This window comes from Mesoplodon bidens (genome assembly GCF_964165515.1).
Source record: "Mesoplodon bidens genome assembly, chromosome: 4".
NCBI lineage: Eukaryota > Metazoa > Chordata > Mammalia > Artiodactyla > Ziphiidae > Mesoplodon > Mesoplodon bidens.
In genome coordinates this window covers 115,507,178-115,575,813 of record NC_138160.1, presented here as the reverse complement: position 1 = coordinate 115,575,813, position 68,636 = coordinate 115,507,178, and the positions used below count along the sequence as shown (strand labels likewise).

Below are 68,636 nucleotides of genomic sequence, written 5' to 3'. Positions count from 1 at the left end.
ATTATGTTGAGGTAGGTTCCTTCTATGCCCACTTTCTGGAGAGTTTTTATCATAAATGGGTGTTGAATTTTGCCCAAAGCTTTTTCTGCATCAATTGAGATGATCATATGGTTTTTATTCTTCAATTTGTTAATATTGTGTGTCACATTGATTGACTTGTGTATATTGAAGAGTCCTTGCATCCCTGGGATAAATCCCACTTGATCATGGTGTATGATCCTTTTAATGTGTTGTTGGATTCTGTTTGCTAGTAGTGTGTTGAGGAATTTTGCATCTATATTCATCTGTGATATTGGTCTGTAATTTTCTTTTTTTGTAGTATCTTTGTATGGTTTTGGTATCAGGGTGATGGTGGCCTCATAGAATGAGTTTGGGAGTGTTCCTTCCTCTGCAATTCTTTGGAAGAGTTTGAGAAGGATGGGTGTTAGCTCTTCTCTAAATGTTTGATAGAATTCACCTGTGAAGCCATCTGGTCCTGGACTTTTGTTTGTTGGAAGATTTTTAATCACAGTTTCAATTTCATTACTTGTGATTGGTCTGTTCATATTTTCTATTTCTTCCTGGTTCAGTCTTGGAAGGTTATACCTTTCTAAGACCTTGTCCATTTCTTCCAGGTTGTCCATTTTATTGGCATAGAGTTGCTTGCAGTAGTCTCTTAGGATGCTTTGTATTTCTGCGGTGTCTGTTGTAACTTCTTTTTCATTTCTAATTTTACTGATTTGAATCCTCTCCCACTTTTTCTTGATGAGTCTGGCTAATTATTTATCAATTTTGTTTATCTTCTCAAAGACCCAGCTTTTAGTTTTATTGATCTTTGCTATTGTTTTCTTTGTTTCTATTTCATTTATTTCTGATCTGATCTTTATGATTTCTTTCCTTCTGCTAACTTTGAGTTTTCTTTGTTCTTCTTTCTCTAGTTCCTTTAGATGTAAGGTTAGATTGTTTATTTGAGATTTTTCTTGTTTCTTGAGGTAGGCTTGTATAGCTATAAACTTCCCTCTTAGAACTGCTTTTGCTGCATCCCATAGATTTTGGATCGTCGTGTTTTCATTTTCATTTGTCTCTAGGTATTCATTGATTTCCTCTTTGATTTCTTCAGTGATCTCTTGGTTATTTAGTAACATATTGATTAGCCTCCATGTGTTTGTGTTTTTTATGTTTTTTTCCCTATAATTCATTTCTAATCTCATAGTGTTGTGGTCAGAAAAGATGCTTGATATGATTTCAATTTTCTTAAATTTACTGAGGCTTGATTTGTGACCCAAGATGTGATCTATCCTGGAGAATGTTCCATGAGCACTTGAGAAGAAAGTGTAATCTGCTGTTTTTGGAGGGAATGTCCTATAAATATAAATTAAATCTATCTGGTCTATTGTGTCATTTAAAGCTTCTGTTTCCTTATTTATTTTCATTTTGGATGATCTGTCCATTGGTGTAGGTGAGGTGTTAAAGTCCCCCACTATTATTGTGTTACTGTCCATTTCCTCTTTTATAGCTGTTAGCAGTTGCCTTATGTATTGAGGTGCTCCTATACTGGGTGCATATATATTTATAATTGTTATATCTTCTTCTTGGATTGGTTCCTTGATCATTACGTAGTGTCCTTCCTTGTCTCTTGTAACATTCTTTATTTTAAAGTCTATTTTATCTGAAATGAGTATTGCTACTCCAGCTTTCTTTCGATTTCCATTTGCATGGAATATCTTTTTCCATCCCCTCACTTTCAGTCTGTATGTGTCCCTAGGTCTGTAGTGGGTCTCTTGTAGACACCATATATATGGGTCTTGTTTTTGTATCCATTCAGCAAGCCTGTGTCTTTTGGTTGGAGCATTTAATCCATTCATATTTAAGGTAATTATCTATGTGTATGTTCCTATGACCATTTTCTTAATTGTTTTGGGTTTGTTTTTGTAGGTTCTTTTCTTCTCTTGTGTTTCTCACTTAGAGAAGTTCCTTTAGCATTTGTTGTACAGCTGGTTTGGTGGTGCCTAATTCTCTTAGCTTTTGCTTGTCTGTAAAGCTTTTGATTTCTCCACTGAATCTGAATGAGATCCTTGCCGGGTAGAGTAATCTTGGTTGTAGGTTCTTCCCTTTCATCACTTTAAGTATATCATGCCACTCCTTTCTGGCTTGTAGAGTTTCTGCTGAGAAATCAGCTGTTAACCTTATGGGAGCTCTCTTGTATGTTATTTGTCATTTTTCCCTTGCTGCTTTTAATAATTTTTCTTTGTCTTTAATTTTTGCCTATTTGATTACTATGTGCCTCGGCGTGTTTCTCCTTGGGTTTATCCTGTGTGGGATTCTCTGTGCTTCCTGGACTTGGGTGGCTATTTCCTTTCCCATGTTAGGGAAGTTTTCAACTATAATCTCTTCAAATATTTTCTCGGGTCCTTTCTCTCTCTGTTCTCCTTCTGGGACCCCTATAATGCGAATGTTACTGCGTTTAATGTTGTCCCAGAGGTCTCTTAGGCTGTCTTCATTTCTTTTCATTCTTTTTTCCTTATTCTGCACCGCAGCAGTGAATTCCACCATTCTGTCTTCCAGGTCACTTATCCGTTCTTCTGCTTCAGTTATTCTGCTATTGATTCCTTCTAGTGTAGTTTTCATTTCAGTTATTGTATTGTTCATCTCTGTTTGTTTGTTCTTTAATTCTTCTAGGTCTTTGCTAAACATTCCTTGCATCTTCTCGATCTTTGCCTCCATTCTTTTTCCAAGGTCCTGGATCATCTTCACTATCATTATTCTGAATTCTTTTTCTGGAAGGTTGCCTATCTCCACTTCATTTAGTTGTTTTTCTGGGGTTTTATCTTGTTCTTTCATCTGGTACATAGCCCTCTGCCTTTTCATCTTGTCTCTCTTTCTGTGAATGTGGTTTTTGTTCCACAGGCTTCAGGATTGTAATTCTTCTTGCTTCTGCTGTCTGCCCTGCCTTTGCCCATTTTTAAATTCAGTTATTTGTCTTTGTATAGTTGAGTTGTAAGAGTTCTTTGTACTTCTGGATAAAAGTCCCTTATTTGATATAAGATTTGTAAATATTTTTCCCATTTTTGGGTTGTCTTTTTCCTTTTCTACATGGTATTGGTAGCACAAAAGTTTTAACTTATCGTCCAATTTGTCTATTTTCTATTTTGTCACTTACACTTTGGGTATTCTAAGAAATCTTTGCCTAACCCAAGGTCACAAGATTTATTTGTATGTTTTCTTCTATGAGTTTCATAGTTTTACCTCTTACATCTAGGTCTATGATCCGTCTTGGGTTAATTTTCATATATGGTGTGAGATAAGGTTCCAACTTCACCCTTCTGGCATGTGGATACTCAGTAGTCCCAACACCATTTGTTGAAAAGAGTATTCTTTCTCCATTGAATTATCTTGGCACCTACATCAAAAACCAATTGACCATGAATATAAGGGTTTATTTCTGGACTCTCAGTTTTATCCCGTTGCTCTACGGGTCTATCCTTATGCCAGCACCATGCTGTCTTGATCACTGTAACCTTGTCATAGGCAAGAGTGAGTCCTCCACCTTGACTCTTCCATATCAAAATTGTTTTGGCTATTCTGGGTCCTTTGCATTTCCATATGAGTTTTAAGATTAGTGCTTCAGTTTTTTTTTTTTTAAAGCTATCTGGGATTTTGAGAGAGATTGCATTAAATCTGTATGTCAATTTGGGAAGTACTGCTATCTTAACAATATTTAGTCTTCTGATCCATGACATAGAGTATCTATTTATTTATATCTTTTAAAGTTTCTTTCAGTAAGGTTTTGTAGTTTTTAGTGTAAAAATCCTGTACTTCTTTTATTAAAATGTGCCTAAATACTTCATTATTCAAATACTATTGTAAACAGAATTGTTTTCTTAATTTCATTTCTGGTATGTTCATTGCTAAGATATAGAAATACAATTGATTTTTGTAGGTTGATCTCATATCCTGAAACCTTGCTGAATTTGTTTATTTGTTCTAATAGGTTTTAGTGGATTCCTTAAGATTTTCTATATACCAGATCATATCATCTGTAAGGTAGCTTAGCTCTCCTTTCCAATGTGGATGCCTTATATTTCATTTTCTTGCCTAATTACCCTGGCTATAACATCCAATGCAATGTTGGATAGAAGTGGCCAGAGTCTTGTTCCTGATCTTAGTAGGAAAGCTCCTATCCTTTCACTATAAGTTTGATGTTGGCTGTGGACTTTTTGTACATGCCCTGTATCAGGTTGAGGAAGCTCTCTTTTGTTCTCAGTTCACTGAGTGTTTTTATCATGAACAAGTACTGGAGTTTGTCAAATGCTTTTTCTGCATTGACTGAGGTGACTGTCCTTTACTTAATATAGATGTAAATTCTTGGCTTTTGAATTTCCAAAGGTAGAGCTCCTAGCTCTAGGGGGAAGAAGTAATAGCGTATGGACCGTGGAAGAGAAGTTAGAGAAGATGATAGCAGACACTGGTGAGTGCCTCTCCCCCAGCTGAGCTTGGAGTGGTGGTGGCAGAACTCCAGGGAGGCTTGAGGACCTGAGAAGGGAGGGCTCCTGAGCCACATGTCCTGTGTGCCCTGGGAGATGACAATTGGAAAAGAAATTGTCTCCTGCCACCCATTACATGGCGTGGCATAGGGAGTCCCAGGAAGGTGGGCCTGATGCAGGCCCTTGAGTAGTTCCAGTGTGGAAGGCAAGGCTTTTCCCATAGGACAGAGAGGGGCATGGATGTGTCATGGAGCACGGTAAGGCCAGAGGGGCCTCGGGGTTGGCAGATATAGCAGGCAGGAACCATGTGGCCAGGACCAGATGGGAATGAAGATGCTTCCACAGAAGCCACCATGGAGGGAAGGCCATGCCCCAGGACTAGACAGGAAGAATGCTAGCATAGGATGGAGCATCTCCCAAGAGCAAGGAGCCTCTCCCTATGCCCCAAACCCTGAGAATCTAAAGTCACCCCAGGAGAGGGAGAAGAAGGAGAAAATCCTGAACTGGCTGTACTTAACTTGGAATTTCTGAGTTTTACATCTGAAATGGCAAAATTACTTTTTCTGCCACCAGGTAGAATGGAAGCTTGAAAAAAACTAAATTAAAAAAAAAAAGCGGGCTTCCCTGGTGGTGCAGTGGTTGAGAGTCTGCCTGCCAATGCAGGGGACATGGGTTCGAGCCCTGGTCTGGGAAGATCCCGCGTGCCGCGGAGCGGCTGGCCCCGTGAGCCACAATTACTGAGCCTGCGCGTCTGGAGCCTGTGCTCCGCAACAGGAGAGGCCACAATAGTGAAAGGCCCGCGCACCGTGATGAGGAGTGGCCCCCACTTGCCACAACTGGGGAAGGCCCTCGCGCAGAAACGAAGACCCAACACAGCCATAAATAAATAAATAAATAAATAAATAAATAAATAAATAAAAAAGAATGCAATACTAACATAAGGATAGGTCTATAGATCAATGGAATTGAATTAGGAGTCCAAAAATAAATAAATAAATTAATTTAAAAAAAAAGCAATCTTCTTCTATTTTTTGTACACTTGAGGATGTGGCTGAGTCAATCAACAAACACCAGTAAAGCACGCAAGGAGTGCCAGGTGCTGGGCTAAGCACAGTTGTGAGTAAGACACAGTGGTGTCTTCATAATCTACAGGTGTGGAGGGGAGCAACACCCAGCACAAGGCAGTTAGGGGTGGGTCCTGTGACTGGTGAGGGTGACTGGGCCCAGTGCACGCTGGCCTCTCCCCACTCTCCACCAGCAGCCGGAAAAAGCAGACATTCTCTGGATGGTTTTTCTGGCTCCCAGGTGCTCACGGGCTGGACTACTCTGCTTGACCAAATGTTTTCGTGAAACTTCATTGATATCAGCCTGTCAGAGAGAGGCACTGGGAGTCAGAACCCTGGAGGACTTCAATCAATGACTCGACAGATATCCTGAGCATCAGAAAGGTCACATCAGCATCTGCATCCACTCCCCCAAAGCATGCATATCGGAGGTCTACTTGGGGGTCCAGAGGCCTAGGAGCCAAGCATCTGTAGAAGTCAGAGTTTTAGAAGCAGAGACAAGGCTCAGGGACCACTGCTGCAGCCACTCTGTGTCAGCCCATGAAAAACGCCAACAACCCAGACTCAGAGAGAGGAAGACAGCCTGAAACTGAAACAGGAAAAATCACAGAGTACCCAACCTCCACCACGTTCCTCTGACCCCTATGTTTAGCACTTCACAGTTTAGAAAACCACTTTAGCAATAGAGTCTTACTGAATCCCTGGAAGATAGGTAAGGGAGGTCCACCCAGTGTGGCCACTTTACAGATGAGGAAACTGAGGTCCAGGAGGGCCAAATCTTGCCAAGTTCATGCAGGTAGCTGATTACAGACCTGGAGCTGGAACCCAAGGCAAGGTCTCCCTGGTCTGAAGTTAGTTCCACCACAGAGAAGTAAAAGAACAATGACAACAACGGAGATGATGAAACTCAAAAAAACAGGAAGAGAAGTGTCATGGGGCCCAGATGCTCTAACCACTGAAACCAATGTCACGAGGTACCAGAAGCCCCGACCTGCGGTGCATTTAGTTGACCTCTGCTGCCACCTAGTGGCAATTCTACAGTTCATCAGCCAAGAGCGCTTTTGGGTGACTGATTTTGTTTTGTAGAGCAGGAGTTCTCAAAGGGAGACCCGTGCTCAAAACTATTTTCATATGACACCAAGATATTATCTGCCTTTTTAACTCTCATATTATCACAAGTGTACCATGGAGTTTTCAGAAAACTACATGGCAAGGGATATCGCAACCGACCGAAAGCAGAAGCAAATATGGGAATCCAACTGTCCTCTGTTTAAGCCAAACATTAGGAGATTTGCAAAACTGTAAAACAGTGCAACTTTTCTCATTATTTATTTTTGTTTGGAAAGAATAACTGTTTTCATTAAAATATGTGTGCTAAAATGTAATGGGCTTATTATACTTTAAACAAATACTTTAAAAATTCTCAGTTTTTACAGATGGCCAAAAGATGCTCAACATCACTAATTATCAGAGAAATGCAAATCAAACCTACAATGAGGTATCACCTCACACCAGTCAGAATGGCCATCTTCAAAAAGTCTACAAACAAATGCTGGAGAGGGTGTGGAGAAAAGGGGACCCTTCTGCATCGTTGGTGGGAATGTAAATTGGTACAACCACTACGGAGAACAGCAAGGAGGTTCCTTTAAAAACTAAAAATAGGGGCTTCCCCGGTGGCGCAGTGGTTGAGAGTCCGCCTGCCGATGCAGGGGACACGGGTTCGTGCCCCGGTCTGGGAAGATCCCACATGCCGCGGAGCAGCTGGGCCCGTGAGCCATGGCCGTTGAGCCTGAGCGTCTGGAGCCTGTGCTCCGCAATGGGAGAGGCCACAACAGTGAGAGGCCTGCGTACCGCAAAAAAAAACAACCAACCAAACAAACAAAAAACTAAAAATAGAGCTACCATATGATCCAGTAATCCCATTCCTGGGCATATATCTGGAAAAAAACCATGGTTCAAAAGGATACATGCATCCCAACTGCAGTGCTGTTTACAATAGCCAAGACATGGAAGCAATCTAAATGTCCACTGACAGAGGAGTGCATAAAGAAGATGTGGTACATACATACACTGGAATATTACTCAGTCACAAAAAAGAATGAAATAATGCCATCTGCAGCAACATGGATGGACCTAGAGATTGTAATACTGAGTGAAGTACTGATAAGTCAGACAGAGAAAGACAAATATCATATGATATCACTTATATGTGGAATCTAAAAAGAAAGTACAAATGAACTTATTTACAAAAGAGAAATAGAGTTACAGATGTAGAAAACAAACTTATGGTTACCGGGGGGAAGGGGGGAGGAATAAATTGGGAGATAGGGATTGACATCTACACACTACTATATATAAAATTGGTAACTAATAAGGACCTACTGTATAGCACAGGGAACTCAATACTCTGTAATGACCAATATGGAAAAAGAATCTAAAAGAGTGGATATATGTATTCATATAACTGATTCACTTTGCTGTACACCTGAAACTAACACAACATTGTGAAAATTGTTTTAATTTCTGTAAATGTTATAATCTACATAAACAAAAATTCCTTGTGGCCCTCCGTAATTTTACAGAGTGAAAGGACTGCTGTGGAGAACCTCTGCTGTAGAATAATGGTTATTGGTATTCTTTTTGCCGTCCCCAGGAAGGCAAAAGGGCAAATCTGAAGCTCTTCAAGACCAGGATAGAGGCACCAAACCTGGTGCTTAGCGTGAAATTCTGCTCTGTCTTCACCCTCTCTGAAAAATGGAATTCTGGGACTTCCCTGGCAGTCCAGTGGTTAAGACTCTGCAGTCCCAATGCAGGGGGCACGGGTTTGATCCCTGGTCGGGGAACTAAGATCCCACATGCCGCAAGGCTCAGCCAGAAAAAAAAAGAAAAAAAAAAGGAATTCCATTTGTAAACATATTCCTGATGATGACACAGATTAGCCTGTACTAAGCTTCCCGAGGGCAGGATCCCTGCCATGGTCACCCAGCATGCCTAGCACAAGCAACTGGTACAGAGTCAGATTCAACACACATCTTTTGGGTTGAGTGTATGACGTGTGGACTAAGGAAAACCCCCAAACTGTTGGTCCCAATTATTCCACAAGATTATCCCCTCCAGGAGAATCTAACAGGAATTGGGGCCATTGCTCGTTGACCCCTCCCAGTACTGGCTACACATGAGGTTTGTCTAGGTTGGGGTTGAGTGCCTTCATTAAGGTTGAGGCCCATCCTTTTGCTGTTCAGGTGTTCCTGTGTATGTGTGTATGTGCAGAAAGTGTGCTGCAGGCTGTGTATACTGGCACGGGGGTGGGCAGGGCAGGCAGAGGAAGGACTGTTACTTAGAACCTGAAGTTGGCCTGTGCAGCTGAGCCAGCGGGAGCCTGAGAAATAAGTGCCCAGCATGGAACCCAGCTCTGCAAATAGATGTGGCTTTATTTTTAAAAATTATAAAATCAATATATCCTCGCTGAAAAAGATTTAAAACACTATATTGGTGCACAGAGAAATCACCATCATCACCAAAGTAGAAATTGAAAGTCTTCCCCCAATTCCATATTCCCAAAATAGCCACTATTAAGTTTGGTGTGTATCCTTCCAGATTCTTTTCAATATCTATGTAATTATGCATAATCAGAATATATTTATATAAGATATATATATATTTAAAATTAATTTATTTTTATTTTCGGCTGTGTTGTGTTGCTGCGCACGGGCTTTCTTTAGTTGCAGCGAGAGGGGGCTACTCTTTGTTGCAGTGTGTGGGCTTCACGGTGCCTTCTCTTGTTGCAGAGCATGGGCTCTAGGCACGCGGGCTTCAGTAGTTGTGGCTCACGGGCTCAGTAGTTGTGGCATGCAGGCTCAGTAGTTGTGGCGCACAGGCTTAGTTGCTCCACGGCATGTGGGATCTTCCTGGACCGGGCTCGAACCTGTGTCCCCTGCAGGCGGATTCTTAACCACTGCGCCACCAGGGAAGCCCCAACATGTATATTTTTAAAGGAGTAACATCACACATTTTACCCTTCCACTTCATTTTTGCACTTAATATACGGCCAGCATCATATTTCCATGTTAACTTACCTCCTTCAATCACGCAGAGGAGCCAAGATGATCAAAAGAACCTGGGACAGGTTCTGACACCTGAAGAAGGTTGTTGTGGATCTCAGCTCATCAGGAGCACCCAGCAGAAGACCCCACCTGGCCTCGTGAATACAAGACTCTTCTGAACAAACTGGCAACCAGCAGCAGCGCCAGGAAATGGTCTAGCTGAGGAGGACTTAAGAAACATGTTCTGGGTTGTGTTATACAAAACACCTCAGGTTCCCCTGGGAATGAACCAGATGCTAGTCAGCTTCTCTTCACCAGCATCCATAGTGCCTGCCAGGCCCAGCGATGCATGCAGACCCATCTCTCATGTAAACAGAACCGTCTCTAATATGCCAGAATGGAAGTACCACAGGGGCCCTTCATGGTTGTCCCCGACACCAAGGACAGCGTCTTCATGTAGTAAATGCTCAAAAACGTTTGATGACTGAAGGAATGAGCAAACATCCTGCTGCTGGAGGGATGAAGAGTTTAGACCACAGCCTATAGAGCTGCCCAGGGACCTCGCAGTGCCAGGGGTAGTAAAGGAGAAAAATCAAGGAGACCATACTGAGGGTTTTATTTCAAGCAGGGAACCCTTTGCTACAGTAACAGCATAAGTTGAGGAGACTGAACACTTTCAACTTGGTGCCAGAGCCATGCTTTGTGTTGGTGCTGGGTCTGCTGGGGGAAGGGATTTTCAGAGACATTCTCCAAATCACTCAAGGGGGATGGGAGGCAGTGGAAAAATCAAGGAAGACCCTTTCAAGGGGAAAAAAGGGGTGGTGGTGGGGAATCTAAGGATATTTTCCCCACCAGGATTTAAGCCAGGAAGAGATGCATCACGCTGGCTGGTGGCGGCTTCCCAGGGCACTGTGTTGAGAAGGATTCGGGAGCTGCATTCAGCTCACGAGGAAGGGGCTGTATGACTGATTAGGGACGCTCTTGGGGGCGTGGAAGTGGCAGTGACATCATGGACACATAACAGCAAAAGAGCAGTGGCCTCCCCACGTGGTCCCAGGGAGAAGTAAAATTTAGATTACATCATAATGGAAATCAGACTGTGGACAAAGAGTTCATTTTGTTCTGTTTTGTCCTCCATGTGAAAATAAGGCCCAGAGAACGCCCACCTGACCTGTGCTCAATGCTGCCATCCCGGAGATGCTGCAGCCACGCGTGCCACTGTCCGGGGAAGAGAAACCTGCTACAAGGCTTCCCCGCCGCCCTGCCCACCTGAGGCAGCGGGGGAAAAAGGAGCGAGCTTGCCATCTGAGTTCCTCTCCTCACCTGTGTCGAGCAGGCTCCTCTCTGGGCCGGTGACATCCACAGGGGTCTAAGCAGAGGGAATAATGAGGGTGGCCAGTCTCTTGGAAGCCAGGCGGAAGCATCTGATACAGAAATGTTTTTATTTGGGAACTTCGAGACAACTCCAGCTCCTCTGTGAATTCCCAGTGAGTTTACAGCAGTCTTGGGGGCAGGGTCTACTTGATCCTGCTTGATATCAGGTGCCAGTGAGGATCTGAAATAGATGATCATGAATCAAAGGTCCTTCCAAGGCAGCGCTCAGCGGCCCCAGCCCAGAGGTGAGCAAGAGTGTTTTCAACTGGGAAAGCAGGGATCCCGGAGGTGAGACCGGTTGGCTGAGGGTCGGCGGGGAGGCGTTCTTTCTCTTCAGTAAATTCGCTACCGCAGGTTCTAGAGACGCCGCCATCAGCATCAGCTGTAGCAGAATGAGGCCCTGGTCAGGTGATGCTGGCTCTGGGAAGAAGAGGAAAGGTAAGACTTTCATCTAACTGGGGTTATCAGTCAGCGAGATCCAGGAGTCAATCCATCTGAAAACTGTTTTTGTGAAGCAACACTGGGCAAAGTACCGCCATGAGAACAGACTGGGGAAAGGCTATGAGGTTGTCTGGGGTTATCTGTAAAAGTTTGATAAAAGATATTGTAGGAAAACATGTATCTTCCTGCCTTGAAAATAAATTTTCCTGAAGTTGAAAGTGGGCCAATGAAGTCTGAATATCACAGCAGAGGGTGGACCAGCAGCATTCCAGGAAAGCTCTGCGGGCAGGGGATGCTGGTGGGCCAGTAGGGATGATGCAGTTGGATTCACAGGCCTCGGACCTGAGAATTCAGGTCAGTGCTTGGATTCACAAGCGCTGACCGCTGAGCAGTGGTTGGGACCCCACTTCTACCACCATAAGTCATCTTCCTCGTACAGTCTGGTCCTGGTTTCTCCATGTGAACAGACAAGACGAACCACATCACAAAACCACCACCTTGTGCGGTATTTACTGGGTTTCAAATGATCCTTGGGTCACTCATATGTGTGATCTGGGAGCGAGATAACTGAGTGGATGAGTGAGAGGGAAGTGCTCTTTCTCTCCAGGACTTCATGGGAGCGGGGCGGGGCGGGCGCTGGGGGCGGGGGGAGGGCTCTGTATCCAGTGGTTGGAAGGGGGCTGGAGCTGCTTGGGGCTGGACTCTATTCCCTGCAGGCACCTGGAAACAATTCCACGCCGTTCCCACCACCTGTGCCCAGAAATCGGGATAGACAGCATCCCACCACTTTTTAGGCTCCCTAATTCTCTAACTACCTCATCCCACTCTGTCCTCAGTCTAGATTACTAGGCAGGCACTGGCTGCCTTGTCTTCAAAGAGTGGGTTTTACTGCTGCCTGGGGCATGACCTGCCTGAGATCTCAGCCCGACTTGATAAATTCAGATCCAGGACTCATTAAAGGGCTTTGGTGTTCTTGGATTAGAGCAGGAAGTTGAACTCCTTGGGTGAGGCTTGTTCAAGATGAGGCTCCAGAAGAGTCACTGGGAACACCCTCCTCCACCTGAGAGGCACCAGCCCCCTAGCCACCCCAGCAAAGAAAAGGCACACAGATATCTGTGCCCCTTGTCCTATCAGAGCACTTTCAGAAGGAAAAGCTTCCAGTTGGGGCACTGCTCTGAAAGGCCAAATCCAGGACAATCAGGATCGGGCTTGCTAGCAACGCCTTCTTTCCTCCTGAAGCAGCCAATCACCAGGGTGGCCACAAGTGGCAGGCTGCCATGGCTCAGGCAAGCATCCAGCGACTCTGGGATCTGTGAAGCCTTAGCATTAAACCCGCTTTGCAGCTGAAGATTTAATGACATGGAAAAATGGTCCTGAACTAGTAAATGGGAGGAGTGAGTTATAAAATACTGAGTAAAGTTGGATCCCATTTGGGGGATAAAAAAGTTGGAAGAATATTAGCAAGGTCATGAGATTACAGGTATTTTTATTTTGTTCTGTTTATTTGTATTTTCTATTTTTTCCTACAATAAAAATGCATTGATTTTATGATAGGATTTTTTTAAAGTCACTTTCATCTGTTAAAAGGGGGATGTGGCCAGTATCTGAGCACAGCTTTAAGAACCAGACTTCTCTTCCCTGTCTTGGACATAACCCAAGTTCAGTGACTCTTTACCCAGGATATTTAATTATGCAAAATGTGTTGCTGCCCTTTTCCTTTAGTAAGAGAGGGCAAAATGCCAGAAAGCTGTGGATATAGGTGCTTTAGTGAAAAGCTAAAGCATGTGATTTAAAGCCAGCGTCCAGGGCTGGGCCTCAGCTCATTCTCATGAGCCTGATCCATCCTGCCCTTCCCTTGGCTCTAGGGTCTGGCCCCATCCATGCATCCTAGCCAGACTCTGATGCCCCAGGGCAGTCAACAGGGAGGTTGGCTAGACCTTCCTAATGAAGACAATCCTTTTTGAGAGAATGTGCAGTCACCACGACTGAAGCAAAATGGTGTCTTGTTTTCTAGAAAATTCAGTGACTCATCCCACTTTGTCTTCTGAGCTCTGCAAACAACTAGTTTGGGGCTAGAGGAGAAACAAGGGAGGAAAAGAAGGGGAGGAATTGAGGGGATATTGGAAGTTGATCATCCATCTACTCAACGGTGTTTCTGAGTGGCCATTTGTGTTTCAGGCTTCGTGAGAAGCACTAGTGATACAGAGGTGAAAACATAGTTACAGCTCTCCTGGAACCTTTGTGCTGGCTGGGGTGTGAGGAAAGTTGGCAGGCAGTTATAACGCAAGGGCATGTGGTAGGGACACAGCAGAGCCTACAGCAGGCACACATCCTCCTGGCTGAGACATCAGGGCAGGCTTCCTTGAGGAGGAGACCTCTACACCAAGGCTTGGACAACAAAGAGGAGTTGGTGAGGCCAAAAACAAGAGGAAGGCCTGAGAAGAGGGTGTCAGGCAAGGGCGGCATGCACAAAGACCCACAGGCTAGAGTGAGGATGGTATGTTTAAGATGCTGGTGAGAACGAGGCTGTTAAGGACCGACACATAACCTAGAGGGCAATGGGAAGCCATTGAGGACACTGGAGCAAGGGAGTCACTTGTTCAGATTTCTGTTTTTAGATCCCTTTGGCTGCAGTGACCTTTCTACAATGAGAACAGGAAAAGGAGAGGGTGAGGGAGGCAGGGATGGTATAGCAGAGGCTGTCCTCTAGAGCTCTGGGAGCCTGTCCTCAGACCTAGACTGAGTTCAGTAGGGAGATGGGGAGATGCTGCCTGTGTAACAGGCAGTGGGCACCCTGGTTCAAGTCCTCAGTCTTGAGCCTGGGTTATTTAAATTGTACAGTGAAGCTAAACACGCGTCTCTCCAAGGGCTGTTGAAGCTACTGAATGGGAAACAGATAGGTGAGCTCACTATAAACAGGTAAGTTCTGTGCCAGCCTCAGTTACTGAGCGTCCAGCTCACCATCAGCCACAGGTGGGCATTTCAGAAGGGCTTTTTGATGACAAGAAGGTGGTTAATTCCAGAATTAACACAGATTAAACAGGAAACAAATGACAGAGGGATATTTCAGAAGGCCACACCATTTTCACCTCAAAGAAGGAAGTTTTAAGCTCCAGGAGGGCACAAGTGGCTGGGAAGGAGGTGCACTGACCTTGCGCTCAGGGGCTGGTCGCCACGTGGTCCCCGCGGATGGCCTGCAGCGAGAGCTCGTACCCAAGGAACATGGCCGCGCTCATGGGGAAGCCCCGCACGGCATTGACCGTGATGCCTCTGAAAAACACCTTTGGCAGGAGGCGGCATTATCACAGGGCACTGACCTGCACCTTCCGCAGGGCTGCCACCGAGGGCAGAGCCAGGGCCGGCGCTGCTGCCCACCCACGCAGCCCCCTGTCCCAGGCTGGACCCTACAGAGCCCAAAGGACCGGGAAGGTGGAGACCCTCCCCCGCCCAGCACACACACACCCCAGCCACGCCCCCGCCCTCAGCCACGTCACTTCTGAAGGCGCGTTCCTTCGCAGGCCCGGTACGCATGCGCTACATACTATGAACCAACAGGTGAGTCCCGCGAACACCACAAACACTCGCTTAATTGTTCCGCTCTCTCGTGAGCATGCGCACACATGCTCAGTTCTCGGGACTCTGCAAGTCAGAGCTCCACACGCTTTGCAGTGGTAGAGCACCCGGCCATGACCAACAACTGTGACAGGTGCTTCACAGGACGTCCCCAAAGGGGCAGGGTAGGGGGAACTCAGGCCCTGCTCAAGATGACACACCTGGAGTCCAGGTACAGTTTGCCAGTTAGTAGCTGTGTTACTTGGGAAAATAGCAAAGTCTCTAGAAGTCAATTTTCCCAACTGTCAAATGGGGGTAATAATACTATTGACCTCCTACAGTTTTTGAGGGAATAGAGGAGACGTTGCTCTTAAAGGCATTTTCACAGTGCCTGTCCAGCAGTAAAGCACTCCTTAACTGTTGACAATCACACCACCATCCTTATTATCAGTAGTCACCACTTCATACAGAGTAGCACTCCACTTTGGTCATGAGTATGAGCGCTGAGGAGTAGTACCAGTGGCCTAAACCCGGCCTTTAATACAAGAAGACTGTATTTGTCCTCACCCCTAGGTATGAATATGGTAAGATGCTTTCCTTCCATTCTGAATCTTCCTGCGTGGTGCTGGGTAGACACTGATCTCTGTGATGTGGTTCCAGCCCTTGGGAAGTTGATAACCTACTAGGGAAGATAAGCCCCATTCAGGAGTAACTACAGTATAACCTAGAACATGATGAGAATAAATAAAGGCCTTGGTGAGGGGTAGAATGAGAGGTGGAATGTCATTAAATGTCTTCTCTGGGAAGAGATCACATGTCTGAAGGCAAATCACTACCCAAGTGTGAATGACCTGAGAACTGTCAGGTATAAGATGTAAACTTGTTTATTGATGCCTGTATAATTTACTGTTTACGGACTAGACCTGGTACTATAATTTTCAGAAGGTAGAAATCCCTTACATGTCCCCAATTTTCTTAGTTGTTGGACACTGTGATGTCAGGGTAGGTGCAGGCCACTGTCATGGGCCAGGACATCAGGTGACAGACATCCCTTCAGGAGAGGCGCCTGCACCATGGCACTCGTGGCAGCCTGGGATGTGCAGCTTTGTCAGGAAGGAGAGAGAAGGGCCTCAGTGTACCTTGGGGGCTGAGGGAGGCTTGGCCCCAGGGAAGGGAGCTTAAGATCCCCAGAGGTGAGCAAGTGGCCCAGCCAAACCCTGGAGCAATTCAGGTAGGGGGCAAGAAGCCTCCTTGTAACATTAGTACTCCTCTCTAATGTCTAACCTTTATGGAATTCCACAGGCTCAGCCAGGGTGACTGAATAGGAGCAAGGAACTGGGTCAGCCTCTGAGAGGAAAATTCCATGCCGGGTGCACACAGAGGCTCCCATGTGCACCGGGGTTTGGCTCTGCAAGGCGAGGCAAGCCAGGCAGGATGCAGCTTGAAATGTGATCCTCCTCTCCCATGGCACTGGGCCGTGCAGGAGCCGTGGGCCACTTCAGGCAGCCAGAGTTCATGAATGCATGAACGAGCGAACTCCTTGATGTGAAAAAGAATGGTCTCTGGGCTGAAAGCATCCTGGTGGTGGTTGTGGTAGTGGCGGATTCCTGGAGTGGAGGGAGGCCTTCAGATCCCCCAAGTGGCAGAACCAAACAGTAACTAACACTGGTGCCTACTTACCCCTAGCTATGTCCTGCTCTGCTGTGAGGCCCAAAGATGGCAAAAATAGTGCAGAGCTACTGGCTATCACCTTGGCTTTTGGAACACAAAAACAGTAGACAGAGTCTTTCCTCATGAATCCTCAATGGCTCCCCACTTCCCAAAGTCAAGTCCATACCCTTCCCTGGCCTTCCAGGACCCACATGCTCTCTCCTTGCACTTCTCTGAGCTGCCTCTTACACTTGACACTGTGGGCAGTATATTGGCCTGCCATTCATTCCTCCTAATAGGCCAGCTCTCTCTCACCACTGAGCCTCTTCTGGTCCCCTCTGCTGGAATCCTCCCCAGACTTGGCTATACCCTCTGGTAGCCCTGCCATGGCCACCCCAAGTAGGATTATGGCCCACTGTCTTCTGTGCCCTCAGTATCTCTGCCATCACAGCACTTCTCACACCATCCTCCAATCACCTATGACTTGTCTATCCCTTCATTAATAGTCCCAGTCAGAGTAGTGACAGCAGGGCTGTGTGTGTGGCTCACATCTGAATCCCTAGCATCTGCATGGTGCTTGCTAGAGCATCCTCTATAAATCTTATTAAATGAATCAATGGATGGATGGACAGGCAGATAAATGAATGAGTGAATGAATGAATGAATGCATGAACGAACAAACTCCTTGATGTGAAAAAAGAATGGTCTCTGGGCTGAAAGCATCCTGGTGGTAGTTGTGGTAGTGGGGATTCCTGGAGTGGAGGGAGGCCTTCAGATCCCCCAAGTGGCAGAACAAAGAGTAACCAACACTGGTGCCTACTTACAAATGGTCCCCTCCATCTCTCCTTAGAGTCATCCAGTCTCATCCCACTGTCACAAACCCCCTCACAACAGTCACCTCTGTGGAGCTAGAGGACATCAAGTCACTCCTCCAGCCTCCTTATTGCAGATGACAGCTCTCCATGTGTGAGCCATGGCCCATGTGGTTTAGGACAATCCTCTGAGCAGGCAGAGAATGGATCCAACACTACCCCACCTTTCTACCGTTCTGACTTGGGAATGCCCCAGAAGTCCATGGACTTACTAGTTCCCTTACCATAAAGACTGCTTTACTGGTAATCACTGAGTTACAAGGGTTACTAAAATTGGGTACCATTGCCATTATTTCACTCCTTTCCAGTTCTTTACTGTCACTGAGTTCTTCTTCCATAGGGAAGTGAGAATAGGTTGCAGCCTCAGTGAGCTGCAGTAAAACTGTTTGGGAATGCGTACTCCACAAAGCCAGCACTCAAGCTCACTAGGATTGGAGCCATCCCTCGGCCTTGGGAAAAGATGCTCCACCTGCCGCTGCTGGGGATCTGACTGTGAGACCACCCAACTTTCCAGAGCTGTATAAGATTATTTTTTTAATCATGTTACTATGTATGTTTATATGCAAACACATATACAAACATACATAAATATACATACACACATATATGCTTGCATAGGCTGTGAATATTTTGAAAATATATCACAAGAAACTTATAACAGTGATTGCCTTTGAGAGAAGACTAGCAGGGGGTCACAGGAGGACGTTTAGACAGTATATCCTCTTATACCTTTTGAAGCTTCCTATGTTCACATACTACAAATTTTTTTTGTGTGTGTGTGGTACGCTTGCCTCTCACTGTTGTGGCCTCTCCTGTTGCGGAGCGCAGGCTCCAGACGCGCAGGCTCAGCAGCCATGGCTCACGGGCCTAGCCGCTCCGCGGCATGTGGGATCTTCCCGGACCGGGGCACGAATCCGTGTCCCCTGCATCGGCAGGCGGACTCTCAACCACTGCGCCACCAGGAAAACCCCACATACTACAAATTTTTTAAGCAACTAATAAAAAATAATTTCCGTCAATGATGTGGTTAATCAAGTTGAATATTGCTATCTCTGCTTAAAACCTGTCTCTGAATATAAACTGTGGGTCAGACACTTTTGAGGTTAAGAAATCAATCATCTGACCTCAGTTGTTTTCTAGGACTTTGCTTTTAACAGAACACAGTAAATTTTTGGAGGAAATAATATCAGTAATATATTTTGCTTCTACAGGACTTTTTGGGAAAATGGTACATTAATATTTGGGGAAATAGAAAAAAAATCTCAAATAAAAACTGAGCATCTCTTTTGAATCTCTCTTATGTGTCACTCTGTATTTGTTGGTTGAATCACAAACTGTGCTTCTGCTAAAAAAATACAAATGACAACTGATTCAACATCTATTTATGATAAAAATAATAAAGGCCATATATGACAAGCCCACAGATAACTTCTTAATCAATGGTGAAAAGCTGAAAGCATTTCCTCTAAGATCAGGAAGAAGACGAGGGTATCCACTCTTGCCACTTTTATTTAGCATAGTATTGGGAGTCCTAGCCACAGCAATCAGAGAAGAAAAAGAAATAAAAGGAACCTGAATTGGAAAAGAAGAAGTAAAACTGTCACTGTTTGCAGATGACATGATACTATACATAGGAAATCCTAAAGATGCCCCCCAAAAACTACCAGAACTCTTCAAAGAATTTAGTAAAGTTTCAGGATACAAAATTAATACACAGAAATTTGTTGCTAACAATGAACTATCAGAAAGAGAAATTAAGAAAACTGTCCCATTTACAATTGCATAAAAAATACCTAGGAATAAATCTAACTAAGGAGGTAAAAGGTACTTGGTAAACTATAAGACATCAATGAAAGATACTGAAGATGACATAAACAGTTGGAAAGATATACCATGCTCATGGATTGGAAGAATTAATATTATTAAAAAGACCATACTCCCCAAGGCAATCTACAGATGAAATGCAACCCCTATCAAAATATCAATGGCATTTTTCATGGAACTAGAACAAATAATTCTAAAATTTGGATGGAAAAACAAAAGACCCTGAATAGCCAAAACAATCTTAAGAACAAAGAACAAAGCTAGAGGTACCATGCTCCCTGATTTCAAACTATACTACAAAGCTACAGTAATCAAAACAGTATGATACTGGCACAAAAACAGACACATAGATCAATGGAACAGAATAGAGGACACAGAGGTGAACCCATGCTTATATGGGCAATTGATCTATGACAAAGGAGGCAAGAATATACAATGGGGAAAGTAAAGCCTCTTCAATAATGGTGTTGGAAAAACTGGGCTACTTTCTCGCACCCTATATAAGTGCAAAGTGGATTAAAGACTTAAACGTAAGACCTGAAACCATAAAACTTCTAGAAGAAAACATAGGCTATACATTCTTTGACATTAATCTTAGCAATATTTTTTGAGATCAGTCTCCTCAGGTAAGGGAAACAAAAGCAAAAATAAACAAATGGGACTATATCAAACTAAAAAGCTTTTTCACAGTGAAGGAAACTACCAGCAAAATGAAAACGCTGCCTACTGAATGACAGAAGATATTTGCAAATGATATATCTGATAAGGGGTTAATATCCAAAATATACGAAGAACTCATATAACTCAACATCAAAAAACCAAACAACCCAATTAAAAACTGGGCAGAGGACCTGCAAAGACATTTTTCCAAAGAAGACACACAGATGGCCAACATGCTCATGAAAAGATGCTCAAAATCACTAATCATCAGGGAAATGCAAATCAAAACCACAATGAGATAGCACCTCACACCAGTCAGAATGGCTGTTATCAAAAAGACAAGAAATAACATGTGTTGGTGAGGATGTGGAGAAAAGGGAACCCTTGCACACTGTTGGTGGGAATGTAAATTGGTGCAGCACTATGGCAAATAGTATGGAGGTTCCTCAAAAAAAATTAAAAATAGAACTACCATACAATCCAGCAATTCCACTCCTGGGTATTTACCTAAAGAAAATAAAAACACTAATTAGAAAAGATACATGCACTCCTATGTTCATTGCAGCATTATTTACAATAGCCGAGGCTGAATTAAATATTGACATTTGTGAAAACGTGGATGGACCTAGAAGGTATTATGCTAAGTGAAGTAAGTCAGAGAAAGACATATACTGTATGATTTCACTTATGTGTGGAGTCTAAAAATCAAAACAAATGAACAAACATAACTAACCAGAAACAGAGTGATAGATACAGAGAACAAACAGGTTGTTGCCAAAGGGGAAGGATGTTGAGGAGGAGAGAAATAGGTGAGGGAAATTAACAGGTACAAACTTGCAGTTACAAACTAAGTGAGTAATGGGTATGAAATGTACTGTGTGAGGAATATAGTCAATAATTATGTAATATCTTTGTATGATGACAGGCGGTAACTAGACTTATCATGGTGATCATTTTGAAATGCATACCAACGTCAAATCACTATGCTGTGTACCAGGAACTAACAAAGTGTTGTAGGTCAATTATACTTTTAAAACAAACAAATAGAGAAAAGGAGATCAGATTTGTGGTTACCAGAAGTGAGGGGTGGTGGGAGGGGATGTACAACATGATAAATATAATGAACACTGCTGTACATTATGTATGAAAGTGGTTAAGAGAGTAGATCCTGAGTTCTCATCACAAGGAAAAAAGTATTTTTCTATTTCTTTAAGTTGTATCTATATGAGATGATAGATGTTCACTAAACTTACTGTGGTCATCATTTCATGATATATGTAAGTCAAATCATTATGCTCTACACCTTAAACATCTACAGTGCTGTATGTCCATTATATCTCAATAAAACTGGAAAAGAAAAAAAAACAACTGAGATGAGAATTCTAGGAACATGGCAGAGTAGAAAATACCAGGACTCTGTCTCCTCACCTAGATAACTATTACACAGATAGAATTTGTCTGATGTAACTACTTTAGAACTCTGGAGTTTACTGAAGGCTTCCAACTTCCAGGGGAGAGTTTGGGCAGTGGTTAATTTCAGTCAATGTCAGCATTTAGCACAGTAGCAGCTACCCACCCCCCATCCCAAGCCCTTTGGCAGGCATCTATGCACATGTTCCTGGAGTAACCTGCACACAGCCTGTGGGAACCAGGGTGTGCAATGAGAACCTTGTCCTCCAAATACTGGACATCTCTGTTCTGGTCACTGATTGCTGTTTCTGATCATGAGGTACAAAGAGGAGGGCAGTCATTCTTGTTCAACCTCCCCCTCCATCTTGCAAACCCCCTTGTTCACTGGCTGAAGTGACTTCCAGGGAATTTAAAGGGATGGTGCCCCTTTCCCTTCCTTTCATTTCTCTATTTTTCCTCTTTTGGGAGCCAGACATTAAAGACTAGGACATTCAAAAGCAACTGCATGTATGAGAAAAATTAGAAAGTGACTGCGTATGCCCAGGGAAAGGCACAGGCTCAGAAAAACACTGAGAAAACCTTAAGTTTACACCTCTGGTTGATCATTGGCACAGAGATAGTCTACAACAATCAAAAACAATAACAAAACCCACTACACCCTGGGGAAGAGGGAGAATTGGATTTCTAGAGTTACCACATTATTAGATTCAGATGTCTAGTTTTCAATTAAAAATCACAAGGCAGGGCCTCCCTGGTGGCGCAGTGGTTGAGAGTCCGCCTGCCGATGCAGGGGATATGGGTTCGTGCCCCGGTCTGGGAGGATCCCGTATGCCGGGGAGCGGCTGGGCCCGTGAGCCATGGCCGCTGGGCCTGCACGTCCGGAGCCTGTGCTCCGCAACGGGGAGAGGCCACAACAGTGAGAGGCCCGCATACCACAAAAAAAAAAAAAAAAAAAAAAAAATCACAAGGCATATAAGAAACAAGAAAGTGTGGTCCACTCAAAGAAAAAGAAAATCAAAATAAAATGTCCCTGAAAAAGACCTGATACCATATCTACTTGACAAAGACTTTAAAATCTCCTTCTTGAAGATGCTTGAAGAACGAAAGAAAGATGTGAAGAGAGTCAAGAAGATGATATGTGAACAAAATAGAAATATCAATAAAGAAATAGAAAACCCAGAAAGAAAGCAAACAAATTCTGGAGCTGAAAAGCACTGAATGAATGAATGAATAACTGAAATGAAAAATTTACTAGAATGATTCAAAGGTTTATTTGAACAGGCAGAGGAAAGAATCAGCAAACTTAAAGATAGGACAAGAGAAATTATTGAGTCTGAGAGACAGAAAGAAAAAACAGTGAAGAAAAGTAAACAGAGCCTAAGGGACTTGTGGGAAACTATCAAACAGAGCAACATATTCATTGTGGGAGTCCAAGGAGAAGAGCGAGAGGGAGAGAGAGAGAGAGGCAGAGAATATTTGAAGTAATAGGGCCAAAAACTTCCCAAACATGATGAAAGACATGAATATAAACATCAAAGAAGCTCAATGAACTCCAAGTAAGATGAACTTAAAGAGACCTACAAGAAGACACATTATAATAAACTTTTGAAAGACAAAGAGAGAGTCTTGAAAGCAGATAAAAAGTATCCTCTATAAGACTTTCAGCAGATTACTCATCAGAAACTTTAACAGCCAGAAGGCAATGGGTGAATATATCCAAAGTGCTGAAAGGAAAAAAACAAAACTGTCAACAAAGGATTCTATATCCAGAAAAACTATCCTTCAAGAGTGAGAGAGAAATCAAGACATTCCCAGATAAACAAAAGCTGAAGGAGTTCATTACCATTAGATCTACCCTGTAAGAAATGCTCAAGAGAGCCCTGCAGGCTGAAATAAAATCACTAGCCAGTAACTTGAAGCTGTATGAAGAGATATTGTAAAAATCTCACAAAAGGTAAATACATGGGGAGAGTGACACTAGCATCATGGCAGCCCAAAATGTCCCTTATTTTGTCCTCACTTCAACAACAAAAATTCAGCATCCATCCACGAACAAAAGTGCCTCTGTGGGAGTTGTGGGATCTAGCACCATACACCAAGGGACCCAAGAGGAGTCTTGTCCACCTGTGCATCAGCTAATAGGCAGACAGACCTCAGTACTGGCAGCGAAACCTGCAGTAGCCTGTGAATTGGCTCCAGCCACTCTTGGCTGTAGTCCAGGAGCAGCTGGAGAACACTGACTTGGGAGGTCACACACAGATGAGAGAGCCTTTGTGGAAGTCCAGGTTTCCAGAGGAGAAGCTCTGGCACTCCATTGGAGCAAAAAAACAGAAGTTTGGACACACTGGAGTGGCAGTTAGTAAGGATTGGAGGGCTTGGGATGAGGCAGTCACGTGAGATAAGGCCCAGAGGTCAGTAGTAACATTAACACTAATAAAACTACTAATACTAATACTAATGCTAATGCTAAACAGATGACCCTTTCTAAATGTTCTCTATGTGTTATACATTAAACTGAGCACTTTTTATATGCCTAATTTAATTTAACCTACAAATATCTCTGCTGTTCATGGTAGGGGTGATTATCATTGGAGAAATTGAGGCCCAGAGAGGGGAAGCTTGCCTGGATTCCCCCAGTTCACAAGTAGCCAGGCCTGGCTTTGCACTCAAGTCTGCTGACTCTAAGAGGCATGCCAAGAAAGCCAGGGGGGGCTTTCCTGGTGGTGCAGTGGTTGAGAGTCCGCCTGCCGATGCAGGGGACATGGGTTCGTGCCCTGGTCCGGGAAGATCCCACATGCCGCAGAGCGGCTGGGCTCGTGAGCCATGGCCGCGTACCGCCAAAAAAAAAAAAAAAAAAAAAAAAGAAAGCCAGGGGCCCATTTGAGGAAGAGCAAGCATGAGGGTACTAGGGGGTATAGTGGGAGGCAAGATAGATGGGGATGTTTATAACTTTGGACACTACATGTGGAAACCTGATCTTCATTCTGAGATCGTTTAGAGGCAAGTAGAGGCTTGGGTTTAGGATAAGCCCTTTAGGTTCAGGAGAAGGAAGACAAGGCCAGGCTAGAGGCTGCCTCAGTAGCCAAGACCAGAGGTGATGGGGTCTGGACTTGTGTGGGGTGGAAAGCAGAAGAGAGATCAGGGAATTGGAACCTGCAAGATGTGATGATTGAGGTGGTTCTGGGAATTCCCACTTATGGGAGGGGTGAGGCTGAGGTGCTGAGCAGGGAGTGAGGAGGGAGCTCCTAGCCTTTCTAGATGAGGAGGCCAGCTTTGGTAACACAGATGTGGGTCCAGACCCCGGCTCTGCCACATACCAGCTGTGTGACCTCAGGTAGGTTACCGGTCCTCTCTGAACCCATCAGCTGGGTGCACACCCACTTCTTCCTCCAGGCCGGGGCTAGGACTGGATGAAACAAGTGCTTCATAATTTAACTGCCAGCACCTCGGTTTCCTGAGTCCCTTCCCTGTAGTCTCACATCTTCCAAAATCTCTGACCCTACCTTCCAGGGACTGACACTGACCCTGCATGACTGCTGTGGGGCTTACTTTAAGACCTTCCTTCTGGTAACTCTGGGAGATACAGTCCAGGACACCTTTGTATTTGTTTACATAAACCCCGTCAGCTTGCAGTCGACTCTTCACGACATCCATAGGAGTTGCTGTCCCCCAAGAAATTGCTCCTGTTAAGAGAGAAACAAATAGGTATCAGGGGCTGGCTGGTTGGGGTCTGGAGGGGACCCGGCTCCCTGCAGATTTCCACCATTCAGAGGCTTAATATGCTGCTGGGGGACGTGGAAAGAGCTCAAGGTCAGGACCTATGAAGGGGGTTCTTGATTCTCCCTCACCACTTGCTGTGGGACTTTGCAGAAGTCTCCTGCCACCTCTAGGCCTTGGGTTTGTCTTCTGTAAAATGGGCCAGCAGTACCTATCTTCATGGGGTTGCTATGAGGACAAATAACCTGATGCATGTGAAGCATTTAGCACAGTTCCAGGTCCATCGCTAGTGCTTCCTAAGCAGAAAGCTTTATTAGCAGCTTTTATTGGAGGAACAGGAACAGGCCCCATAGTACTTTCCGGGCACAGGGGAGGGAGATCAGGGTGAGGCCTGAGGCTGAAGGCTGGCAGCTCCCCAGAGGCAGGATTTACTCTGAACATGAAGAAGATGCTAAACAAACACTTTCAGATAGCCTGCTTGCCAAGGAAGGGTCAGCTGAAGGATTGCAGAGAAGAGCAGGGGCAGGTCTTTTAAAAGCTCTTATCTTTTCCAGTGATGTGGAATAGAAGCCTTAGGACCATGTGCCACTGGGTCATCTTCATTGGATAAGTTCAGGTGTCCTGGTTTGAGTACTTTGTGACTTTAAGGGACTCTAAGAAAACAACGCCAGGTTATTGTATAAACAGAGAAATTGGCACATTCTTTGATGGGGAGAGAAAAACAAACCGATGCCAAAGTCCAAGGCAGCTGGTTTGCAACGTTTTGTAACTGCTGCCCAGCGGCTCCCAAAAGAGGCCTTAGCCTGTCCCCAGCCCCCTTCCCATCCCAGCCTCCTGCCCTTGGTCCTCTGGGAGACCTCTGGACCTCTCCTCCCTCCTGCCTTCTTCCAGGATAAATGGGGCCGCTTTCCCTGGAGTCAGCCCAGGTGCTGCCCTGGCACACTCCCCTGTTCTCAGCCCATGGGCGAGGGTATTTCAAAACCAGGTTTGACTGCCAGGCCACACGCATCTGCTCTCACCAGAAATGAGAGAAGCTGGGGCCTGTTTGCCTTCTCAGTCAAGAAGTACTTATTGAGCACTTACTGGGAGCTGGCACAGGCCAGGCCTCAGGCACAAGGCAGGAAACGGGAACACTGGGGTCTGGTGGCTAAGATGTGGGCTCTGGTATGTGTTTCCTAAGTTTCAAGCACAGCTGATTAGATGAGGAGGAGGAGGAGGAATGACAATTTTCTTCTGTCCAGTGGATCTTTCCCATCAGCATCAAACATACCATGTTACCTGCCTTTTTTTAAAAAAATTTTTACTGGAGTTTGGTTGCTTTACAATGTTGTGTTAGCCTCCACTGCAGAACAAAATAAATCAGCCATACACATACAGACATCTCCTCCCTTTTGGACTTCCCTCCCATTTAGGTTACCACCGTGCATTAGATAGAGTTCCCTGTGCTATACAGTATGTTCCCATCAGTTACCCGCCTTCTTGAGAAGCAATCCTCTCTTGACTTCTGTACCCCTCTCTGACTATAGCTGTGTTTCTCCCTTTCCCCATACAGCACATTCAAATCTCTCAGAAGTGTTGTTTGGGTTCTCCAATTTCTTTCATCCCATTCTCTCTCTCTTTTTTTTTAATTTAATTAATTAATTCATTTATTTTTGGCTGTGTTGGCTCTTTGTTTCTGTGCGAGGGCTTTCTCTAGTTGCGGCAAGTGGGGGCCACTCCTCATCGCAGTGCACGGGCCTCTCACTATCGTGGCCTCCCTTGTTGTGGAGAACAGGCTCCAGACGCGCAGGCTCAGTAATTGTGGCTCACGGGGCTAGTTGCTCCGTGGCATGTGGGATCTTCCCAGACCAGGGCTCGAACCCGTGTCGCCTGCATTGGCAGGCAGATTCTCAACCACTGCGCCACCAGGGAAGCCCCATCCCATTCTCTCTTGATCCCACTTCAATCAGGTTTTCATACCTTTCTCTTCATCAAAATGGGTCTTGTCAAAGTCCCTGGTGACCTATGCATTGCTAAATCCAAGCAGTGGGAATAGCAAGTGCAAAGGCCCTGTGGTGGGGAGAGAGCCAGGCACGGTCAAGTTGCAGGAAAGAGACCAGTGTGGCTGGAGCAGATCAAAGTAAGGGGACGGTAGCAAAAAAATGAGTGCGGAAGGGTAACAGGCAGCTGGAATGCTGATGGTCTTGAAACCATTGCAAGGTCATTGACTTTTACCCAAAGTGAAATGGGGATGCAGCGTGGGTTCTGAGTAAGGAGGTTAAGTAACCAGTCCATGGTCACAAAATGACTAAGTGTGGATTTGAACTTGGATCTTTCTGACTGCAGAGTCCCTACTATACTATCTACATTAGCTGTGTGACCTTGAGTTGGTCACACTGAACCTGTTTTCTCACATGAAAAACGGGGAGACTGATTCCTACCTTCTGGGGCTAATAAAAATCTCACATTGGAAAGGTTTGCAGGGTGCCAGTATTCAAAAAAGGTGAGCCATGATAACACATTTTCTTTTCAAAGCTCAGTGGTACCTGACACAGAGCAAGTGCTCAAAATATACCTTCCAGCTGAAAGCTGCAAGAGTCCAAATAGGGACTCAGAGAGAAGGGGATGGGAGAAAGAGGGGGGACCATTCCCCATTCCTAGCCCTTCGTCTGCCTGGTGAGGTCTGGCCATAGCAGGTACTTAGAATTGTTGGATGAGTGGCTGGATGAACCCTGCCCTTCCCCAGGGCTGAGAAGGCCATGGTAGGCTCCCCAGCTGTCTTGCTGCCATGGTCAGCATGGGGGCAGGAATCAGCCATGCTGCCCTTACCTGCCATGCCGCCTGCCAGCCACACAGCACAGGGGCTGGGGCCTGTGTGGGCCTCGGGCGTAATCCAGTCACTCAGGAACACATAAGGGATGAAGTAGAGGCAGTAGCCCGGGACGTCCCGCAGCAGCATGGCACTGGCGCCCCGGTACAGCCCTGCCAGGCCTTCAGTCCGCACGATGGTTATGATGCAATGCACAGGCCCCTGGTAGGCTGGCTGCTCCCCAAGAGCTGCCACCCTGGGCTTCAAACCAAGGTTGGCTGCAAAGACAGGGCAAAAAGATGGCAAGTGACCTGGGGGCAAGAGAATGACCATTGTCTGGCATTGGAGTCAGCCCAGCCCATTGACAGTTCCCACTCACGTCACCAATTGATTTTTACCAAAACTTCTGACCGTCTTGGCAACTCAAACGGGGATTTTGAAGTCCCAACAGGGAGCTCCTGCCAGCATGTGCAGCCAGACTGGACAAAATCCCAGCCAGGTGATAAAGCACCTGTCGCCTTAGAATGCCCAGAGGTTCTCGGTCAACCATCACTATGTCTTTTTGAGTAGATGTGACTGTGCAATGCCTTGGATCAGATATGCTGAGGCTACCAAGCTCCTTCTTGAAGCAGAGGCTGGAAAATCCAACACACGTGTGTGTGTGTGTGTGTGTGTGTGTGTGTGTGTGTGTACTCGTGCATAGTGTGGTAAAAAGTGTATGAGATTTGGACCCAGACTGTCCTGGTTCCAAATCCTGGCCCTGCTTACCAACTTTCTGACCTTGGTAAGCACCTTTTTAGCCTTTGTTTCCTTACCTTTGAAAAGGGGACAGGCCAATACTGTATTGTATACTTGAAAGTTGCTAAGAGAGCAGATCTTAAACATTCTCACCACATACACACACAAAATGGTAACTATATGAGGTGATGGATGTGTAAACTGACCTTATCTTGGTAATCATTTCACTATACATACGTGTACCAAATCATCACATTGTGCACCCTAAACTTACACAAGGCTATATGTCAACTGTATCTCAATAAAGTTGGAAAATTGTATTTTTTAAATAAAAAAGAGAACAGGCTGTTGTGAGTATAAACAAGGTAATACTTATAAAGAGCTCAGCATGGTGCTAGGAACACTGTAGGGGTGCAGTGTTATCACCAGATTATTACTGAGACCAAGCTGACTGGTGTGAGTTGGGTGCAGGATGCACTGGCTGGAGGGCTGGACATGTTCTCACTGACTCTCTCCAGCCCTGGCCAGGCTGTGCCCTGAAACAGCTGTAGGGCAGTACTGGTGCCACTGGCCCCTCAAAGCCCAGGGGCATAGGGTGCTGTCTCCTTAGCTGACCTCTGGGGTCTCTGCTGGCAGATTATCAGTTGTTATATCAGTAGCTTCTTTACAGGATGTGTGTAGCCAGCAAGTAGTGACTCTGTCTGTTCCTCTAATTCTTCCATCGGGCTTCTTCCATCTCCCTGCCTCATGCCTGTCTACTTTGCTATGGACCTTTCAGCACAGCTTTGACTCATGGCCAGAGAGACCTCCTAGTCCCAGTGCAGATACAGCAGACTCATGTTCAACTTTCCCTTCTTGAAGAACTAACATGACATGGCCAGGACAGAAACAGAATGAAGCTTGCCTGTGACCACATGCGTATTTTGCCACCTGGGTTTAATTCCTGTAAGCACCCTCTCAATGGGGTTTTACATGTGCTGGCTAAGAGACAGATCACTTTTGTTATACAGGTGAACATCCAAGCCCCCTACATAGCCCCATCTTTATCAAATGAAGGTTAGGAAAAAATACTCAGCTTCATGATGCCACAGTCCAAACCAGAGATTTAGGAGTAAGTACAACCTGTCCTTTTCACTCAACCCGGAAGTAGACGAGGTCCAAGGGGAGGTTCCTATTTGCCTGGAAAGTATGCTTGAACAAACTAATCCTGTATTTTCTTCTTATGTTGGGGGAACAGAGGCATCCTGGCCACGTGCATTAGGCCAACTACAACGTGGGCAGGAGGCTGAGTCTCATTCTATAGTCTATAGCAGGGAGTGAGCAGGGATGGTGGCCACTTTTAGGGGCACAGGACCCTCTGAGCTCAGAGCAAGATCAGACACTGTGGTGTTTGAGAATCCACTGAGAGGTCACTGAACACCCCTTTCTCTCCCAAATCCACTATGATACCACCAGGGTCATCCTGGGAAATTTTGACGTTAGCCCACATAGATGTTAATTGTCCCAACATATTAACTTTGCCTGGGCCATGCTCATGTCAAAGTAGCAGTGATCTGTCCCAGGAGTCAAGGTTTTCATGAATCAACTGTGGGCATGATGTAGCTTTCAGAAGTTACTGATTGAAAGAGAATGTCCTGATAACATTCTGCTTGTTTGGGGGACAGATGTTGTAAAAAAAAAACTTGTCCAACCTCCAACTGACTTTGTCAACAAAAAACCTGTACTTTTTTCCTTTTCTTTTCAGGATAAGCAATAAGGAAATTCTCTCACATTCTCCTAGGGTTGTAACATAAGCGATCTAGCTTCTACTGCTTGAAAATTATCCATTTACAATTATTACAGCAATAGAATTGTCATGGTGACCTGGAATACTGACACGAGTCTGAACTGGTGGCCAAGGCCTTCTGGACACAAGTTGATACTGTGGAGCCCTTGGAACTCCTTCCACCTCCCTCAACCCCAATATTTTTAAAGAAACTTTTTATTTGGAAATAATTTCAAATTTGCAAAAAAAAAAGTACAAAAAAGAACACCTTTACCCAGATTCACCTATTGTTAACATTTTACCTTATTTGTTTTATTGTTTGTATGCTCTCTCCCTCCCTCCCCCTCTTCTCCCACTCCGCCCCCTACTTTTCACTCAAACATGTGTGTGCAATTAAACTGAACAGATGCCTTTGTCCCAGGGCCTAAACTTTGCCTGGGCCATGTTCATCTCCAGGTAACAGTGACCTGACTTGGAGTCAGTGTTTTCATGAATCAGCTGTGGGTACAATGTGGCTTTTAGGAGTTACTGATAGAAGGAGAGAATCTGATAAAATTGGAAAAACACTTGGCCAAATGAGAACCGGCCTTGACATCAAGACCCAAACCAGAACCAAATCTGTACTTTCATTTTTTTCTCCCAAAATAAGCAATAAGGAAATTCTTTTGCACACACATGCATACATAATTTTATTCTCTGACCCATTTCAGGGTGAGTTACATACAAAATGGTCCTTTGCCCCTAAATACTTCAGTCTGTGTTTCCTAAGACTCGGGATACCATTCTACATACGGTGGGACAACAGCCTGGTTCATAATCTACATGGACAATACTTGTATCTAATGTACTGTCTATGCTCATACCTTCCTGTGATCTCATGCTGACCTTTAGAGTGTTCCTCCCCAACCCCCAGGACAGGATCCAGTCTATCATGTATTATATTTAGTTGTCATGTCTCTTTAGCTTCCTTTCATTTGGAGCATTTCCACAGCCTTTCTTTGTTTTTTTTAATGACACTGCCATTTTTCAAGACTACACCACCCCCTTTCTTGTTAACAGAACTTTCCTTATCTGAGATTTGTTTGATGTGTCCTTGTTATTACATTGAGATGATGCATTCTTGGCTGGACTTCTTCCCTGTTCTTAAGTCTCACCTTTTTTCCCATGAAGACCAATCACTCTTAATAGCCCTTGTCTTCTCCTCTGGCCTCCTCTGCCTGTTTTTATTAGTTTGTTTTTTAACTGAGGTATAATTTACATTCCATAAAAGGTGTAGCTTGTAAGTGCACAGTTGGTGAGTTCTGACCATGGCATGCACCAGACACCACATCCTACTGAGAAAATGACGTCTTAGACTTGAAATAAACTGTTTTGGTCACTCAGGCAGAGCAAAGAAGCCTACCTAGCCTCTCCTGCTTTTCAAGGCAAAAGGATTCTGTGACATCAATGACGTGTCACTCAATGAGAAGCAAATCTCTTTTGGGTGACAGTAGTTATGGGCCCACCTACTTTAGCAATAGTGGTATGGACAATTCATAAGGGACCACAAAGCAGAAGACTGCTGGGATTCTGATCAATTGCTCAGACCACAAGATGCTCTGTGGCTCAGCTGGGGAAGGAGTTGCCCAGGAGCCTTGGCAGCTAGACTTAGAAAAGCGCCGAATCAGAGCTTCTGGTAAATCTAGCAGTGGACCAAATTTAGTTTGTGTAAAACAAATTTTGGTGACCCTTAACAACTGACTTGGGAGGTTGCTGGCAAGCAGCTCTTGGAAATATGTGTAACTGATACATGTGGATTTGTCTTTGTGCAAGGAACCCAAGGAAGGAAGTAGGCACCCTCCTCACACTGAACCACTGCCCCTCAGCCTGTTGTTCTGGAACCTTCAGGGCTTTGGCTTGGGGTGCACACATGCAAGTGAAGGGTTCACATTAGGTATATTTCCTTCTAGAATGAAATGTATTTAGTTTCTCTAATGAGAATTTTTTGTTCTAAAATGAGGATAAGATGATGAATCAAATTTTGATTATTTCTTATCATGAGCACTTTGCCATTAAGGCCATTTTTTGCTGTACTCTCTAAATCAAGAGTCTTTTACTATGGTAGGTAGAGTTACACTCAGGATGCCTGTGGTTTTCTTTGTTTTCCCAAATTCATTTAGGGTCAACTCAAGCACCCTACACCAAGACGAGCAGGATGTTCAAAGTTGATAAAATTGCCCCCCACCCTTTTCCTAACCTTCACCTAGGAGCTTAGGAAGGCCTACACAGTTCTAAAAGGACCCCTCCTCCGGGCTCCCCTGCCTGGTCCAGCTCAGTCCCCACAGCACACACTGTGGCTGTCTGGCTCCACCGCTCAGCAGCAGTGTCTGGTGCCTTGCTTGCTGGCTCCTGCCTGGGCCAGGAGGTCCCTCTGTAGGCAGGTGCCTCTGCAGGGAGCTCTGCAGAGAGTACAGGTGTCCAGGTTTGGCCAGTTCTAACAGGTACACATGCAGCCACTCCTTGGGGGGTCCTCCTACCTCAGAGAGGCTTCACTGGCTCGGATGCAGGCTGAGGTCCCCACAGATCAGCCACTAGTGCCCCTCTTCTCAGAACCCAGGGTCCTGCCACTGCATCCCACTGTACCCTTCCCAGACACAAACACGAACAAGTTTCACTTCTTTCCTTTTTCAGGCAATGCTGTTCAATTTCTTCAGTGGGTCATGACCTTGGAAACAGGAAAGTCAGCTGAAACACAGTGACTGGTCACTGATCCACTGAGGTAAGGAGGGCCCAGGCCTCAGGAGCCTCTCTGGAAGGGAGAGTGCCACCAGTCCTCCTCTGTGTGCCTATGTTAGGGTGGGGTGGAAATACAACATCATTTCTCAACAGGTCACTTTCTCCAGAAAATCCTTAACAAGTCTGCCACCCACTGATGAAGCCCTGCTGGTCCCCAGTTAGCAATGTGTAGGCTCACCAAGTGTTCTGTGCTCGTATGCCTCTGGGCCAGCAGGCTCTCAAATGGAAGGGGGCAGCATGGGGTTATTTCAAGGGACCCACCAATCCACAAACATTATAGATTGACAGAATTCCTAAAATATCTCACATACATGTCTGGCCATTTTTCTCATATGTGTAGGTGCTATTGTGGGAACACAATAACAATTACTTAAATACACTGATGATCCATGGTAGCTTCTTGTCATATGTGTTTTCTTAATCTGTGGACACAAAGTAAACAGCTGTTCTCTGGGTTGGTCTCCATTTTATATATTTAAGAGGTACTCGTAGAAAAAGCTGGGACCCCTAGTCCATGCCAAGGCTGTACCCCCTATCATGGTCTGTCCTGGCTGCTGCTGTTTTCTGAGCATGTTGTTTTGCCTTAACCGGTTCAATGACTTTCCTGATGATAGGAATCACACACTGTGGCCTGTCCCAGGCACTGTGGCCCTGTGCCTGACACTGTGGTCCTTCTGTGTCTCAACATCCATTCAGTTAACACTTGAGCATCTGATCAGTAGCTCTAGCACCGGGGCCTCCCAAAGCTTTCACCTCCTGTGTTCGGCATTCCTCCAAGCCCAGCCCTGTCTGGTCCTTGTGCCAGAGACTATAGATGCTAAAAGAAACTTCCAAATCATAAACTGCCACACTTGTCGAAGATGCTATGGAAGCATCCAGTAATGTGGATGGACATCTTCCAACAAACAGGTTGGGTATAACCTCTGTGGTTTGGGTTTGAACAAGCTGAGGGATCCCTCAGTTCACTTCCCCAGGGTATTACCAACTGGGAAGCTCTGGCCCAGTTCCTGTTTCTAAAGAGTCCAGCAGTTTTCTCATGATCTAAAGAGTCCATGATAGGCAGATGGTTTAGTAGAAAGAGCCCTGGATTAGGAGCAGTTGGGATTTGCTCTGTTGCTCAGCTGCTATTTACTGTACAACCTGGTGCAAAGGACTCAACCACACTGGGCTGCAGTTTCCTCATCATACACAGAAGGGGAAGAATCAGTGGCCTGTCCACATCATTTGGCTTTTGTGAAAATTAATTGAGAATGTTGGCAAATGTACTTTACTAAAATGTGTGTTGTGCAAATGTACTTTACTTGAGGCAAATAGTTATCATTCCTGTCTGTATTACCTCGCCCTGATGTGACTTCAGATTCCCGAAGTGCTGGACCTGCTAATCTCAGGCAGCCATGCCCTGCTGTCACCGGCCATGACCTGCCAAGCCTACTGTGGAAAGATTGTAGATATCGATCCAGCTCTGAGAACTACCAACACTAGTGTCAAGTCTAGAAATCAGGACAATATTTGCCCGTGTAAATTGACTGAAAGAACAAATGGATGTGTCCCCACTGTATGTAACTTACACAATGGTGCGTTAGGTTGTGTACACCTTCATTAATCTTGGCAAGCTATGTGGGACCACAGTTTGAAACATATTCAGTCACAGTGTCCAGAACTCAAGGGCGCCTCTTGAACTGCATGGCTATATGCCTGGCCTCTTCACAAACCTCCTCCCTCCGCTTTTGGGCTGCCATTGCTCCAGCCCTCACTTCCTACTGGCACACAGCCTACTTGAGAAGAAGGCACCGACTGTATGGTCCTGGCTAGTTTCCAGGTTTTTGTGCCCCTTATCACATTCCAAGGGTTCCTGCTTTCCCAGAGGCTTTCTTCTTTAGGAACTGAATGGAGCAATGTGTATCTCTTTACGGAGCTTAGCATCAATTCCTGCCCTGAACTAGGAAATTCTTAGAAAGTCCACTGTATCAAAAGGCTAACCTGCCTGGAGATAAGCATGCTTCTTGGCAGCCACACATCTTTATGGGAGCAATAAAACTGTGTTGCCAAAGAGACAAACTGATGTAGTCAGGGCCTCTGAGGCACAGTTGTTGACCTTCTCAGCCAGACATTTCAGAAGATCCAGGGAGAAATGGTTTCGCCCCATTTTGTCATCATGCAGATTCTTGAGCTCAGACGGCCTTTGTGTTCAGGTGTGTGGCTGATGATCTTACTTGCCCAGATCACCCCTCAGCTGGCACTCCCACTGCTACCATCCAGTCCAGCTTGTCCCCTCTCGGCACGTCCAGATATTAGGACCTTCTCCTCCTCGAATCCTGGCCACACTCTGTCCCTTTCATTCCATCAGATTATCTTAAGTATGGTAGAGTCAGGCTTCCTCAACTTCCTTCCTCTTGCCTCAAAATTCTCTCACAATTGTCTCTTTCCTTCTCCCCTCCCAACTTGGAAAAGAAAGTCTTTTTCCTTCTTTACCCATTGGTCTCCGTCCCCACTGTCACCCTGACTTCAGCAACTCTCCCTTCTTCCCTCTCCTTCTCCACGTTGGTGACACGAGTCTCTCAGGACTGTGTTCCCAGGGTGTGGAGATGTATGGCCCGGGGTGGACCCAGGGAGCCAGGACAAGTCACTTAAGCCCAGCCTCAGTTTCCCCACCTGTCAAATGGAGAACGACAGTGCAAATTTCACAGAGTTGCTGTGGTGAGTGAATCACGGGATTTGTGTTAGCACAGAGCACAGGGCTGGGGCGCAATACTTGTTAACTACAGCTATTAGCATCAGTATAGCTCCCTCCCAAACTTCCTTTACAGCGTTTTCTCATTGACGTCTACCCTGGTCTTACTGCAGCTCACCTTGGCATTTGCACCTAACGCCATGACTTCAGCTATCACTTCTATGTCTGTCACACCCGTCTATACCTCCAGCCCTGACATTCCATTTGCAGTCCCTCCCTCAACAGGAACCAAGGTCAAGTCCCCACAGTTCTCACTCGAGCCTACTCCTCCAGCCAGGGTCCAAACCAGCAGCAGCAACGATGAGTATGTGTGCTCACCCACTCCACACCAAGCTCTGTCTTGCATGCTTCATCTGCTGGTTAATTCCCTGAGTGGGAGGTACCACCTCCCTCATCGCCAACCAACTTTGAAATCCTGGGTCATTTTCAACACTTTCCTCTCTCCTGCTTGGCCTGTTGGTTCTACATCATCAATGTCTTTTCCATCTGCCGCTCCCCTCTACTCCCAAAGCCCACGGCCCTGGGTCCGGCGTTCCCAGCCTCTCGCCGGGTCTGTGGAGCAGCCTCCAAATCAGCCTCCTCACCTCTACTATTCCCACCCCCTTCCATCCCTTCTGAAGGCCAGGTTCACTTCCTACCACACAGCTCTGCTCATGCTCAGGTCATGCTGCTGTCCAAGATGCTCCACTGCCTGCAGAATAGAAAGGAGACCCATACTCCAAGCTCTTCACAACTGACCCTGCATCTTTCACCCCTCCCCCCTCATCCTGCCACATGCTTGCCTTTCCTGCCACTGACTCTTTTTTTTTTAAGATTTTTTTTAACGTGGACCATTTTTTAGCATCTTTATTGCAGTATAACTGCTTTACAATGGTGTGTTAGTTTCTGCTTTATAACAAAGTGAATCATCTATACATATACATATATCCCCATATGTTCTCCCTCCTGCATCTCTCTCCCTCCCTCCCTATCCCACCCCTCTAGGTGGTCACAAAGCACCGAGCTTATCTCCCTGTGCTATGTGGCTGCTTCCCACTAGCTATCTATTTTACATTTGGTAGTGTATATAAGTCCATGCCACTCCCTCACTTCGAATGTGGACCAGTTTTAAAGCCTTTATTGAATTTGTTACAATATTGCTTCTGTTTTATGTTTTGGCTTTTCAGTTGCAAGACATGTGGGATCTTAGCTCCCCGACCAGGGATCGAACCCGCACCCCCTGCAATGGAAGGTGAAGTCTTAACCACTGGACCACCAGGGAAGTCCCCTGCCACTGACTCTTCCCTTATATCGTTTCTCAGTCTGAAACACCTCTCCCTCCCTACATCCCCACCTCCAAATCCCAGCCAGTATTCAAACACCCAATCAATAGCCACTTCCTCTCTGGAGACTTCCCAGTCTGCAGAGCCAGATTCTGAGGTTCCAGAGCCTTCCTGGGGCCCTTCTCATTCTGGTGCACACCTGATTCCCCACCAGACTGAGTGCTCCATGAAGGCAGGGGCTGTGCGTGTCTGATACCTGATTTACCTACTCTGCTTGGCTCAGAGCAGGGCCTCGGGAAATGCTAGTGAATGAATGAATCAGAGTGAATTCAATCAAGTGTAACCCTCAGCCCTTTGCCTCCAACTGGGCCCGGTGAAATTACTATGACGGTCAGCACAGAGTTAATGCTGAGTCCTCCTCTGATTCCCCAAACTCTGGCCTCCTGTGGTGTTGAGGGCTTTGTGATCTGCACATTAATTAGGCTCTTAATGAAAACAGAGACCTGAAAGCTCCCAGATGGGGGAGGAGTGAGTGTCATTGGCCACCGGGCTCCAGGATGTGACTTGGCCCAGGCAGCAGAGGGACCTCACCCCTGAATTCCAGCTCGGGCCCTGCAGGGTGCCTAGTGAGGCTCATGCCTGGGTGAAGGGTAATGATCACTTGAAAATGGCACCTTCACAGGCACCTTACTGTCAAGGCCAGATCTGAATTAATTCAGGCCAAGTGACAGAGGCCCCGGGAGAAAACCTCCGTGAAGTTGGAAGAGTTTTCATGAGGATAACTGCCATCTAGCATGTACTGGTAGGCAGCGCCAAACGGACACTCCCTTTAAACTTTAGCAACTGCCTATGTAATTTGGTAAAACCCCTCTGTATAACAAATTTCACAATACGTACCAAGAATCTTAAAAATGACTGTACTTTTTGACCCAGTCACGAATCAAAGAGCCCACACATTTAGGGAAATGACTGTAAATGAAGGCAGCTCTTTATGGACAAATTTGCTGATCACATCACTATTTTTAGAAGAGGAAAAACTGTAAACAGCCTAAATGTTCACTTGTAGGAAGACTTCTAAATAATAAGTTTAATTGCATAGCTAACATTTATTTCGTGTTTTCAATGTACCGGACATTGTGCTAAGACCTTCCTGAGTTACATGTTATCCCATCCCATCCCAGTTATGAAGGAGTTACTCCTGTTACACCTTTTATGCAGATGAGTAAACAGGCTTGGCAATAACAGGTGGAGGTAAGATTAGAAGCAGGTGGCCTAACTCCAGAAACTGAATTCTTACTACACTGTATCATCCCTCTCAAAATGTGTGTGTGTGTGTGTGTGTGCATGTGTTTATTTGATGGAATATTGTACATCTATTTTAAATATTATCCATCTATTTTAATTTTATAATTCTATTTTAGTAACATGGAAGATGCTTCTGTTTCACATTGAATTAAGAACAGGGTGTGAAACTGTCTATATAAGTACAACCTCTTAAAACATTTAATCCATGCATATAGAACAGGAAAAGGAAACATATTAATGTGTTAACGGTGACTGTATTTGGGTGGATGGGCGCTTTCTCCTTCCACATTCAGACAGTCAGGATGAACTCAATGGTTTTATATTTGCACGTCTCCAACGTGGCATAGTCTCTCATGGCCCACTGTCACCACCCGGGAAGTGGACTGGAAGTTCTGGGGTAAAGCCACAAGCCATGAGCAAACCCACAAGCCCTGCACAGGGTAGCCTGCAATTACCCATCTCAGCCTAGTTATCAGGGAAAGCGGGCCTGACTCCGAGCACAGACCACAGACCACAAGCTCGCAGCCAACCACAGCCCCACACTGTCCAGCCCACACAATGCTTTGGGCTGCATGGTGTTACGTTGGTTTGTGCTTGGTTTTGTTTTGACTTGAATTATCTGACAATTTCCAGTTGGAAGACCCTGGGAAAATCTAGCTTTCTGCCTTCTCCTAAAAAGCCGAAGATCCAGGCCATGTGGCAACAGTCAGCCGGAGCAGGGTTGCAGTCACCCCTCCCACAGGATCTGGGCAGCTTGCAACTGTGCGTACCACTCCCGACTGCCTTCCCAGCACCAAGGCTGACACATGTGCTTGAACTGCTGTGTATCTAACAGCAGAGTGATGTGGAAAGTGAAGTATGTTCTGTGTTTCAATAAAAAGAGGAAAAACAAAACACAGGTTAGGAGGGCTGTAGGTGTCCAAAAAATGGAAAAGGGTACATTTTCCAGGTACCTGTGCTTACTTATGTTACCTTCCTGGTCCCAGTGAGTCTTTGAGTTTTCTATCTCTGGCCTAGAGGGTTCCCGAGGAACAAGTGAAAGGTAACTACATGCTTCCTCATCTTCTGGAAAGATTCCTGGCAGAAAGTACTGCCTGGTGACCCACTGCCTGCCTCCCATGCTTTATCCCCAATAGTTGATCCTGACCAGCACCTGTAGTCGCCAAAGCCCTTTCCCCATGCATCTGGGGGGACAGGGGAAGGTAAGGAAGAGTGGGCCACACAGAGCGGAGCTGCCCAAAGCCACAGAATTCAGACCCATCCCTTGGAGCCCACAAGCTATGCCCACTACTTGAACAATGTCATTTTGGAGACATGCTCCAAGTCCCCTTTCCTCCCTCAAAGTTTGCAACTGGTTTCGTACATGATGATTTTGTGCAAAGGCCCAGATATTACCAAAGTTGTTGTAGCCTCAGCTTCTACAAAACCCTGGGGCAGAGGCAGAAACAGCATCAGTGGGCTCTGAGTCAGTTGCCTGGGTCTGTATCCCAGCTCCACTTTCCACTAGGGCAGTGACCTCAGGTGGGTGATGGAATCTCTCTGTGCCTCAGTCTCCCCTTTGTGAATGTCTAGGAATTGGGTTGTCGTGAAGATTAAACACACACTAAGTTCTTCGCACAGTGCCTGGCACATGGTGAGGGCTAAGTAAATACTGGCTGCTCGGCCCCCATGGCTGTGACTATGCTGGGTTAGTCCAGATCAGAGGCTCTAGGGGCACAGCTGAGGCGGACCCTCCAGTCTTGGTTTCTACCTTCCCTCTGCCCACTCAGGTCAACCGTTTTGTGTCCGCACTGCCAGCTAAGCCCCTGGGATCAGGCGCTAATGACTTTGAGCTCTGCAGGGCTGAGAAAAATCTGTGTGCAGGGCCTCCCTTGGTCTCTTATTAAGAGCCTTCCCTGAGCTCCCTAAAAGATCAGCTTCCTGGCACACTGGGGAAGACAGAACAAACACATTTTCGTTTTCTGTTGCTGCCTCAAGCGGTTTACTTAAGAACCGGTTTCCTTCTGGCGCCATGCGGATGAACTTACAGCCTGAGGCCATGGTCCCGTCTGTACAGGAGCAGGGTCAAGGAACCACCTCCCGCCCTGAGATGCTGGAGGAGGACAGGGAGGGTACACCATCCCCATGTTCTCCCTGCTCAGAGGGCTTATCCAGGAAATAAGGCTCCAGAAGGGTCCCGACTTCCTGGACGGGCAGTTCTAGAGAGTCCCAGCCCAGGTGGGCTGTGCCTCAGGCTCCCACGGCCCAGGAGAGCAGGCATGGGTGGCCCTTGGTGCTGCCCTAACCAGGTGTACAGTCCTGACCTCTACGCTCTCTTTTCACCCCTCCCACCACCTGCCCCAGAGCCCTTCCTGACCCCCAGCCTGGCTGAGAGCCCAACCCACTCCGTGCTACCCACCCTAGTTGGAGTGGCCCAATTCCTGTCTGCCCGTCTGCTGGACAGAGCGCTACAAGAGGGATGGAGTCTTTTGTTCATCGCTGTGTCCCCAGCACCTAGCCCTGTGCCTGGCACACAGCAGGTACATAACTATTGTGTGTCGGGTAAATGAACAGGGCTAACAGTCATGCTGACCTCCCACTGTCGGGTGGATATTAAATGAGATGATGCACATACGGCGCTTAACACAGTGTCAGGACACGATGAACACTTAGCAACTTTGGCAGCTGCTAATGGAGGCTGCTCAGCTCCCTTAACGTGAGGCTCCTGCACACCCAGCGTTGGGGGCTTTCTTGCGTCTGGCTGTTCTGCTCTTATCCTTCCTCCAGTCTCCGGAGGCTTCTAGCCTGGCCTCAGGACCCCTGTAGCTCAGGCCTTAGCCTGCCAAGTCAGCCACCATTCTAGAACTCTCTGCAGGAAAAGTGTAGGTGGGTGAGGACAGAACAGAGAATGGAAGCAAACACTGTGAAGAAAGTTTACCAATTAACTTGCCTCCAAATGTCCCGGCATTTATTGAGAAACACCTTCCTTGGTGTCTAGGCTGGCTGAGGGCCCCCTCACACGTACACAAGCATGCCTACTCCTCTCTCTTCCCCTTCCATGGACAAGGTGCCCTGGTTGTGAAGGAGGTGGGGCTGCCCCCAGGAGCCTCATCACCGAGACTCTTGCAACATCTGGACCCCAGAGAGCTTTAAGGCTTATGGAGAGATTTTCTCTGCACCCTAGACTAACACAGCTTTTTGGAAGTAGACAGGGTAGCGCAAAAAACCAGCCTGGGGGCCAGGACTCCTGGGTTCTAGGCCTGTCCACGATGCCCTTCATTTCTCTACATCTTTGCTTTTGCCTCTGGGATAGGACCAGATCAGCGAGCTTCAAACTCTTCTCAGGGGTGTGACCCTTTGGTCAAACTGAGCTGTACCAAGACACGATTCAGTATGTCAGGTAGATGGAGGTGAGGATCTGCCTGCCCCGTATCTCCCTGGGCGGCCCCCATGGGAGCATGCTCTGTGACCCTCTGGGTGAGCCAACCCGTTTGTTGCCTTGCATCTCCCCACATGCTGACAGGGACCACGAGCATCCAGCAGGTGTGACTCATTTTCTTGGGGTAGCAGGGACCCCTGTGAGGAGCATCAGCATTGTGCCCAGAGAGCGTGCAGACCTGCCCTAGACACCTCCCCGGCTGAGCAGGGAGTGCAGGCTGAATCGAGGAACCTGGGTTGGGCGCAGGAGACGCACTGGCCTGGGCTGTCCTGAGTGAGCTTTTGGGGCTTCAGCCATGGGGCAGAGCCGACCCCTCGCCTCTGTGGGCAGAGGGTTCACATGGAGGCCATTCAGAAGGCTGCCAAGGAGAGGGGTCTTACCCATGAGATCTGTCAGATATATATCTGAGGTGATAGGAAGGACCGGGGATGTAATCCTTCCACTATACAGAAAGGAGACTGAGGCCCAGGAAGGGATAATATCTTCCCTGAGGAGACAGAGGAAAATGAGAGCCAAGGAGCAAACCCCAAGGTATTGAAATTTGTCTAAGACCCCCAGCTCATCCTTCCTCTGGAGCTGGCACTTTCTACTCTGCACAGCAAGTGCCTTCCCATCCTTTCCATCCTCCTTCATCAAAACTGCTCCAGACAAGAGTCGGAAACCTCCTTCCCAGCAGCGAGGAGATGACAGCTCTGGCTGGCGGTGCAGGAGCAGCTACGGCGCACACAAGAAATGAAGCTCTAATGGAACATCAAGGGTGAGGGAGGGGCGGCCCGCTTCATGGCCCTGCAGCCAGTCCAGCTTGAGGCCTCCCTGGCTGCACTCCCTGGCGTGTGGGGGGCAGGTGTGGGTCTGAGACCTGGGCAGTCACACAGGGCCCCTCACTTGACAATGCTCTGCTGTTGTCCTTTTAAAATTCTTACTAATTTGTGATCAGGAGATTGCATTTTCATTTCACCCTGGGGGGCTGCAAGTTATGTAGCTGGTCCTGACTGCCCAATCATTAATTGTGTGTCCTTGAATAAGCATCTTAACCTCTGGGAACTTCAGTTTTCTCACCTGTAAAATGGAAAAAATCACAGCACCTGCCTCAGAGAATTGTGCTGAAGACGAATTAAGAGAACCCAGGCGGGGCTCTTTGCAAGCACCGGGCGCGTAGAAAATCCCTAACCAGTGAGAGTTACCACTATAGATAAAATGATTCAACATAGATGCCCTGCTCCATAAAAAGATTATTAACCAAATCCCAGACCTGGGAAACCAGGAAACGGTCACAGGTCCCCAGACACCAGGCCACCTCCCCTGGCCGCTTACCTTCCCGAAATGGCTGTGTTTGCATCTGCAGCCGGATCTTGATGAGGTCCACGGGTGCACCCAGCCCTACAGAGACCACGCCAGCCACCATGCTGGCCAGGAGCAGGTCAGACAGCACGCGGGGTGAGCCGGCCTCGGGCTCCTGGCACCGGTGGTGGCTGAGGAACCTCTGTGTGTTGCTGAAGACCCCAAACACCACTGAGTTGTAGACAGCGATGCTGGTGAGGGGGAAGGCCATGCCCTTGAAGAAGCCAAACACCTGTGGAGAGACCCAGGTGGAGGAAGCATGAGGGCCTATGCTGCCCTTGGTAGAGACCTTGCCCTCCTGGAGCCTGCGGGCTGGCGGGGGAGACATCATAGGAGAAGCAAACCAGTACGTTGGTGGAAAGAATAAAAGAGGATGCTGATGTGAGAGGAGAGACAGGGGAGGGCGAGAGCATCCTTAATCCGAGGAGGAACCGGCTTCTGCATGAAGCTTTGGTTCCTGAGCCGTGATGTGCTGGGCCTGGAACCTGCATTTGTCACTGGAGTGGCAGTGTTCTTGGGCTGCGGCCAAGGGCAGCCCATGGAGCCCCAGTGGGTAGTGGGCTCACCAAGCACCACACACTCTTTCCTCGTGTGTCACTCCAACAAAAGCATGCTCTGGGAATGTGCCAGGCCCTGGAGGACAACAAGAAAGACACTCTCTCCATCCTCACTGAGCTCACAGTCTGGGGGCAGGGGAGGGGGCACCCAGATAAACTGACAGACAATTAAAATATAATGTGCTAAGCCTGTAGTGATGGGGTAAGAAGGGTCCCACAGCATCCCAGGGGCACCTGGGCCAGCATGTAGCTGGGTGCCCCGAGCATGGGAGTCTATTGGAAAAAAGCCAGAGGGGGAGTCCCTGGATGAACAGCACGAAGAGGCTTCTGTCCATACACACTGCGTTCTCAGCAAACACCACAGATGCTCCACTGAAACTGGAAAATTCCACAGGCTCTTCGAGGAGTCAGTGCAGCACACATGGCACCAAAGATGAAAAAGCACCAGGAAGCCATTGTAAAAACTCCAGGCTGTACTCAAACCCACTAACCCTGACCTGAATGCATGCCCCCTATTTGCAAGGGGCAGGACACCTCCTCACACAGGCGTCCACACACGCATGTGCACGCAAACACATATGCACGCATGCACCATGCTTCAGCCTCTTCCTCTACAACAAGGTCCCTCAGATAACTTGAGACATCACTTAGCTCTGAGCTGCTGTTTCTCAGAGGAACTCCTACAGTCCCCACGGAAACCCCAGAGTGGAGATGCTGGCTGGCAGACACTGTGGAGAACATGTGCCAAAAAGGAGGCTCAACAGCTGCCATTCAGGGGACGCAGGAATCGGACATTACCCCAGAACAACGAGTGCTGGGTTTACAGTGCTCACCCTGATTTTAAAGCAAACGATCAAGAGATTCAGAACAACACCAGGACACAAGACATACTTTGACTGAAGAGAAGAACCTCCAGGTGCAGGCAGGAGGCTCCCGAGCTCCAGGGCACTTCCTAGGATGGAGCCTGGCGGGGACAGCAGTCAATTACGGGGCCACATTTCCAGTGACTCAAGGAAAAGCCCAGGGCTGCCACAGGGCTTACACCTGACTATTTCTTTAAACCAACAGGTCATTTCATTCTAAATTTTAAAATTTATTTTAAATTCCCCAAGGAGGAGCCTTGGAAAGTCTTCCAAAAGCCCATACTCATTCTCAAGAAGGTCACCTGATGCTTCTTCTACAAAATGTTATTCAGAATTTCCCCTTTGCAGAGAAAACCCCTGGGTCCATGGTCTGGAGTGACCTGGGGTACAAGCCCGTTCGGGGTGTCTGGGATCAGAAGAGCCTGCTCCCTGCACCCTCCGCCCCATGCTGGGATAAAGGAGCCTGTGAACGAACACATGGTTTACCGCCACACATTTGGTTTTGAAAACCTGGCAGGTCCTCCTGTTTTTGTAGGAATTTTCCACATTGTGGTTCTAAATGCCTCCGAATTTCTCCAGAGAGGTGACACCAAACCAGTTTTTTCCCTCAATAACATCCCACTTGGGGGCAGGGTTAAGTTTAGGTAGCACATAATATTTGAGGAGTGGTGTGAGATGAAGAGAGAAAATTGAGCCAAAGGTGATGAGAGGAATAAACAGGCCTCCTGCTGGGCATGCGGGTGTGAGGGGCTGTGACCTCGGTCCCCAGGAGGAGACACCACCCCGGGAGCACTTACACTCTCCCTCCTGTACACAGTGCGGATGCAGCTAAGGGTGCTCCCGTAGCCAGTGCCGGCCTGCAGGCGAGCCTGCGGAGAAAGGCAAGGGCGTGAGGGCCAGCCAGAGACAGGTTACATCCCCACCTCCCTCACGGCTCTGGGCTCCCAGCACTGAAGCCCAGAGAAGGGAAGCCCGGGCCCCAGTGACCCCGTCAGGAAGGAGGCCTGGACTTCAGTCCCGGCCTGGCTGGCTTTGCATCCTCTACCTGCACCAAGTCCCGTTCTCACCTGCTAAATGCAGCAGGAGTCCCCTTGGTCTGAGAGAAGAACAAAGGCCAGTTTGCTGTGCAAAAACAATGCTTGTGTGGGGACATATGATGCTGCTGCATCTTGAGTACAGAAAGCTAACCCGTGGCTCTGGCCCACCTGCTGTCCGTCACTCTGCCCTCCTAAATACTCCCAGGAGCAACCTGCTCTTCTCATCTCCAGAACCCCTGCATCTCTCACCCTGATGATGGGCTGGGCCCCTCGCTGGCCTCCTGCTTCCCCCACCCCAACTCCTCTGACTGTGTCTACACAACAGTCAGACTAATCTTTTCCAAACAACGATGAATGTTTGTCACTGCTGATTCAAGCTCTCCAGTGGCCTGCCACCAAACTCAGAATAAATTCCACCCTTAATCAGCACCCAGAAGCGTGGCTTTCACCACCCGCATGTCATTTCCTCCACAACCATTGTGCCTGCCATATTCCTGGACCCTGGAGCGTCAGTTGTTTCTCACTTCCAGAATGTTCCACCTGCTTTCTTCCCCTGGAAGACTCTTTCTCCAGCTTCTGCTCATCTTTTGGGTCTGAGCTTAAATGCTGCAATGATGTGATCTGTTTGTTTACTTAGGGTTTATTTGGGCTCCCCCTCTGGGGCAGGGCCATCTTGTATTTCCTTCTCGTCCCCGGAGCCGAGCGTGGCTGTGGCACTCAGCCCTTTGCACTAGCTAACCGAGCGGCCGGAGGGTGAAACTGTGGCATCCTCTAATGGAGGCTGGCTCTGGTGACTGGGGGCATCCGTAGACAGGCAGAGGGTCTGAGAAAAGCCACAGAAGAGCCCAGTGCACACTTCACTCTGGGTCTAGACCAGAGCAAAAGTCTGTCAGCTCTTGAGGAAGCTGCCGAGGCCAGCAGCACAGCTCAAGCCTCTAAGGCCTCCAATTGCAACAGGAGCTAGCATTTAGTATGCACTAACTGCGTACTTGGGAAAACACTGGAAATCCTATGGAACTTATCTCACAGAATCCCACAAATGCTCTGAGGCATGGATACTATCCCCACTTCACAGATGAAGAAAGCTGATTCCCTGTATATGTTTCCGATTGCTGCTGTAACAAATTATGATAAATTCAGTGGCTTAAAACAATGCAAATTTATTCTCTTACAGTGCTCTAGCTGGGCTATAGAGAGCTGAGCCCTGAGTAGAAAACCCTGGTCACATTGCATCAGACATAAACTTTAAATGCACCAGCTGTGCCAGGAGCCAGCAGTGAATCCTGACCCCAGCTCTACTGCCACCAAGTAGCCAGTGCTAGCTCTCCCACCTGTGGTGAGGCAGCTGCGGGCAGGGAATGAGTCTCTGGCCCAGGTCAGCAGCCCGGATCCTTCTAGCTTGGCTCTCCCAGGGGTGAGCCTGGGAACCAGGAACAAGTCACTCATCTGCCTCCCCACACCCCAATGTGTGTATTCTTCAGGACAGGAGGGGATCGCTCACTGCTCTATCCGCACTGCCACTTGACAATCCTCATGACAGCCCCACCGGGGAGGTGCTCTTTGCCCATTTTACAGACGAGGAAACCGAGGCTTGGGGAGGTTAAGTGCTGTGCCCTAGGCACAGGAGAGTATGTGGGAGGCTGGAACTGGACTCCAGGTTATTCTGACTCTGAGGCTCTTGCCCAGACCTTTCTCGGTGAACAGGAACTCTAGAGAAAATGCCAGCCAGAATGAAGGAGGATGTTCTGGAGAGAAACAAGGGCCCCAGGCCACAGCTCCGGGCTGGACCCAGAGGCCAGCCATGTAAGCCAGCATCTTGAGGCTGGGACCCTCAGCAGAGAGGTTCTCAGGCTGAACAGAGACAAGATTTTATGTATCAGGAAAGGTTCCCTGCAGAGGCTCAGGGGGCAGAGTGGAGAAAAGGAGGAGAGTCCTGGTCTTTACAGGTGACATGTGGCCAGGCAAAGAGTGGCCAGGCTTGCCTGTGCCAGGGGCAGGGGATGAGGATGGGGGTTCCAACAAGCTCTACCCTCCCCTAACCAAGCTGCAGGTGAGGGAAGGATGCTCTACCAGGGAGAGACACTGGTTGCCTGGGTCAGAAATGTGGCTGTTAGGCCTGCCGGGGCAAGGACTGGACTTGCTTTGTTCACCACTGCTGCCCTGCCAGCCCCACAGTGCCTGCACAGAGAAAGCATCCAAGGTGCATTTGATGTATGAGCAAAAGGCTGGGCTTGTGTGAGGGGTATGAGGGGCCAGGAAGTACCTTTAACTATTTAGACACATAGGCTGACCTCCCCATCAAGAAGAGAGCAGGCCTGGGCTCTGACTGAGGAAGGGCCCACGGCCACGCAGGGAGGAAGATGGGGAGAAATGGGACCACAGTGACCACTGGAGAAGGGCCTGGGAGGTCCTCTTTGTGCACGATCCTGGCAGAGCGTTAGATACAAATGTGGAAGTCAGGGTGAGGAGGCACTATTTGTGGCCACGTTCTCAGGGTACAGCTGTGAGTGTGGCTCACCATGGGGACAGGTGGTAGGGGTAGGGGTGGACCCAAAGAATGTCCCTTTGTAACATCTCACTCCTCAATGCTTCGATTTGTTGTATGACCTGAGGTGACACCCTTCCCCTTTCTGGGCCAGTTTCCACATGTGTAGAACAAGAAGTGTGGATGATCCTGATGCCGGGTGGCTTTGCTGGCTCCAACAAGTTATAACGGCTTCCCATTCCCAACCTAAGTCTAGAGTCTTAACCTGAAGTTCAAGACCTCCAAGGATTGAGTGCCGACTGACCGGTCCTGGATTCTGATCCGTAGCTGCTTTCAGAAACCTGATGGATCAGCGTAAGTGGCCATGTTGGCCCTTCCGAAGCATGGCCCCCTGGCGGTGTCCCCACCTCACTGTCTTTGCCCATGTTGTTCTCTGTGCCTGGAGTATCTTTTCCAACGGCCCAACCTTAGATTATGGGCCCAGATTCTGGTTCCTTTGCTCCATAGAGGCTTGCAGGAGAGCACTCACAGTGCCCCACCCCTCCCCTGCAGCTCATGAGAGCCTGGAGGCAGAAATGGAGCTTCACAAAAACAAAATCACTGCCCAGCAAGGAGGGGGGAGCATTCCAACCGGGCCTCCTAGCGCTCTGCCACCGTGGACTGGCACAGAGAGCCTGCCTTGCGCTGGTGGCTTTCTGGGGGTCAGAAACAGCAGGCACGTTCCCGGAGTCAGACTCACTCCAGGCCCCTTTCCAAAAGGTAATGGCAACATGGCTACCATACCTTGACTGTGTCCAGAGGGTGGCCAACAATGACGCTCGCTGCACCTGTGGATCAAAGAGGACTTCCTGGTTACTCAGTCTCTGGACTCCTCGCTTGTACTGGCTGGCTCTTAGGACAGAATGGAGGACTCAGACACTTACATTCACTTATTCAATCAATGCCCAGTCACCAGAGGGGACACCCCCCCACCCAGTGTGTTAGGCACAGGCTCACGCATGGAGGAAGGCAAAGAAAATGGAGTAAAACCTGGGCCCTGCCTCAAGAAACAAGTACCCTAAAAAAAGGCAGGTAAAGGTGCTGGGATAACTGGGTACCCACATGCAAAAGAATAAAAAGACCTCTACCTCATACTCTATACAAAAGTTAAAAGAAACCAAAGACCTAAATGCAAGCACTGCAACTATAGAAATCATATGCTAAAATATAGGGGGAAATCTCCACGAATGTAGATTTGCAACAGATTCTTACATATGACAACAAAAGTACAAGCAACAAAAGAAAAATTGGATAAATTGGATGTCATAAAAATTAAAAACATTTGTGCATAAAAGAACACTCTCAAGAAAATAAAGAAACCTACAGAAACGGTGGGGGGGGAATATTTGCAAATCAAACGTTTGATAAGGGTCAAATATCCAGAATATGTAAAGAACTCTAACAACTAAAAAGAAAAAAAAAATTTTTTAAGGGCAAAGGACTTGAATAGACATTTTTCCAAAGAAGATATACAAACGGCCAAGTACATGAAAAGATGCTCAACATCATTGGTCATTAGGGAAATGCAAGTCAAAAGCACAGTGAGATTCTGCTTCACACCCACTAGGATGGCTATAATTAAAAAAAAAAAAGAAAAGGAAAATAACAAGTATTCGTGATGATATAGAGAAATTGGAACTCGTATATATTGCTGGTGGAAATGTAAAATGGTGCAGCTGCTGTAGAAAACAGTTTGGCTTATTACAAAGTTAAACATAGGGTTACCCTATAACCCAGGGATTCCACTGTTAGAAATATACCTAAAAGAACTGAAAACAGGCACTCAAACAAGTACATATATACACATGTTTATAGCAGCACTATGCAAAAAAGCCAAAAGGTAAAAACAACCCAATGTCCACTGCTGGATGAATGGCTAAATAAAATGTGGTATATCCATACAATGGAATATTACTAGACATAAATAGGAATGAAGTACTGATACATGCTACAGTGTGGATGAACGTGGAAAACATTATGCAAAGCGAAAGAGGCCAGACAAAAAAGGTCACATACTGTATGATTCCATTTATATGGATTATCCAGAATAGGTAAATCCATAGAGACAGAAAGCAGATTAGTGATCGCCAGGGTTTGGAGGAGGGGAAAGGGGAGTACCTGCTTAATGGGTCCAGAAACTTCTTTGGGCATGAGAAAAATGTTTTGGAACTAGATAGATGGTTGCACAACACCGTGAATGTACTAAGTGTCACTGAATTGTATACTTTCAAATGATTAATTTTATGTTATGTGAATTTCACCTCAAAAAAAGAGGGAGGGTATGAAGAGAAAACCCAGAAACTTTTCAGGTACCTGCAGGTTATTTAGCTTTTCTACACCTCCCTTTTAGCATGTGTAGTGGGAATAATATTAGCACCTACCTCACGGTTCCATTTTAAGAATGAAATGAAGTAAAAAATGTAAAGTACCAGCAGAGCTTGGCACTTACAGGATGCTCAAAAGTAGCTGCCATCCCCATTGATTTTTTTTTTTAAGAAGGCCTCTTTGAAAAGGTGTTGGATACTCTGGATCTTTTCAATGAAAAATGCCCATCCACACACACATTCACAAGGCCAGAATGATTTTGGAGGCAAGCAAGACCGCCCTGAGGCCATACTGCAGAAGGCAGTGATTGTGAGATTGAAACAGGAGCCATCCTTCTGAGACCAATTCCCCATCGTGCTGATGAGGAAAGAAGTGTCTCTGCTAGCAGGAGTGACTGCACCAGGTAGGGTAGATCAGGGGTCCTGGAATATTAGATATCTACAGGGCAGAGAAACCAGCTATTCCAGAACAAATGTTCCCTTGGTCTAGAAACTCCAGGCCCCTCTCAACCCCTCCTTCCCACAGAACGGGGCAGAGGCAGAAAGATGGTGGGCAGCAGAAAGCCGGGCCATTCACTCTGCAGGAACCCCTCCCTTCAGGGGAAGGAAGGAGCTCTGGTCCTCAGGCTCTGGCTGTATCCCTCAGCCCAGGACAGCAGCCCCAGACCCAGCCTTGGGCCATTATCTCCCTGCACACTCATTAGTCCACCCATCTGAAAGCAGGGATACAAGATAAGAAACAGAATTATCAGGTCAGTGGTTTCCAGACCTTGGGATATTACAGACCAGTAAAACTTCAAACAAAATGTGAAGGATGTAATGGTGAAAGTTTATCATGACAGGTCACTGAGAGAGAAAACAGCTATAGATGAGTACAGGGCTTAAAATGGCCCTGGTACCAGACTGTCTGGGCTGGAATCCTAGTGTTCATCCTAGATGTATGGTTTTGGGCAAGTCATTGAATTTCTCTGAGTATCCATTTCCTCATCTGTCAAATGGGGATGTAATGATAGTAGCTACCTATTAGAGCTATAAAGAAATATACGTAGACATGAGACCACATATTGTATGATTCTGTTTATATAAAGTGTCCAGAAAACACTAATTTATAGAGCCTGAAAGTGGTTGCCCAGAGAGAGAGGGAGGGGATGGGGTTTAATTGTAAATGGGCATGAGGGATCTTACTGGGGGATGAAACGTTCTAAAACTAGTTTATGGTAATGGTTGCACCACTTGGTAAAATTACTAAAAATCACTAAATTGTACACTTGAAATGAATGGATTTTATGATATGTAAAATAACCTCAATAAGGTTGCTTTAAAAGTATCCATGTAGCATTTAAACAGCACCTGACACTTATGAAGTATTCACTGCTACTACATTCATGTTCATTTCATGGAAGCAAAAACAAAAACAAACAAAACCATGTTGACATCAACAAAGTAAGGGCAATCTCAGAATAAAGGCCAACCCACTACTTGCTGTGTGAGTTGGGGAGGGTCTCTGTGTCATCAGAGATTTTGAGCTACTCTGACAGTGTTACCCTCCAGGACATTTCTCAAACCAAGCCCCTGGCAGCCCTACTGAAGTTGGTCTGACTATTTAAAGGGCAGCCGAGGAAAGCCTCTCCCTCTGAACGGCTGAAAGGTTGTCCAGAGAGGGTCTGGATGTGCCTGGTAGGTCCCTGGGCACAGTCCCCTGCCTGGCAAAGTTAGGAGAGGCAGGTCTCAGCCCTACCCAAGGGAGCCTGTGCAACGGAACTGTCCCCAGTGAGAGGAATCACCTTTGCTTGGGAGGGTGAGAAGCAGGGGCCCTGCAGCCACCTGTCACCTGTGGGGGACAGACATGGACTCCTGCTAGGAGGTGGGAGGGTGCCACCAGAAGGGGAACCACCCGGGATCCTAGCTGGTTAGTTGCTTTGTTTTTTTTCCTTTCCTACAAATCTCCTGATCTCCATACCTAGAACACTTGGTGGGGCACAAACACGCTAGCCATAGCCTCTACCTGAGCGTCTCAGGATTTTACACTGGGGAGGGACTGCATTCGCCAACAGCTCTTTTCTGATGGTCCTCTTAGATGGAGCCAAAAGAAAGGCTATATCTGACAATAAGCAAAGTCCCTCACCCCCGCCCCGCCCCCAATAGCTGAGCAAAGAGGAGGGATAGACCTATTGGAAAGAGAAGAATGGAGAAGCAAGGCAATGGATGCGACTATTGCCCAAGCAAACACACCCCAGGCTCAGCAGAAAGCGGCTCCAAGAGTGGTAGGAAGGGACCGGCGGGCCCAACAGTGCCCGAGGAGAGGTGTGACAGTTGGCTGTGGCTGAAAACGTGAAGGGTTCCTCCTATCTGGCAGCGGTGCTGGGCTCCCAGCTCTGCGCTCCGCTCCCCGCAGCCGGACGCCACAAGGGCCGGCCTGACCGCCAGGCCGGGCTCCGCATCCCGCGCGCGGGGGCGGGCGGCGGTCAAACGCCACCCTCACACACGAGTTCCTGTGAGCCCAGAGTCCCCAGACTCAGGTGCGCACCAGGGCGCCGAAGGGTGTGTACGCGCCGGGCCGTTCCATTGGCTATCCGCTTTGACCAGCGGTTTAATCATTACAGGATCAAGTTCCGCGGACCCAAACTTTGAGGCAAATCGCAGGCTCGGGATGAATCTCCCCCGGGGTCGCGGCAGCAGGCGAGGAGCGGCAAGACCAGCCGGGCGGCGGGCAGCGCGCACCCAGGGCGCGTGTGGGCAGCGCCCGGGCGCGAATCTCCCTGACCCGGCACGGCGTGGAAACTCCGCCTGCGCAACTCCCGCTGGCTCGCTCTCTTCCTCTCGGGCCGGGCTGTCCCGTCAGCGCACTCACCTCTGGGGGGTCCCTCCCATCCGGGGATGCGCTCACCTCCGATCCAGCCCGCCACGAAGTCTTCCAGCTGGAAGTTGCCCATGGCCGGGGCCGCGGAGCCTCGCGTTCCCGGAGCCGGGTCGGTGCCCGTTCAGGGTCTGCTGGTCATGGCCCACAGGCGAGCGCGCCGGGCGGGCGAAGTCAGGGACGCGGAGCTCCCGGCAGGCAGGTCCTTCTCCACAACGGGTTCGGAATGGCTCGGAATCGCCGAAGCGCGCAGCCCGCCCGGCTCTCGCTCCAAGTGCCCGCGGGCAGCTGACATCACGCCCCCAGTAGACCTTAAAGGCGCAGCGCGCGGGCCGGGCGAGGGAATGTCCACCAGTAGTTATGGTAGTTCTTCACATCTGCTCCGAGACACTGGAAATGATTTCAGGGACATTTTTCAAAGTTCATGACAAGAGGTACAGAGGAAGGCTTTATCCGAGGTCCAGGAGTATTTGATTACAAACACCAAGGTCTCTCTGTGATAGGATTATTTAGCTGGGTGGACACATCTTCTTTTAAGCTGAAATAATTATAATTGAATGTCCAACTATCAACTAAACCAGAAGTTCTCAATTCTTTGAGCTGATTGAAAGCCATGGACAGTTTCGCTATAAAATACAAAGGCCACACAATTTTCCATAACAACTTTAGTGGTCAGGGGCTCTTCTCCCACCTGCACTCCACACCTTTCTCTAGCCCCCAGGTTTCAAAACCCTATCTATTCCTGAATTACTGAAATAACATGTGGAAAGCACCTGGCCCAGGGGCAGGCTCCAAATCAGCGCTAAGTACTCTCTCTTAATAATGTTCAACATTTCCTGGGCACTGAAATCGGGTACCTGGGCTTACTCCTCACAGCAGCCCTGTGAGATGGGTGTTATTATTATTCCCATTCCTAGGGAAATGATTGTATGACACATAGATTTTAATCTTTTAGAAAACTGGTCCAGATTAGATGAAAGTTGTCGCACCTGAGTTATAGGTTTAGCTGTGTGAAGACAGATTTGAGCTTTTTCCCAGAAGATCTGGCTGCCACGGTGGAGAGTCCAGGGGAGACCCCCACCCAGACTTGAAGGTCCTGCAGCATCCCAGCTGAGGGCACACAGCCCCCTGCTGAGAGCACCCTGGCCAGGTGGGAATTTCCAGAGCCCTGAAAACTCTCAGCCTGCCCCTGGCCAGGCTTTCAGGAGGGATGAGGCTAGCCTGGAAATTTCCTCTGAGAGCTGCCTGGACATGAGGTCCGGGTGGCCAGGCAGCACACTGTGCCTCTGGAAGTGCCTGCCTTGAAGCTCCCCAAAGCCGCTGATGCCCCACCCACAAAGCTCCCAGGGCTCTCTGAGCCAGTCCCCAACCACTGCAGACAAGCAGACCCAAACCTAGCTCAGCCTCCTTGGCTCAGACACGTCTGACCAGCCTGCAAACGCACTACCCGCATGCTCCAGACAATCACAGGGAGCCATAGCTGCCTTGCCCTGAGGATGTTTTCAAGCCAGAGTCTGTGCACAGTCTTACTTCCTCACTCCCCCTCACAGTAGCTGTGAGCAGGCACTGGGGGTCATCCCGGAAATGGTCACTTTTATGTGTCAACTTGGCTGCGTGACAGTACCCAGTGATTTGATCAAACACTCATCTAGGTGTTGCCGGGAAGGGATTCTGTGGAGGTGACGACCAACTGATTTTAAGTCTGGGAGCTTATCCTTGATAATCTGGATGAGCTTCATCCAGTCAGCTGAAAGCCTTTAGAGCAAAATGGAGGTTTCCCTGAGAAAGAAATGTCACCTGTGGAATGAGCATTTCCAGCCTGCCCTCCAGATTTCACACTGGCCCAGCCGGACCCTACAATTATGTACCATAGAATCTCCCTCTGGTTCTGCTTCTCTGGTAGAACCCTAACTGTGTACACCTGTGAAATAGAGACGAGGTGGCTCGTAGGAGACTCAGGGAGGTTTAATGAGGCCCTAACCAGTCAGGGGGTCTCATACCCCCCAGCTGTGAGCTGGTGGAGGAATTCTAGGGACAGCCTTGCTCTTGACCTCTCTCCACACACTTCTCACCCCACCCTCCACTTTCCTATCCCGCCCCTTGTCCTGAAATGGTGCTTCATGGTGTGCTCATGTCTCCCTGAGCCTGTGCTGACCCCCATCAGCCACGGGCTCTCTCTTCCCTGCCCCACTCCCAGGCAGTGATGCTTATTGCCATTCCAGCCACGTCCCAGGCCCTGGCCCCAGAGCAAGCAACACCTGGAGGGCCAGGGTCATGTCTGACTCTGCAGGGGCCCAGCTCCCTCAAGGTCCAGGCTCAGCCTGAACCAGCCCGGAAAGCAGAGGGGTGGTCACCTCTCTCTCAGACGCCCTTTCTGTAGGCAGCCCTGCACCCAGCCAGGTCCCAGCTGAAGGTCCATGCTTGCTGGGATATGTGACCTGGCTACGTGGAGGTGCTTTTGGTCCAGAGAGAGCTCCCTGGCCTCCCTCCAAGAAGGAGGAGGACTGGTGTACCTCAGTGTCCTGCTAGTTTCTAGCAGGGACTCAGCCTTAGCACATGGGATTGCAAAACATGGTGAGGGGTAATGTCTGAAGGAAGGGGCCTCTGCTGGGCCTCTCCCACTGGCACATTTATGTCACATCATCAAGACCATCATGGTGTGGCAGCTGCCCAGGGCTCCTTCTTCCAAAGCAAGACAAAGTTTGCCACTGAGGCTTGATCCAAAAAGGGCTGAGAGGAGTGGGGCTACCAGTAGCACCTTTCCCCCCTCACCATGCTGTGCCCTGCCATGCTTGGGACGTGTGCCAGGACAGTTATGAGAAATGAAAGGTCTCCAAAGAGTGGTCATTGTGTGAACTCACCTTGAAGCCAGTCCACAGGTGGAGAGCCTGCCAGTTCACCAAGGCCTGCCTGCTCTTTTGGAGGACCACCAAAGGGTGCCAGGCGGATTGTCGTTCCCTCAGTCCTGTGTTGGCACCAAGTAAGAAAGCCTTGAGTTGGCAGGCAGAGGCTCCGGAGCCCTGGGACAGCCTCCCGGGCCCAGAAAGCAGCTGCTTGAACTGCTAATGAGCTGCAGCAGAGCGGAGGGTGTGGGCTCCTTTCCAGAAGGCACCTCTGTGCTCCATTCCCAAATGTGGACCACAGATCTGCCCAGCAGGCACACCGACGAGGGAGGTAGGGGGAGGACCCAGGTCTCGTGGCAGCCAACGGCCTGGCCAGAGAATCCTAGACCCAGCAGAATGCTGGCTCTGGGGAGGACTCTGAGCCACTACTTGTTCCTGACTTCCCTGCTTTGGAGCAGCATTTGTAGTGCTGCCGTGCACACTTGTATTCTGCCCTTGGGAGAGAGCAGGTAAAGCAACTGAGGCACAGAGAGATCAACTCCCTGGGTTGCTAGGGTCAGAAAGAAACCCAATTTCCTTTCTTCTTCAGCTCCTTCCCCAAAGGTAACCCCCAGAGCATCTTCCACCACAGTGGGGATCAGCAGATGGGCGATGCTGACAGTCTTTGATAATGAGTGGCGCATTTCCCATTTCTCATTTGCCCTTTCAGGTAAACAGTTTCCCAAGCACCTAGTCTGTGTCAGTCTCTGCTCTTGGGAAGGGCTCTGGCAGAGAGGGGACCGTTTGCCTGAGACGCCACATGCGGGCGGCTGTGAGAGCACTGAGGGGAGTCCAGTGTCAGTCAGCAGTCAGGGAAGGCCCCCCACTCCCCCCCGCCCCCACCCCTCTCCAGGCCTGCAGCCTCCTGGCTGCACCCTGAGTCTCTCCAGCCCCATGGCTCCACCTCCTTGGCCAAGCCCAGGTCCCCCATCTGTTACACCTGGGCCAGGTGCTCCCGCCTGACACCCCGTGGCAGAGACCCTGCCCTGCTCCCTGATCTCCTCTGTCTTCTGGAAGCTTGCTCTCACCCGGTGGGGTAGCCTTTCTCCCTGACTACTGCACTCTCTCTCCTTCTCTCTGTCCATGGTACTCACTTCCTGCCCCTCGTTCCATTTAGACTCTCAGGGCCCTCATCTGGACCCTCTCCCAGCCATACCCATCACCTCTCAGATCACAACCTCGACACCTCATCTCCTACCTGTCTCTCCTCTCCTCAACTCCTCTACTTGGATGGCCCCATGTCATCTCTAACTCAGCACATCCTTTGATGCACTCTCTGTTTAACTAACTCTCTAACTATCCTTCCAGCGCCCCACCCAGCTGGCCACCCAAACCAGACGCTGGGCATCACCCTCGATTCTGCTCTCTCCCCCAAGGCCTCATCCCATCAGCCGTGAAGTCCAGGGTCCATCTCCTCCCTGGCCCCGACATCCATCCCTCTCTGACGTCTCCCAATGTGGCTCAGCCCAGCCCTGTGCCTCTGCCTGCCTGGATCATGGTGGACAGAAGCCCCTGGGTCCCTCTGCCCCAATCCTCTGTCCCTCCAGCAGCTGCCACAGGGAGCTTCTGAGACCTTGAATCTGCTCCTGCTCTCCGGCTGACAGACCTCCAATGACTCCCCATGGCCTTGAGTCTAGTTCCACTTCCTTAGCTTGGCATGTGAGGGTCTGTGGGCCTGGGTCCGGCTGCCTTTCCACTTCTCACCTCCTACCACCCCAGCCCTCTCCTCAGGCCAAAGCCCCAGCTGAGTAATATGTCCTGCACGCCCCACATGCTTTTCACATGTGTGCCCGCCCACATGTTCCCTTGCTGGGAACCCCCTTTTCCCCACTTCTTCTATAGCTAACCCTCACACCTTACCTTACTCCTTTGAAACTCAGCTCAGACAGCTTCTCCTGATAGGCCTTCCTTGAAGCACTCATGGTCCACTCCATGCTGGATCTGCTATCTTTCAACTGTATTTCCAGAACATTCCAGGCATATGCATAGCACTGCCGTCACGCTCTATGGATTATAGTCTGTCTTCCCGTCAGGACTGTGGACACACTGAGAAGAGGGCACTGCCTTATTCTCTTCTGGACCTGCAGAGCCTGGCAGAGGCCTGGTGGACATCACTGCTCAGCGGGCCTTAAAAAGGGAGGCCATGGGCTTCCCTGGTGGCACAGTGGTTGAGAGTCCACCTGCCGATGCAGGGGACACGGGTTCGTGCCCCGGTCCAGGAGGATCCCACGTGCCGCGGAGCGGCTGGGCCCGTGAGCCACGGCCGCTGAGCCTGCGTGACCGGAGCCTGTGCTCCGCAATGGGAGAGGCCACAACAGTGAGAGGCCCACGTACCGCAAAAAAAAAAAAAAAAAAAAAGGGAGGCCATGGAGACCAAGTCTGAAGGGCCTGCTGACTGCTGGCAGTCAAAGAGGGAGTCCAGATACAAGGCAGGCAGAGCAGAAGAGACCAGGGTCTTTCTTGGCGTGTCACAGAAGCCTGGCTCCTTGCAGGCCCTCAAAAGTTCCAGATGCTTTTCCAGCTCAGGGCCTTTGCACTAATCGCTCCCTCTGCTTGCAGCTCCCTCCTCTTGCCATCCTCAAGGCCAGCTCTACCTCCCTCAGGACTAAGCTGAAACATCCTCTGCAGAGAGGGCTCTCTCATTGCCCCTCTCGAGGCTCCCTGCTTCTCCTTCCAGCCCTCACTGTGTTGGTCAGTCTTTGTGCAATGCCTGGGAGGCCCAGGAGGGTAGGAGCTGTCCGCCTTGTCCACTGCCGCTACATTCTAAGCCTCTGCTGCAGAGCAGATGAACGGTAATGACTAATGATTGAGTGCAAATGAATGAATGAAGTGGGACACATGCATGTCTTGTCTTTCTTCTTTGGGTGTTTGTACCTGCTGCATCACTCCTGTGCCGGACTCAGACAATGGGAGCTCTGGGGTCCCTTCCCTGACTCTGATGAGTGATTTTGAAGGTGCTACTGGAGTTTCTCATTTGGGGCAGGATTCCTTCTTTTACTGACAGTTCTTTGAGAGAGTCTGTTCAGAGCATGTTCTGACTGCATTTGGTCCAGTGCCCCTTCAATTTGATGCTCCAAGTCAAGTAACAGAGGCGAGTGGCTGTGAAGTGAGAGGGCAAAGCAGCTGCTGGGAGGCTGGGAGGCTGGGCTGCCTGGGCTCTGCTTCTGGTGCTGCTGCTCACTGGGCACCTTGGGCAAGTCCAGGGCTCAATTTCCCCTCTGCTTTTTGTAGAGTAGAGACAAGTCTCCTCAGTGTCCAGAGAAGTGTAAAATTCTGGGCCATGGAGATGCAGGCTGTGGGTGTCTTCTTAAGATCTGTCAGCAGAGGGCGCCGCTGCACAGCACTTGGAACTCCCAGGAGGAAAGGACAGGCTTGGCTGCAGCAGGGGGAGAGGTTCCTGGCCCAGTTTCCCTGGCACTGGGCTGGCAGACTCAGAGCCAGTATACACTTGGGCAACGAAAGAGGCGCTGACACGGGAGGCTCAGGAGGAGTCTGAGGGTGCCAGAGCGGACCTCTGAGGGGCTTGATGAGGACCCATCTGAGGCTTCCTGGAAGCTGACTCTGTACTTGGAGGGAGAGCCCCCAGTAAGGAGAGGTGACACCTCCATCTCTTAACCTGCCTTGACTCATTCAGGCCTCAGATTTACCAGGTTCTTTTCCACCTCAGGGCTCCAAGCGGGGCCAGTGCTCTATGTTCTTCCTACACTAGCTCATCGAATTCTGTGAGGCAATTCCCCATTTTTCAGGTGAGAAGAATGAAGCTCAGGTTAGTTAAGCAATTTCTCCAAAACCACACAAAACCTCCGTGAGTGGAGGATTAACGATTCACACCTTTTGTTTGACTCCAGGACCCAGCTCATGACCAAGGTGCTGCCTCCTGGTCAAGCCTCAGAAAGTGGAGGTGACTTTCCCCAAAGCCCTGGCCCCTGTGCATAAATGTCCTAACTTCTCTGACTCAGCTCCTCCACCATCGGGGAGATGGTATTAACCTTTGCCAACTACGCTCACATTCTTAGGGCGGCTGGAGCAGATGTCTCAGGAATCAAGGGGAGCGCCCTGGGCTGCCCTCAGTCCTTGCCTCCCTGCCAGGGTCCTGTGGGCTGAGACGGCTCTGTGCACATCTGAGAACAAGGCAAGCCTGCCCTTTTCTTCTCAGCTGATGGGCGTAAGCGGGCTTGTGCTGAGGACAAGTGGAGGCCGGGCAAGTCAGGGACCAGGAAACCTGGGATTGAGGGATTTCCGCAGGAGAAGAGGGGCGTGGGGTGGGTGATGGCGGGGGGACTCCACTGCAGCTCTTGAGGTCACATCCAGCGGCCTCTGCTGAGCACTGCTGTGTGCTGAACCACCTGGGGTGCAGAGAGCTGGTGACTCGGATGGTGAGAGAGGAGTCTGTGTTGGGAATGGTGGCCCCATCTCTGCCGCCGTGTGGCGAGTCTCCTCCACCGGCCGGCTCAAACTTCAGCGGCCAGTCCCCGAGGGAGACCAGGAAACCTCATCTCCTGCCTGAGCTGAAAAGAAGAGGAGCCAGACTCCGAAGTCTCAGGAAGGAGCTGGTCCTAAAAAGACGATCTGGATTTTGGCCTGCAGAGGCAGTAGAGACGGCATCCATCACATCACAGGCAGAGGGCAGAGCTGAGTGACCCCAGGCAGGAGAGAGCACGGGAGCCAAAAGAGCTCGCCTGCTGTGGGAGAGGAGGCTGAAGGCTTGGAGTCTGAGCTCCAGGACCCTGGCTGGCCAGGTGACTCTGTGGGCGGTGGCATCTGCTGTCTATCGGCGGTCCGCAGGCCTCCTGCCGCCCCTGTGAGTGGATGGAGGACCCATGTGGGGGCTAGCTGTGTCTCACCTGGACAGACCTCCCTGGCCCACCCTGAGGCGGGCCTGGGCTCCTTGCACACCAGCCTTTCTCTCTGTGGGAACCTGGCGGGCTTGCCTGGGGAGGCTGAGGCCTGTGCTGGTCCAGCCTCTCAGAAGGGCTGTGGTGTCCTTTCGCTCCCCTCACCCCAGCACACGCACAGCACACTCATCAGCCTCTGGGTGAGGGTGGGGCGTGGGCACGAGAACCAGCAACATGTTCCATCTGCAGAGACAGCACAGGTCTTCCCACTTGCTGTGCATCTCTGGATGCACTCTTCCTTCCGGACCTCAGTTTCTCCATCTATTAAAAGAAAGGCCAGACTTAAGACCCCACACCTCAAAGAAAGAGACGGGGTGACAAAACTCTCAGCTTGGAACCCACCCAAAACCACTGCTCTCTGTTCCAGGGTCAGTGTGAACATGGCAAAGAGCAACTTCCTGTTTTTAAGAGAGGGGAGATTTAAAGGACTCCAAGGACATCTCATTTTTGATGCAAGTACAAAGAAAAAACTTAAAAGAACAAAATCTCAAAACCATGTGGATTCAGTTTTCTCCAGAATAGAGGTTTCCTAAGTGACAAATCTGTAGCCAGGGAGAAGGCTGAGGAGAACCAGCCTTAAATGAGGTACAAGTCCACTTGGGGAGGGGCGTGCAGAAGGGAAATTGCCCACTGCCTCATGCCTTACATGGTTCTGCTGCAGCCGGGTCTCCCAGCAAAGCAGCCGAGCTCCGGCTCTGCCCCTGCGTCACTTCTTCCAGCCCCCTCTCCACCTTCTCCGGAGGAGCTCCACCTTTTTCCTCTTGCATGCAGCCTCCGAAGGTGCCTCAGAATGACCAAGGTGGCTTCCATCCCCCTTCCTCCACTCCTCTCCTAAGTTCAGGCCCTATAAAACCAGAATGTGCCCCCTTTTCTGCCTTTATTGATGCCTCATCCATTCACCCAACAATGAATGCTTGAGTATCTCCCATGAACTAGGCATAATGCTGGGTTCTGGGGATACAGCCCTGTTATCTTAGCACACCCCTCCCAAGTACAGTGTTCATGCCACTTCCCTCTGATGCTGCACCCCAACTCTAGGGCCTGCTTTGGTGAATGAGCCCTCTATCCCCACGAATCCCCAGAATTTGGCACTATACCTTATATTAGAGCATATGGTAGGCCATCTTCCAGGATGGTCCCCAATGCTTCTCACCATTCATGCCCTTGTCAGGTCTCTTTCTATACTGAATTAGAGCTCACCTGTGTGGCCAACAGAATATGGCAGAGGTAAAAATACGTGACTTCTGAGGCTCAGTTGTTAATAGGCATTACAGCTTCTGTCTTGGTCTCTGGGATCACTTGCTCTGGGGAAGCCAGTTACCATGTTGTGCAGCTGCTCAAGCAGCCTTGTGGAGGGGCCCACGAAGTGAGGAGCTGAGGCCTCCTGCCAGGAACCGGCACCAATTTGCCAGCTGTGTGAGGGAGGAAGCAGACCCTCCAGGCCCAGTCAAGCCTTCAGATGACTGCAGCCCTGGCCAACACCTTAACTGCAGCTTCACGAGCGATCTCAAGACACAATCACCCAGCCAAGCTGCTCCCAGATTCCTGAACCTTAATGCTGTGAGAAATTGTATTTATTGTTATGTTAAGCCCCCAAGTTTTGAGATAATTTATTACATGGAAATAGACATCTAATACAAGCATAATAGTTAAGAGCATGGACTCCAGAGCTAGATAGTGTTTAGATCCTAGCTCTAAAGCTTTCTAGCTCTGTATTCTTTGGTTGGCCATTTAATCTCCCTGTGCCTGGACATCCTCCTCTGTAAAATGGGGCTGCTAACTGTACCTAACCAAAGTCAAAATCAGTGTGTTAAGTCATGTGCAGTGCTCAGCACTGTGGTTGGTGCACAGTAAACCCTCAACAAAAGTTAACTCTCACCATTGTTCCGGCCTCTGCGTCCTCATGTGTGCTCATGTCTGTGTCGGCACAGAGCAGCTCCCGGCCAGTTCCAGCTGGATGGATGAGAAGCAAATTGTTCTGGAGATAAGCCCATCCCCTTACCCGGGATCTCTCTGCCCCAGACCCTTCCTGCAAACCACTCCCTCAAGAGAGCTCTCAGTCTTGAAAAGCTCCAGGGTCTCTTCAGCCCTGGCACTTGGCTGCAAGGCTCCCAGCCCTACCTGTGCTCTACAAGCCCCACACACGGACCGAGGGAGCCGTACCTGGGACCCAGCTCAGACAGCACAAAGAACAAGTGGCCCCCCTGGTTTCTAACTCACACCCAGACACCTCGCAACTGTTTGAGGGCAGTGAGGGCTCAAGGATGCCAGCCAGCACAGACCCAGCCCAGACTCGGCCCTGAGGAACACACAAGGGACCAGGCCAATTCCCCCACTCCAAGAGCAAAGCCAAGGAGTCTTCCAGCAAGGGCACCTAGATTTCGTCCATCACACTCCCAACCCCAAGTCCCCCAGCCCAAAGGGAAGTCGCAGGAAATATCAAAAAGTGGATGTTTTTAGAAGAAATTCTTCCATGTACTTGAAGTGTGACCGACTGATTTATTTTCCCTCCTCCTCAACCTCCTCATCCTCAGGAAGAGTGGGGAGGAGGTGCAGGCATTCCCCTGGTGCAGGAACAGGAATCAGCCATCAGGGGTGTGTGGGTCATGGAATCAGCACCGCGGGAAAGACTGGCTGTGAATGTGGGACATGACATGTATGACTGGGCACTCAAGGACAGTTTCAAACAGAAGCTGACGTCCGTGTGCTCAGTCCCAGGAATGGGTGGGGTAGGCGGACACACCCATGTGTCCTCATCCCATGTGCTTCAGCCTCAGGGCCTTCTGCTGTGGTGCGTGGGGGGAACCTGGAGTTGGGGCACCAGACAGCATGTCCACGGAGTCCAAGAAGGCAGGGCCTCGGCAGATGTGTGCTGTGTCGCTGTGTCCTGCCTGCTGCTCCAAAGAGCAGGAAGCTGGGGAAGGAAAGGCAGAGGGGCAGTGAGGAAAGGAGAGCTGGGCGTGGGTCCAAGGGAGCCTGGCAGGCAGCAGCTGGCTCTGTCCTTGCCGTGTGAAGACTCACGGAGGAGGGGCATGTGGGGAAGTGCTCAAGCACTCAGGCCCCCCCAACCCTGGTCAGACAGACCTGGGTGTGAATCCCAGCTCCTCTGTTGGCGAGCTGTGTGAGCTCGGGCATGTTACTTAACCTCTCTGAGCCCGCTTTTTCAACTGTAGAATGGCGATGACACAAGTGTATGCCCCTAAGGATTATGGAGATGGTCTCTGTGAGATGCCTAGTACACAGTAAATGCTCAATACATGGAAGCCACAGGTATTACTTCAAAGCATCAAATTACTGCACCAACGCCAACCCTTGTAGTGGAATGATTTATTTACAGACTCGTCTCTGGTCTCTGCGCCTCTCAGGTGTCCAGCCAGCCCTGCCCCTTCTGCTTTGTGGAGGCACTTTTGGGGCAGCTGCTCTCCACTGGGCAGGTTTCCCAGCTAGGACGGATGAGTGGGAGCAGCCGGGGTGGGAGGGTCACTTCCTGGGGTGCGGGGCCCTGGGACAGAGGTCTGCCAGGTCCCCCAGTGCTGCTGCCTGCACCCTCTGTGGCCTCCCTAACTCACAGAACACCTGCCGCTGACTGTCGTCCTGCAGCTCCCTCCTGGTGGGTGGGTCACGGAAGCCTGCACACCACCTGCCAGGAAGGGCCAGGCTGGGAAAACTCTCCTCCTTGGAGCGGTAGTGAGGGAAGAAGCCACTGGGCGGTTCTGAGTCCTCCTCTCTGATACTCTGGTCTCCTCCTCGGTCCCTGCAAACCTCGGGCCACGGGGCCAGCTCCTCCTCAGCCAGGAGCTGCCCGTAGGTGCGGAAGAAGGGCAGGTACTCCAAGGCCACCAGGGGCCCATGGGGGAGGTCAAGGTTGCTGCAGGGCTCACTGTCCCTTGAACCGGTGGCCTGCAGTTGCCGGGACGGGGGCTCTGGGTCGTCCTCCTGCAGGAGGCTCTGAGAGGGCAAGACTCTGTGCTCAGCCTCGCAGCTCTTCTGGGACGTCTGGGAAGAGAAGGGAGTTCCATCTGTCACTGCACCCAACTCCCCCAGTCTCTCCAGCTCCCACCTACATTGGAGGCCAGAGGGGTTTTCCAAATGTGGCTGTCCTCGTTACAACCCAGGGTGGCTCCCATCCAGGGTCGGCTTACCCACAAGCCTCACCTGCAAGGTCCCCGCGGGACACAACAGCTTTCTTGCCCTTCCTCAGTCACACCAAGCAGGTCCCGCTTTAGAGCCTGTGCTCTAAAGACTCTCTTAGACTCTCAGCTCAGGGGAGCCTTCCCAGCCCCTGCCTCCCACAACGTGACTCCGGATCACTTCGCCCTTCACTTCTGCACTAAAGCATTTTTCTTAGCCAGTGGTCTGCCTGCTCCGTGTGTGTGGTGGTCTTTGTCTGGTGTTCCTGGCTCATTGTAGGCACTCAGCCTATGTTTTTCCAACAAATGATCAGTCTAGTCTGCTGACTCTAGTGCATCTCATATGGCCTTCACTCTGTCCAGTCCAGCCACATAGACCTTCTCTAGGTGCTTCTTACTTGCCAAGCATCCTCTTGCCACAGGGCCTTTGCACTTGCTAATGCTCCTGCTTGGAATCTCTCCCCTCTCCTTCTTCCTAGTTGACAACTTCTCCAGCTCTTGGCTTAAGGTCTCTTCCTGTACTCCCCTGGTCTGGTTGCATCACTCTACCATTGACTCCCACCATCCTGATTCCTCTCATTCAAGGCACCCATTCCTCTTCTGTGAAACATTCGTCTGCATGATTACTTGATTAATGCCTTTCATCCTACAATTTATAAAGTCCACCAAGGCAAGGCCCATCTGTCTTCCATATCCCTGGAGCCTAGAAGAGCCCTGGCATACAGTAGATACCAAACATTGGAAGAAATGAAAGGAAGGTTGGAGGGAAGGAAAGAGGAAGAAAGAAAGAGTACTGAACTGGGCTTGGCCAGGAACAAAGTCTTTGCCAGACTCAACGTCGACAGGAGGGAGAAGCCATTTCTTGGGGGGAGGGTGGGGTGGAGAACGAGGAATTACTTCCCAGGCCCTGAGGGAACATAGGGACCCAGAGCACCTGTCAGTGAAAAGCCAGCCCATGCTCCACCTTTGCCTGTCAGGGCCATGGGTACATGGTGGGGTCCATGGGGTCCATGTGTGGCCTCTGGGCCCCTATTGGAGGACCCTCCCAATAGGAGGGACCTATTGTGGTCTGGCCGTGGCCTTCTTGATCCTTGATGGGGACTCTGGGCCTTGAGCGCCCCTCCCTCACCAAAGGCCATGTGGTGGCACACACTCCTGCGTGCAGCTTGAGTACACGGTCCCCATCGTAAGTCTTAACCATTGCTAAATGCCTGCTGTCCTGCTGACTGCAACTTCCTGGAGAGTGGGTACCAGGCCCTCTTCTGAGTTCCATGTGTCTTGCTCAAGCCACCTTTGCTGAGTTTCTGCCACTCCCCAGACACCCCATGGGCCCTGCGCTGTGCAGTCCTCTCTCTCCAGGAATCCTAAAGAGGCCTGTGAGGAGAGACTTGCCTTTCCAGCTTTGTTGTGCCAAAGAGACAGGACAGACTAGTAGCAGTGCCGGCGTTTGAGCCCGAGTCTGCCCTGCTCTGAAGCCTGTGGTCTTCTCACTGTGATTCACACGGTATCGTGGGTTGAACTGTGTCCCCCACAAGAAATGAGGTCCTAACCCCTAGTACCTGTGAATGAGACCTTATTTGGAAATAGGCTCTTTGCAGATGGAACCCAGTTAAGATGAGGTCATCCTGGATTAGAGTGGACCCTAAATCCAATGACTGGTGTCCTTATAAGATGAGGGAAATTTGGACACAGACACAGGGAGAATGTCACATGACAATGGAGGCAGAGACTGAAGAGACGCTGCCACAAGCCAAGAAATGCCAAGGATTGCCAGCAACCATCAGAAGCCAGGAGAGAGGCAAGGAGCAGATTCTCCCTCTGAGCCCCGAAGAAGGAACCCTGCCCACACCTTGATTTTGGCTCCTGGACATCAGGATTGTGAGAGAATAAATTTGCGTTGTGTGAAGCCACCCAGTTTGTGGTGACTTGTTTCAGCAGCCCTAGGACACTAGTTCGCGCAGGTTGGCTGGATGGCTGGTTGCGTGGATGAAGGGATCTGGCATAAGGATGAAGACTGGTAGCACTTTCCCAGCCCCACTTGGCCAGCAGCTTGTGGGGAGAGGCCCATCACCATGACGGCAGCCCCCTCTGTGGGCTGGGCTCACCTAGGCCTTACCCTTCCTGCCACGTGGTAGCGCTGGCCCAGCGTGGACCTCCCTGCCGTGGGCCAGCAGCTCTCCTGAACCTCAGCCTTTCCTGCCTGGGTCCTGGCTCCACTTCACCAGCCAGGCCTGGATTGAAGGAGGCCAGGTGTGCCTCCAGTTCCCCAGGGGGGCTCGGCAAAATGGCACGTGCACAATGCTGCTTGCGCTGTCCCTGGGACACCGCCTCCAGAGGCCGTTCCAGAGTCAGCAGTAGCCCCGAGTCATGACAAGATCAAGTCTCATCTTCAGAGTCGGGCTGAAAAGACAGAGCCTCCTCAGCAGGTGCCTTCCTCCTGACCTCCTCTTCCCCCTAGCAAATCCCCCTCTGCCTGTCAGAGAAGATTCCATCGTGAAGTCACAAGGCCTGGTGCCAGGCAAGAAAGCCAGATGGCTCTGTTACCATGGAGACTCCTGCCCAAGCGCCCAACACCTGGGATCATCACCTGCCTCTTAATTCAGCTTAATCCAGCTCTCCCCCAGAGACTCAGGGGGACAAAGGGAAGGTGGACATCTTCTGGAATCAGATCAGTTCTCCACGACGGGGCCAGTGAGCTTGCTCAGGGACTTGTGCCCCGAGACTCGTGGAGTCCCCCAGGGCCTCTGGCAGGAGGTGAGGAGGAGTCCCAAGGACCTGTTCTGCAGCCCAGGGCGTCTGGACGTCTCCTTATCTGGGGGCCTCAGTCCCCTCAGGGATGCAGCCGAGACCCGGGTCTCTGCTCTCCATCTCAGCAGCCCCTCCTGTGTTGTTCTTCCCTGGTCACTAGTGAGCACGAAGTGAGACGGCTGTGGAAGGACTGATTACGCTGAATGCCTGCTTTCTCCCATGGAGCCAGCAGCCCCGGCTTCTCTCCCAGGTCTGGTACTCCTGCTCAGAGGGAAGAGACTGGCATTTGCCGTCACCTCCCAAGTGTCCTACCCACTGGGTGATTCCCACATGCAGTCCTCACTACAGACTTACAAGTCAGAAAGTGCATCACTGTTAGGCCATTTTACAGATTGGAGAGTTGAGCCTCAGCAGTAGGACAGCCTGGAGAAGAGGACTTCAGTTAGTCTTTAGCCTGAGGGCTCAAGACAGGAGACCCCCAGCCCACCATGGGGGAGCCACAAGGCCTGGGCGTCTCCAGGACCTCAGGCTTCCGCAGTGCAGGATTCCAGGCAAAGCGTGACCCAGCGGACCCCCCGGGGCCCAGGCAGGGCTCCCCCATCTCTCTGCCCTGGGACCCATGGACT

At 49.0% G+C, this 68,636-nt stretch overlaps 1 protein-coding gene across 6 annotated transcripts; it reads right to left on the bottom strand.

The window, feature by feature from the left end:
• Nucleotides 1–9,875: 9,875 nt before the first annotated feature.
• Nucleotides 9,876–53,630, bottom strand: SLC25A48 (solute carrier family 25 member 48). 6 transcript variants are annotated; one of them, XM_081232011.1, is made up of 8 exons: nucleotides 53,386–53,630; nucleotides 48,919–48,962; nucleotides 45,411–45,482; nucleotides 43,167–43,425; nucleotides 27,879–28,169; nucleotides 24,903–25,036; nucleotides 14,537–14,666; nucleotides 9,876–11,364 (listed from the first exon to the last, which is right to left on the bottom strand). In XM_081232011.1, the coding sequence occupies exons 1-7, from the start codon at nucleotides 53,429–53,431 to the stop codon at nucleotides 14,544–14,546; spliced, it is 969 nt and encodes a 322-aa protein (XP_081088137.1). In that variant the 5' UTR covers nucleotides 53,432–53,630; the 3' UTR covers nucleotides 9,876–11,364; nucleotides 14,537–14,543. The 6 variants fall into 6 exon arrangements, with proteins under 6 accessions (XP_081088137.1, XP_081088138.1, XP_081088134.1 ...); XM_081232012.1 differs by having other exon boundaries at nucleotides 27,879–28,136; XM_081232008.1 differs by lacking the exons at nucleotides 9,876–11,364; nucleotides 14,537–14,666 and having other exon boundaries at nucleotides 23,838–25,036.
• Nucleotides 53,631–68,636: the final 15,006 nt, after the last annotated feature.

What these genes read in the sequence shown, in the direction of transcription:
- SLC25A48 (XM_081232008.1), bottom strand. Translation starts at nt 53,431, where the DNA reads ATGGGCAACTTCCAGCTGGAAGACTTCGTGGCGGGCTGGATCGGAG. An exon ending in ACCCTCTGGACACAGTCAAG is followed by an intron (nt 45,483 to 48,918) that starts GTATGGTAGCCA and finishes CTTTCTCCGCAG; the next exon opens with GCTCGCCTGCAGGCCGGCAC. An exon ending in CTGTGTACAGGAGGGAGAGT is followed by an intron (nt 43,426 to 45,410) that starts GTAAGTGCTCCC and finishes GTCTCTCCACAG; the next exon opens with GTGTTTGGCTTCTTCAAGGG.